We start from the raw sequence: 68,328 nt of genomic DNA on the forward strand, positions 1-68,328 counted from the left end.
ATTACATCACCAGTAACTTTGTACTGTGATAATAGTGGGGCGATAGCTCAAGCCAAGGAACCCAGGGCACATCAAAAGAACAAGCATATTGACAGACGCTTTAATATCATTAGAAGATATGCTGCCGAGGGGAAAATCAATATCCTCAAAGTTGCTTCAGCCGATAACGTAGCAGATCCACTGACAAAGCCAATGTCTCAGATCCAGCTTGACCGTCATATGGAAAAGATGGGTATTAGATACATGGGAAGGTGGCTTTGAGTGCAAGTGGGAGATTGTTGGAAGTATGCCCACAAAGCCACTCATTTGATGTAATAGCTTTTTGGAATACTTATTGTGTTAAACTATTATATGTTTAATGGAGGGCAATCTTATTGTTAATCACTATTTATTTGTATCATGTGTTTAAGCAATAAGGGAATCCAAGGAATGTATTTGTTCTAAGAGATAAGTGATCTAATGAGTTAGATTATCGAGACCTTTCTCTTATGTTCATTCCTAAAACGTTCCTAGCCATAGGATTGCTAATTGGGCATTGACAATCCGCTAAGGCTAGTATGTGTTATGTTGACTCAATCGTGAGTATAACTAGTCTCAAGTCATTTGGTGTTGGACACTAAGACAAACACATAGGTGCTCGAAAGAGTACTCGAGTACACTGAACTACGATCAAAAGAGAGTTCGAACATACATGTCATGTATGAACTCTAAGGTTGCAAAATGCAAAGTAGTCCTTTGACCTGAGGCATCATCGATGTCTAATGGTTAGGTCCTTGATCTTTGATCCTGTCAACGGCATTCCTTTGGAGTGTCCACGGCATTGTTGGGGTCAAGCTATCTAGTCATGTAGGCATATGAATGTACAACAAGGGATCTCTAACTTTCCATGGTGGAGGGAGAATACTCTAAGATATGATTCTAAAGTCTTTGGCCAAAGCAAATGAATATGACTTAGGAAGTTTGTTCCAAATCATATTCAAGGGAATCATATAGGAAAGTATCACATTGGATAGTAGACATGAAACCAACTATCACTTAAACAATGTGATTAAGAGTATTGTATTAGAGAAGGACCGTATTGCATTGTAATTGTAACTGGATAGGTTCTCCAACCAATTCTACTTAGCTTGGGTAACCATGATATGCTGCTAGGCGTCACTCATGGTTTGTGGAAGCCCTAATGGTTAGCAAACACTAATCAACAAAAAGGGAGAATTGAAATGTGGTTTCAATTCACAATCGATCGTTAAGAGTAACATCGCCCACTGCCTCGCTAATTGGAACCTAATGGATCGTACACCGAGTAAGGATGTATGTGAAGAAATTATATGAAATGGATTAGCAATTAAATGGTTTAATTGAAGAATGGTCAAGATTAATTAATTAGTTAATTAATTATACGAAAGGTTCGTATTGGGCTTATATGTTGGTTTTGGGTTACGGGGCCCAAAAGCGTTTTGGTCCAAAAGGCCCATTATGTTTAAGTTGTATGACAACTAAAACAAAATGGGCAAATAGCCCAATAACAATAAGGAGGGCCGGCCATTAGGGTGAATTGCAAGTTTGCTTAATTGCAAGCTTGCCACTCACCAAAGAAATGAAGTATAAAAGGAATTTTATAGCTTTATTTTCATTAAGGTGTTTTCTAATTGAAATTGGGTGAAACGTTCTCTCCATTTTCTTCCAAGAGGGCAGCCACTAAAGGAAGGGACATCTAGCAATCTCTTCTTCCTTAAGTCATCCATATCATCTTCATAAAATACATCCTTGGTGTAGAGAATTAGAGACATCAAGCTTTTGGTGTTTTGGAGAACAAATCCTTATTTCTCAAATCTTCAAAGGAGCACCAAAGGGAGGATAACACAAGGAGGATTCAAGGAGCTTGGAGGTGACTTGAAGGCCCTCCACTTGGGTGAATCCCTTGTGTAAACAAGGATGATGTTCAAGGGTAAAGAAACTCTAAATCTTTACTTCTCTTTAATGTTGTTAAAGAGTTTATTTTGGTTCACCATATACTAGGCTTTGAAAGTCATGGGTTTTATGAATTGTTTTTGGATGCATGCCTACTTTAAAGTGTTAATTGCTAGCATATGTATTCAAATGTTCATACTTGTTCTTAGTTAGGACAAAATTTTTCCTTCAGACTCAACTTTCCTTTCTTTCCAAATCGTACAACACCTTTCCAGGGTGATAGCTTCAGAAATACCCAATCACCTACATCATACTTCTGATCAGTGGCATGCTTGTCTACTAAGCTTTTTTGTCGATCTTGGGCCGTTTTCAGGTTAGACTTAATTACCTGAACATTTTGAGTAGTCATATCCACAATCTCAGGGCCCACTAAAACACTTTCACCAACCTCTGACCAACATAGAGGTGTACGACAAGATTTCCCATAAAGTGCCTCAAATGGTGCCATACCAATGCTCGAATGATAGCTGTTGTTGTAGGTGAACTCCATCAGATCCAAACAATCATGCCAACTATCTCCAAACTGCAGCATTGAAGATCTCAACATATCCTCTAATGTCTGAATGGTCCTCTTAGATTGTCCATCTGTCTGAGGATGATATGTCGTACTATAAAGCAATCTTGTACTAAGAGCTTCCTGGAATGTTATCCAGAACTTGGAAGTAAATCTGGGATCTCGATCCGAGATAATATTAACTGGTACACCATGGTACTTCACAATCTGTGTAATAAATAACTTAGCTAATCGGCTTAACGAATACTTCTCCCTCATTGGAATAAAATGTGCTGACTTTGTAAGCCGATCAACTACTACCCAAATGCCGTCATAACCATTCTGTGTGCGAGGAAGCTTGTATACAAAATCCATAGTAATATTTTCCCATTTCCACTATGGAATGGGAAGTGGCTGCATCAACCCAAACAGTTTCTTTCTTTCAGCTTTAACCTGTTAGCAAATGGCACACCTTCTCACATATTCGGCAATTTCTCTTTTCATACCTGGCCAATAGTAAAATGGCCTAATGGTATGATACATCTTAGTGCCTTCTGGATGCATTGCATATGCCGAAATATGTGCTTCATCCAAAATTTCTTTCTTTAATTCTGCATTATTCGGCACATACATTCTGCTTTCTTGCATAAGCATGCCATCAGTTTCTCGAATCTCAAAATCTTTCTTTTTGCCTTGATTCCTTGCTTGAATTATTTCCTAGGTCTCCTCATCAATCATTTGGGCCTCAAGCACACGATCAATTAAAACTAGCCTAACCTGGAAATTAGCAAGCAAGGCTTCTCCTTGATCTTCCACTCCTAGCTCCACTCCAGTGGACCTCAAATCTGCTAAAAGAGGAACATGACAATCATAGATGGCATTAAGTCTGGCTGGAGTCTTCCTGCTAAGTGCATCAGCCACTGCATTTGAATGACCAGGATGGTACTTAATCATGCAATCATAGTCACTAAGGAACTCAATCCATCTCCGCAAGATCTCTCTAAGTAAATAGATACTGAAGACTCTTATGATCTTTGAAGATCTTACATTTCTCACCGTAAAGATAATGTCTCCAAATCTTCAAGGCAAAGATGATAGCTGCTAACTCCAAATCATGCGTAGGGTAATTCTTCTCATGAGGTTTCAACTGTCTCGAAGCATTAGCAATTACCCTACCATGTTGCATCAATACACAACCCAAACCATTCAGAGAAGCATCACTATAGACCTCATAATTACCGCTATCATCTAGAAGTGCTAGAACAGGTGCATGGGTGAGATAGTACTTTAGCTGCTGGAAACATCGCTAACATCTTTTCGAGTCAACCTCGTCAGTGGCAAGGCAATCATTGAAAAATCCTTAACGAACCGTCTATAACAGCCTGCTAAGCCAAGAAAACTCCGTACCTCAATAACGGTTCGAGGTTGCTCCCAATTCTCCACAACTGCCACTTTCTGAGAATCCACTTGAATGCCTTGAGCAGAAACGACATGTCCCAAGAATGCCACTTGATCCAACCAAAATTCACATTTGCTAAACTTAGCATATAGTTGGTGTTCCCTCAAACTGCTCAACACCAACTTCAGATGTCTAGCATGCTCAGCCTTAGACTTAGAGTATACCAGGATATCGTTAATGAAGACAATAACAAACATGTCCAAATATGGCTGGAATACTTGATTCATTAAATCCATAAAAGCTGCAGGTGCATTAGTTAACCCGAATGGCATCACAAGAAACTCATAATGACCATATCGAGTCATGAATGCGGTTTTAAGGACATCTTCATTTTTAATTTTCAACTGGTAGTATCCCGACCTCAAGTCAATCTTAGAAAATACGCAGGCACTTCTGAGTTGATCAAATAAATCATATATACAAGGCAATGGATAATGGTTTTTAATGGTTACCCTATTCAATTGCCTGTAATCGATGCACAACCTCAAAGTTCCATCGTTCTTCCTCACAAATAAAACTGGAGCTCCCCAAGGTGAAGTACTAAGCTGAATAAAACCTTTATCCACTAACTCTTGCAACTGCACTTTCAATTCTCTTAATTCAGCAGGAGCCATTCTGTAAGGAGTCAAGGATATAGGATTCGTACCTGGAAGCAGATTAATAACAAACTCCATCTCTCTATCTGGCGACAATCCAGGCAAATCCTGAGGGAATATATCCAAAAAATATCTGACCACACGAACATCCTCCACACTGCTAGGAGCATCATCGTTCAACACCACATGAGCCAAATATCCCTGACAACCTTTCGACAACAATCTCTTTGCTTTCATGGCTGAAATAATACCATGCCTCACCCCACTAGGCTCTCTTACAAATGTAACTTCAGGTAATCCAGGACAATGAAATGTGACTGTCTTCCCATAACAATCTATCTTGGCACGATTATAATGCAACCAATCAGTGCCCAAAATCATATCAAAATCCATAATATCCAACAACATAAGATTAGCTGGCATAATAATACCCTTTACTATCATTGGACATCCTGGATATACCCAATCCACAAAACAGCTATCCCCTCTAGGCATAGAAAATTCTAAATTATATCATATGGGTGTAGGATGAGGTTGTGTCACTTGAGCAAATGTATGAGAAATAACAGAATGCGTAGCATCACAATCAATCAACACTCTAGCAAAATGACCAAGAATATTTAATATACCCATGATTAAATCTAGATTATTCTGGGCATCTTGCAGTGACATGTTGTGGATACGCCCTTGACTCTGCTGTCGTCCACTACGACCTCTATTGGCATGAATACCACGTCCCTGCCTCTGCTGACCTGACTGCCTCGAAGATCCTGCATTACTAGCAGCAATCTCTCCCTGCTGGGGCTGTCTCCCTTGATACCTCTAAGATCCTTTGGCTGAATGAGGCTAATAAGACATAGATCTTCCCTGGTACTGAGGGTATCCACTCTGATACTGAAGATCTCGAGAATACTGCTGCTGTCTTGAGGTGTAGGGAGCGGCATCGCCCTGGTAGTGGTAAGCACCTCCTCGTCCTGTCTGAGTATAACCAACAAATCCTGAATCGTGCTGGGTAGGTGCAGGTGGTGGGAAGGAAGGTTGTTGGGGTCTCTGCTGACTTTGAGGGCATTGAGCAGCCCTATGACCCATCTGTCCATAAGTAAAACATCCGTTGCTGCCTCTCCTACATTCCCCAAAATGCCGATTATTACACCTGCGGCATAAAGGAGCACCAGATCCACTTGAACCACCAAAATCTCTCTGTTTCTGGAACTTCAAACCTCCAGTGAATCTACCACCTCTCCTCTGCATATTAGTACTCAATCCCCCGCTAAAAGAGCTGGAACAGCCACCACTCCTCTTAAAGTTCTGAGTCTTGCGGGGTCCTTGAAAGGCTTGCCCTTTTCCTTTGTCATCTCGTCTCTGGCCCCCATTCTTTCCTTCCTCATCCTCACTTTCACTAGGCATGTTCTTTGAGGCCTCAATCCTCAGTAGAATCTCATAAAACAATAGGTAAGAGGCACAGTGAGTTGATGTTGCTATGGAACGCCATTTCTTCTTAGTACCCAAACTAAAACGACGAAGCATCTCTACCGGATTAGCAGTAACCTCCAGATCATATCTCGACAGATCAGTAAACATCCTGTAATACTCATTAGCAGACATCTTCCCTTGCCTTAGATGAGTAAACTCCTGTTTCTTAAGATCAATATATGCAGGAGGAATGAACCTTTTCCGAAACCGTTCCTTAAACACTCCCTAGTCCACAATCTCTTCTGGGGTCATCTCGTAAGACTCCTGTCTCCACCAGGATGCAGGCTATTCTCCCAAAAACCAGGTAGTCGTCTCGACCCACCTATCAGAAGGAAGATTCCCCTGACTTTGCATCACCTAGAAGGTCTTTTTCCACATGATTCAACCATTTTTCTGCCCCCTCATGACCTTCATTACCCATAAAGTGAGTCAACTTCAAATTATGGACTGTCTCAAGAGGTGTCCTCTGGGGAGTACGGAATGCTGTCTGAATGGCAGAAACTATAGCTTCCCTTAATTGAGCAATATCAGGGAAACTAGATTCAGCTGGTTGACGGGGCTCTCTACGAGACGACATAGTTCTGACATAAGACATCACAAGGATTAGAACATTTAAGAATTATACATGACTGCTAAACTTAAGCTCTGATACCAAGTTGACACACCCTGACCGAGGTCAAGGCATGTTGGCCGTCACGTGAGAGTGACGTAGCCATGTGCACAGTGTGGAAGCGGTAAAGATAGCAATTATACGAATAATTAAAAACCAGATTACTAGTGTGCACTACTAAACAGAAAGTGATAGGAGTTACACAGTAAACACTCCTAATCAGAACATAAAGTTTAGGTGTAGTCCATAAGGATAAGTACTAGTTACACAGTACCAGGAATGTCATACTATTAATCAAATAGGTCAGAACTGCTGAAGATCCCGAGCCACCAACTACAATCTTACTTAGAACATGGAGAGGCGCAAAACAGAAAACTTGAGTGGGCAAAAACAAATGTTTTACAAAATCATTTCATTTATCAACATAACTAGCCCCTCACTGTAAAACATGTATAATTTTTCCAGAATCAAGATACAAATATATACATAAACGAATATGAACATATATCAAATCAAATCATGCTTTACGTAATCATATTCACATGTATGTAAGCCATGCCAAGACATAACAGAGTAAGCAATTCAGGTAAGAATAAATTCATAGAAATATGATATGATAGCTGAAACCCTTGAGGTAGTATGTACGGCTGAATTCATAGCTTAAACTCAATCTAGCCGGAGTCACTTCTATGACCTATACGGCAATATACTGCACATAAGTCGGAGCCACTGAAATGGTCTGTATGACAAGGTTGGGTGTGATATAGTTATGCTCAATACTACGCCCTCATGCTAGCTGTGCGATAAATAGTTAGTCACCTATGAGTCGGAACCACCTATAGTGGTCTGTACGACAAGACTATGCACCTAAATTGGATCCAATGTGAGCATATGGTGCGAGAGATGACATAATATACAAGCATGTGCCAACTCTCTCTGGCTAAATCGCAATCACCCGGGGTGCAGGTTTATGAGCTCATCATTTCTCAATCATATCTCATATAGACAATCAACATGTTCATCTCATTTATTGAATGGTTGCACCTAACCTCTCGTTAGACTGCCTACGTACCATAAACAGGGATCAAGCCGTTCGTAGTTCACCTAGACCAAACATAACTTACCTGCACTTACATGTACCTCCACAGCACCACAATTACATATATATGCAACCATGAAATGCATATTCAGAATATAAAGGCATTTGGATATTTTCAAAGCATACTTTCATTTAAAACACATTTCTGGGAAATATATCAAGTATATACATATATATAGAAAACAAAAGCCCACTCACTGATATGTCAACAGGTTGTAACCCCCGAGTCGCTCGTGGATACGCTTGTCCTCGGGATAAGCCTCACCTATATGCGAATTAACTATAAAAACGTTATTTTAAAGCACATATACAAAACTAGCTAATAACTTCTCATACATTGCTCAATTTTGGTATTTAAATATACCAACGTGACCAACACAACCTCACGAACATCGTGATATTTTTAGAAAAAATTTCCTATAGCTCACACGCCCTCACGTGGCGGGGAGGGCATGGCATCACGTGCCCTCACGCACATCACCTTCAACCTTCAGACGCCGAAATAGTGTCATCGGCGCCGGATTCTGGGCAGACCTGCAACTGCCCATTTCTCTCTCGTTTTTCCACCATTTTCTACGAAATCTTTACCCAAATGTCACAAATTTCAAGAGGAAGAAGGTTATACCTCTTTGAAGCCTCAAATCCTTCAAAAACACGTTGGAAAAATCTCACCAAAACCGGCCACCTTCGAACCTCGTGATCTCAACGTCCAAAACCTTCAAACGAAGCACTCCGAGCTTCCTTGGGACCTCACTAAGATCGCTATGAGCTTGGATTGTCCTAAAATACAACCATTTGAAAGTTCATGAATAGTGCTTAACTCGGAGCTTGAGTTTTCAGTGAAATCGAACGAGTTCTTACCTGAAATGGGTACCTTTGTACTCGTATGGTCCTTACGAACACAATGATACCAATTTCTTCTTCGATCAGTGATGATTTGGCTTGGTTTGACCTTGTTCGTATGGAGGAGAGGGAAGAGAGAGATAGAGAGATAATGAGTCTAAGAGAGAGAGAGTACGGGAAAGAGGAGAAAGAAAAGGGTATGGGTGTTAGTGTGTGGTTCCAAAGTGTACACCAATCACAACCAAAAAATTTCTTACTTCCAATTGGGCCCAAATCAGTAGGGACTTAATACATTGGTCCTCAACCACAACCACACCTAGTCCCACAATGCCACAAACGCTCGAGGGCATTTTAGTATTTTCACATCAACAATAACAAAATAATGTACATTTCCGGGACGGGTTGTGACATTAACTACTAAAGGGAATATTCAAATATATCCCTAGATATACTAGGATTTACAAAATCACATTTCTATTCTAAATATGACTGCAACAATATATTATATATATATATATATATATATATATATATATATTACATTTTTACACTTCTACATTAATTATTATGAATTATTATTAATTTTGCACTCAAGCAATAAACAATATTCATGAAAGTTTAGAGGGCTTTAAAAATCTAAACGACGATTTAACCACTGTCTAAGCGTAAAGGATGCAATCACAAGTGTTTGTATATTTTTTTCACATTTTCATACTTTTACATTAATTATTTTGAAATTTTATTTATTTTGAACTCTCCTAAAAACAATGTTCACGAAGGTTTGTAGGGTTTTTAAAAGTCCAGACAACGACGTACCCATTGCCAAAGCGTAAAGGATGCAATTATGAGCGTTTTGCATATTTTTTCACACTTGTAAGTTAATTATTATGAAAATTTTAATGTGCTTTAGTATTTTTAAATGGCTTTGGTATTTTTACTATGCTTTGGCTAACCATGCTCTGTCGCGAGTTGGCACGTCCGTATTGACCAAAAGAACGTAGTTAGCTCTTAGTTACTCGGTTTGCGCACTACGTAGACTTGGTATTTTTAGGGTTTACAACATCAATTAAGAAACGGCTGATAGTTGTCTCTGGGCATGGAACAAAACTTAAATGTTATCAGCAGATGTCCTTAATATTTCTCACTCACTCTTCGCACACCTCATTACATGAGGAATGAGATAGAAATGTTGAGAGCATATACCCATAATAGTTACGTTTTTGTCGCTCGTACATCACTACTACAATATTAGCTTTAGGTGGCGGATGATGCTGGTGGATATTAGAAAAATCCTGTCAGATAAAATATATCCGACACATCATTTAATTAGTTGCGGATATTAGAAAAATCATGTCGGTTAAATCTGACATAAAGTACTGGCGGATATTTAATGGCGGATATCAAAAAAATCTTGTCGGTTATAACCGACATTATTTTTTAATCCATTTTTTTTTTAATATTTTTGAAGATTCTGGCGGTTTTTAGGTTAATGGTGGCGGTTATAACCGACATAAATTGACTATTTTATTATTTTACTTTCTGGCAGTTATTATTTTAGTATTCTGGCAGTTATAACCGACATAAATGAAAATTTTATTATTTTAATATGTTATATTGATTAAAAATAAATAAATAAACACATATTAAAAAAAAAATTTCACTCATGACCCTAAAGTCTAATGAACCCAATTGCCACGAGCCATAAATTTTCTAAGAAAATAATAACAACAGACTACAATCTAAAGCTCTATGATTTTTGTAATAAGGATTATGCTCCTTCACAGGCAAGCAACAAGATACAAAGAAATTCAAACAATTTTTTTCAATGCGTCACAAAGCACATTGTCTGGCACATAAACACACATGAACATCTAGTGTACTCTATCATGTCTGATTTTATTGTTTTAAATGTTATATTGATTAAAAATAAATAAATAAACACATGTTTTAAACATTTTTTTTTTCACTCATGGCCCTGTCGGATATAACCGACATGAACAAAGCAAAATTTTGGATGGCCGCTAGAATAATCTCTGTATTTTTTTTTTTATGCATTTTTTTACACATGCTATCTCGGAGTATATACAAACATATCTGACGGTTGGATCGTTGAAACTAGTTTCGTAAAATGCATATCCTATCAAATTGATAGATTTAACAAACACTTAAGAGTTAATGTTATACTTCCAATAAGTATCCACTAGTGTAAATATTTTAAATTGAAGATCAAATTCATTCATTGCATTCTTATAGGGTCAAGGAGTATAGTTGTAAAAAATCATCAAAATCGGAGCTAAAATAACCATTAATTTGTGATTTTTCATTTATAACCGTCGAAAACTTTTGTTCTGTTACCTAATCTCTGAATGTTTATTTTTTTGTGATTTTTTAGTATGCGATCTCAGAGTGTGTACAAACAAGTTTGACGGTTAGATTATTGAAAAAAGTTTCGTAGAATGTGTATCGCGTTAAAATGGTGGATTAAATAAGCATTTAAGAGTTATGGCACGTTTACGTAAGGGGAGTGGGACAAGAGGAATGGGAATTGCACTCCTCCTCGGTTATTCAAGTGTTTACCAACACTTGAGGGAATGAAATGTATGTGGGACCCATCTAATATGGGGAATCAGACTCCCAATTTACCCGGAACCGGTCTCCTAAACAATAGGTGGTATTTGAATTCCGGGTGAAAGTCTCTATCTGGAATCCCATTTTTCTACCCAAAATACCCTTATCTCGTCTCCCTTCCATCTCCTTCTCTGCTTCTCTGTGTCTCTGCAGGCAATGACCAATATCAAAGGAGAAGAAAAATCAGGAGGTGAAAAATCAGAAGGGAAGAAGAAGAAGATGGAAAAAAAAAAAGATGGAGAAGCTGAAAAGAATTGGGGAATAGGGTGGGGTGCGGTGCGGCCTTCACGAGAAAGAAAAAACAATTGGCGGATGTAGAAGAAGAATCACAAGAAGAAGAATCAGAAGAGAATAAGAAAAAGAATCAAAAGGGAGCAAGAAGAAGAAAGGATGATCAGAAGAATGGGAGGCTAAAAAGATTTGGGGGATCACTGAAAAGAATTGGGCGATGGGGTGCAGTTTGGGCTCCAGGAGAAAGAAAAATAATTGTGGGATGGGGAAGCAGAGCAAGGAGGATCTCAGTTGGTTTTTTTAATATTAACTAAATAAATATCTTTTTTACATTTCAAAAAAAAAATGATAAACCGTACAAATTCTTTTTAAAGCTTTTTCACAAAGTTTTTTTTTAAAAAAAAAAATTATCAAAAATATAAAAACCATATACTTGGAATATGGGCAATTTAGTATTTACATTACTTGGGACAAAGGCATTTTAGTAATCATACTGGTTTATATTCCGATTCTGCTGAATTAGTAAACAGCTTTATGAAATTCTATTCCGATTCCAGACAGTTTTAGTAAACAACTTCAACAGGAATCCAATTCTGATTTTGCCTCATTTCATTTCCTCCTCAATCCAATTCCTCCTCAATTCATTTCCTCTCAATTTGATTCCGAATTAGTAAACGCGCCATTAATGTTATACTTCCATTAAGTCACTAGTGTCAATATTTTAAAATTGAAGATCAAATTTATTCATTACATTCTTATAGGGTCAAGGAGTGTAGTTATAACAACTCATTAAAATCGGAGCTAAAATAACCGTTAAATTGTGATTTTTCATTTATAACCGTCGAAAACTTTTGTTCCGTTACGTAATCTCTGAATGTTTGTTTTTTACAATTTTTTACGTATGCAATCTCGGAGTGTGTACAAATAAGTTTGATGGTTGGATCGTTGAAAAAAGTTTCATAGAATGCATATCGCGTCAAAATGGTAGATTAAACAAACACTTAGAGTTAATATTATACTTCCATCAAGTATAAAGTAAGACTTGTGGTATCCACCAGTGTAAATATTTTAAATTGAAGATCAAATTTATTCATTGCATTCTTATAGGGTCGAGGTGTGTATGTCACATCCCGACCAGAGGTGCACCACATCTCGAGCCCGCTCCACCACCGTAGTACGATATTGTCTGCTTTGGGCTTAACATTCCCTCACGGTTTTGTTTTTGGGAACTCACGAGCAACTTCCCAGTGGGTCACCCATCCTAGGAATGTTTTGGCCTTCTTCTCGCTTAACTTTGAAGTTCCTACGGAACCCGAAGCTAGTGAGCTCCCAAAAGGCCTCGTGCTAGGTAGGGATGTGAATATACATTTAAAGATCACTCCCCTGGGCGATGTGGGATGTTACAATCCACTCCCTTTAGAGGCCCGACGTCCTCGTCGGCACACTTCCGGGCAGGGATTGGCTCTGATACCATTTGTCACATCCCGACCCGGGGTGCACCACATCCCAAGCCCGCTTCACCACCGTAGCACAATATTGTCCGTTTTGGGCTTACCATTCCCTCACGGTTTTGTTTTTGGGAACTCAAGAGCAACTTCCCAGTGGGTCACCCATCCTGGGAATGCTCTGGCCTTATTCTCACTTAATTTCGGAGTTCCTACCGAACCCGAAGCCAATGAGCTCCCAAAAGGCCTCGTGCTAGGTAGGGATGTGAATATACATTTAAGGATCACTCCCCTGGGCGATGTGGGATTTTACAGTGTAGCTGTAAAAAAATCATTAAAATTGGAGCTAAAATAACAATTAAATTGTGATTTTTCGTTTATAACCGTCGAAAACTTTTGTTCCGTTATGTAATCTTTGAATGTTTGTTTTTTTACGATTTTTTACGTATGCGATCTTATAGTATCTACAAACAAGTTTGATGGTTTGTTCATTGAAACTAGTTTTATAGAATGCATATCTCCGTTAAATTTGCCTAAATTTTTAAGTGGGAAAAGTAATTTGTGCTAAATTTTTATTTATGTTTTTAAACTATTGATTAGACAATATTTAGTCTGTGTGATGACATTTTCATTGTACAATTATCTTTTTGTTTCTTTATTGCATATTTTACATGGGTTATTATTTATTAAACCAAATAATTATTTATTTAATTTTTAAAAATGTATTCTATTTAAATACATATTATTTATTAAACCAAACAATTATTATTTTTTTTTAAATCGTAACAAAATTTGGGGGGAACTAAAATTTTGGGAAGGAATGTTGTCGGTTATAACCGATAGTAATGAAAATGTTTTTGTCTATTTTATATTTTTAAAATATTTATGTCGGTTTTAACAGACAGTAATGAAATTTTCCATAATAAAATGACGCTCTCATTTTACTCACTACAAAACTCTCTCTCCTCCCTCACATTCACCCCCAAAACCCTCTCTCTCTCTCTCTCTCTCTGAGTCTCCGACCCAAAACCTCGGGAATTCAAACAGCGCCAGCCATGGCGGACAAGGAGAACTGCTTGCGCGTCATGAGGTCGATGAAGAGGAGGCCCGAGGCTGCAGTGACCCCGGAGCAGCCGTCCACCAAAAAACGTGTGGTGTTAGGAGAGCTCCTGAATGCCATTGTTCTGACGAATAAAATGTCCGGGGCGGAGAAGCAAATCCAGAAACCCGGCGCCAAAGGCAAGGCGAAGAAAGCAGTGCCCCTGACCAAAACGATACAGCAGCCGGAGGCGGCCAACGACGTTGATGCAGTGTCGGATGACCCCCAAATGTGCGCACCGTATGCTCGTGACATTTATGAGTATCTTCAGAAGCTCGAGGTAAAGGGTTATCGAATTGCAGCTTTCTTTTTTAAATTAGAATTTATTGGAAAAATGGGAGCTGGGTTTTGTTGATTTTTGGGTTCTTAATTTATCTATGGGTTCTGGTTGCATTGAAATTTGAATTAGGGATAAAGGCTAAAGCTTTCTGGTGATTAGTTTATGTCATTTTTTATTAGCCAAAGATTAAGCTATATGTAGGAACTTCTGGAGTATCTGTAGTCTGGTCTTGGTTTGAAGTGGAATTTAATGGAAAATTGGAGGTGGGTTTTGTTAATGTTTTGGCTTTCAATTTACTAGCGGTTCTTCTGGTTACTCTGAAATTTGAATTAAGGATAAAGGCTGAGGCTTTCTGGTGATAGTTTATGCAACTTTTGATTAGCAAAAAGTTTGACGCTAATTTAGCAAGTCTCGTAGTCTCTGTATTTTGTTTTGGTTTGAATTGGAATTTGGGGGTTATTTTGGGTTTTGGGGCATCTGGGCTAATGGTGATGATGGGTTACCATTCAGGCGGATGAAGATCAAAGACCTTCTGGTGGAAATTTGAGTAGTTTGAGGAAAATTTTCTTTGTGCCGTCATTTCCAAAAGATTTTATCACTTTATAAGGCTTTGTCCTTTATAGAAAGTGATTGGTATAATAGGCCTGGAGAATAAAATTGTGCTCACCCTTAGAGCAACTCCAGCCTTGCTGGTTGCTCGGGGGACAGTGGAGAGGAAAGGGCCCGAGGCGCTGTGGACTGAGCTCCAGCCGTGTGGAGCCCGAGCGACGGTGGGAGCCCGAGCGAAGGGGGGGTGGGGAGTCGACGGGCCTGTGGCCCGAGGGCTTTGCAATTTTTTTTTTTTTTTTTTTGTCAGAGAGAGAGAGAGAGAGAGGGGGACCAGAGATTTTTTTTGTGTCAGAGAGAGAGAGAGAGGGGGGGGATCAGAGCTGGGCTTCCATGGGTGCGGAAGGGAAGTGGGTCGTCGCGGGGGAGGGGGGGAGGGTGGGTCGTCGCGGGGGGGGGGAGGGTGGGTCGTCGCGGGGGCGGGGGGTGGGGGGTGGGTCGTCGCGGCGGGTGGGGGGGGGGGGGAGGTAGCTGGGTTCTGGTTTTTGCAGGGGGTTCTCGGGGGTGGGAGGAGAGGTGGAAGAAATGGATCTGGGTTCGGGTTTCTGTTTTTTTTTTTTTTTTTTTAATTTTTAATTTTTTTAATTGGATTAATATTATAATATTTTTAATGTATAAAAAATTATTTATTTTTACCAAAGATTCTGAAAAGATAACGACACATGACACGATAACATTGGATAAAAATCTTATCGAAATCCTTCGCTAAATAATTGTTTTTTTTTAATAAAATGACACGTGGCGCAACGAGAACGATTTAAGAATTCTTATCCGAAATTACAAATAATTTTATTTTGTATTATTTAAACAAACAAAAAAAATATTATTTTAATTGCCTATTGCCTGGGGGGAGGGCTCAAAGGGTGGATATGCAAATGGTAATTACTGTTCATTAATGTCAGTTACTATTCATTTAAGGCAGTTACTGTTCAAAAGGGTGGATTCAATAGTGCATTGCCAGGGGGGAAGGCTCCATGGGTGGAGTTGCTCTTAGGGTTGGGCTTTGGGGTGCACTAATTAATTGATAATTAATTATAATTAATATATAATTAATTATCAAAAGATGGGCCTTAGAATGCACTAATTCTAAATTAATGTCAGTAATATCTTGTTATTAAGAGGAATATGACAGACTATTCTAAATTAATATCACCTATATAGGAGTAAATGGGGCCACATTTATGAGAATTGACATGGCTAAATTCTCTAAAGCTCCTACGAAATCCGGGATCTGTTTAGGGCCAAAATGAACACAACCGTATGAATTTACGTGTGGCAGACATGATATGTGTGTACATATTGTCTCGGTTTACTACTGCAGTGGACAGTTGAAGATCTTCCATTTCCACTGCGTCACCAAGTAAACCTGATATGTTTTCACTAGGGTAAGTTCAAGTCCAAAAGACACTTCACTCAATGCATATCATATCTATTCTCTCTCAGTTTTAGCTAGCCTAGTCATCCATTTGCATTCAAATTTGCATTCAAATGTGGGGTAATTGATGGAGTTTGAATGAAATTTCAACTCAAATGTGGGGTATTGTTGGAAATTTGAGTAGTTTGAGTAGAAAGTGATTGGAGTAATAGGCCTAGAGAATACAATTGGGCTCACCCTTGGGGTTGGGCTTACCCTTGAGGTTGGGCTTTAGGGTACACTAATTAATTGGTAATTAATTATAATTAATATATATATATATATATATATATATAATTAATTATCAAAAGATGGACCTTGAAAATTAAATTCTTTAATTAATTATTTTTAATTAATTTCGAATTAAATTAAATTAATTTTTATTTGAACAGACTCATCTTTTCAGAAGAAGTCTGAAGTCAATAAAAACGCAGAAAGCATTGCACCCTATCTGAAGAGATGTCTCTCAATAGTCACATCTCATTCTTATACCTGTTGCGAACAGGTATAATCCCTCTATATATACATCCGTCTGCATGGCATTTAGGATACAGAAAAACAAAAATCTCCTTCTATAATCCATAGCATTCTTACTGAGAGTACCACAAGGAAATTCGCCAGAAGTTAAGTTTTCCAGTGCTGGAATTCTAATTTAGATCGTTGAATCCTGGTGAAGCAGATGTTCGTAGAGCTACAAGCACTAAGTAGGGACGAAATTTTGTTTCAAGGACATTGCGGTACGCAAGCCTCAATCTTCAAGTTGTTTGTTTTATATTTTTGTTTATTGATACTCTGTTAATTTTTTATATTTGCATTTATTATTTATTAGCATATATATTTAAATCACAGATTGTTGACTTATATCTATGACCTTCACCCGATTACATGACAAAGATTCAATACTGCCAATATGAGAGGAGTCTTAATGGACTGGTTGGTTAATGTTGCAGAGGAATATAAACTCCTTTCTGACACTCTTTTCCTCTCCGTTATGTATATTGATAGATTCCTATCTGTGAATGTAGTGAATATAGAAGGATATGAAAAATGCAGAAAGTGGTTTACACTTTTTTATTATTAATAAATTTTCTGTCGGTTTTATCCGACAATAATGCTTTTATTTATTCTTATTAATAAATTTTCTGTCGGTTATATCCGACAGAAATGCTCATATTAATTTATTATTAATATATTCTTTGTCGGTTTTAGAGTATTTTCTGTCGGAAAATTCATTTCCTGACGCTGGCAATTCTGTCGCTTATTATATCGGCCACTGCATCCATTGTTTGTCGGATTTTGCTTAAAATCTGACAGTAATATACGTTTTTTGTCGGTTTTTGGACCGCCAGTTATAGATAATTTTGTAGTAGTGCATGCTAGATATTGAACTATGGTAGCGTCAATTTACAAATGAACGAACGTTTTTATATAACTATTGATGCTTGTAAGCCAGACAATGAGAATTGATCAATTTGTGATTATGCTACAACAATTTGTTATCTATCCATTTAGTATTTATTTTCTTAAATAAAATTGTGGGAAGACATTTTACGGAAAATAATACAAGGATATATTTAGAAATGAATAAATTAGTATTTAACTTTAAAATTGAAATATGCTTACATGTCATTTAATATTCAATAATGCACCTAGCCTTGATCAAAAAAGAAAAAAAAAAAAAAAGAGGGATGAGAACCTAATTTATCCTATAGCTTACTATATGACTTATGTAGGTGCAGTGTTCTATAGAAAGTGGTTACTTATTGGAGCAACCAAGAGTTTATTTATTTATTTATTTTTTTTTTTTGGAGTTAAAGTATGATATTCTTTGATAATGAAGGAATATGTACAACTAGTAAGGATAGGGAGCTAACAAGAGATTTCAACTCAGTTGAAGAGAAAAATGGCATGTAAAAAATTACATCAAGGAGGTTCTTCAAACCACGTTACATTGTTATCTAGAGTCAACCAAGAGTTAATCATTCAAAATAGAAGCAATAACTGGAAAGGAAAGGAAAAAAAATTGGAACGAACTACCAAAATATATAGATCAATTGATTCCCCACGCTCACCAAGATTGTAGTAGTTATCCATCACCATCCTCCTTCCTGTATTGTTACGAGAACCGTAACAGTAAAAGTCACATTTCTTCTTCAACTCTGCACAGAACAAAGCTTTTAGCCCTTCAGCTTCCTCACCAGGCAATCATTCAAGGTCTCAGTCCAGGGTTTGCAAGAGGTTAGTTGACATTTCATTCAACTAAGTAATCTTATTTTATTGAGAAGATTTGGACTATTCAGAATATTCAAATGAGGATTTGTGCACTAATCGTATTATTTGAAGGAGGATATAAGTATCACTTATAGGATCGTTCCTTTACGTAAATGTATAATGAGAAAGGTCCTAAAAGACGTTAGGCTTTAGTCAGGCGGCGAGCTGGGCCCTAATGCCTAGTGCCTAAGCAGAACTAAGTGGCATTGTCGACTCCGTAAGCGACTTGTTGCAGAAGTTCAAAATGGAGTCAAATGGATTTTGTATTGGTTTCGGGTTGTTGAAGGCGATGACTGATTTTGCAGTCCCGCCTAACTTCTATATGCAAGAGAAGGGAGAGGGAAGTCTGGAGTGGTGGTTGAGTGGTGGCACTGCATGTGGGTACTAATTTTAATTTTCTTATTTTATTTTGTATAAGGGGTAAAATAGGAATTGCAAAGAAAGTTTTTTTTGTAGCTGGATGTAGAAAGAGTTTGGTTGGGTCTAAATAAAATTACCCTTATGCAAATTTGTAGGTCATTTCCCCTCTTGATTTTTATAATTTTTACATTTTGTTTAAATGGTCGACATAATGGGCACAATAACAATAAATGTGCTAACATGGATGGGAAAGTAATTTGACAACTTTGTCAGAACGGAGTCACAAAACACCCTTTATTTGTGCTAACATCATGAGCACAAAATTCCGTATTGTGCCCACTGAACAAAGGGCACTCTCATAGTGGGCACACGTAAGATTTTGGTTGCTGCATTGTTGCTATTGCTCTAAAGGCACATATGTTTGTGCCCTTAGGCCTTATAGGGCAAAATAAGTTTTTGAGCACAGTGCCCATATTTTTTGTAGTGTAACCTTTTTGACCTTCGAGCTTGCTTAAAGTGTGACTTATCACGCTGAATATTGAATAATAATCAAATTTCATGAACTGAACAGCAAGTTAACCACAAAGTGGTAAAATGGGAGGGGAGTTACCAACTAGTATATATGTACCTCTTGATCAATCAAAAAGATTCAACGAGAGTTTTGCTCACAACTAACCAACCCAGAAAGGAGATTCCATTGACCTATAGTAGTATTAAAGTTTCCTTTTTCATTTACAATTTAAGGCAACGTAAAGACAATTTCTCTAACTTGTTTTTCTCGAAGATAAAGACTTGCAGTAACAATTTCTTAAATAGAAATGACGCCTCCATAACAATGTGGTAGTTCATAAACGTCTATCTTGCAAGAAACAACTATCCAACTCAAGTTCTTGTACTCGAACTTGAATCCTTTGCGAATTGAATTGTGTTCCTCAAAAGTATTTTGCCATCCTTCTTAAAATTAGACTGGTGCTACACCCACTCTCATTTCCAATCTCTCCACCTACCATATTATTCCCGCCCTTATAAAAAGTTAAATGCTAGCTATCTATATGGGAATATTTTGATAAATGTCCTTTTCTATATCCTCAAAAAGACTTTCCTTACTTACCTTTCTCACTCGGATGCCATGTGAGCTTTATTTATATCTAAATTTATGTATTAATTGATTATAAAATTTCTTGCTTCTCTTTCACTTATGACCCTTATTAAATTTCAGATGCCAATTAAAAATTTAGTATTAGGAAAATGCAAGGGACACAACTTTTTTTTTTACCAAGTTTGTGTATCATCTAATGTTGCAAGTGATATGTATATATCACGTCAATTAATGAATTTATCTCATTGAATGTTGATTGTGTGCATCATTTGTCGCATATGATGATATACTAATGTGATGTGGTCTCCCTAACCCTCTTAATATCATTCATCGAATTTGATTAGGGTAATCTCCTTATTTCTATAATTAATATTATTTTTTATACATGGCTACTTTGTTATGGACTCTTTTTATTTTATTTTATTTTCCTTCTTGTTTGACACTCTCTCGTTCCCTTCTTCCATTTAAATTCTTTTTCTTCGTTTAAAAATGTTTTTGACGTCTATCTTTGCCGTTGTTCTTGTTCAAAGGTTGGTTTAGGGTTAGGTCTTTCATTTTTTTCCTCTTGCAGCGTATGGCACCCATCTAGCATCTACTGTGAGTCTATGAGCAATATATTAGAATTATATAATTTTCTGTACACATCTCGGCTTAAAAGATTAGACTTGTATAAGAGTACAAAATTAATGATATAAACACTAAGAAAAAAGGGTCCTTAAAAATACTAATAAAAATCGCACTGCATGCTGATTCGCCCATATTCCCTGATTTTAGTGTGTGTTTTCTACCTTGGCACATTGGACCACCATTGTACGTGAACAAACAAAAATGTGATTATAATAAGGGTTCTTTAGATATAAGTTCATGCAACACTTATTTCCTTGACAAAAATCCATCTCGTTTTAAACATCCAAATAAAACCCAAATTTGAAATAAATTGCCATGTAAACAAATAAATACCTATTATTTTTAAAATATTTACAATTGTGCGACAACACCCTAATTATGTTGATGAATTTAATTACCACCATAATTATAGCAAATAGGTGCTTTATTATTACAAAAGTATCTACTTTATACTTGTCTTACCATCATCTGTTCCATTTCTTTTTTTTGTTTGACAATCATTGTAGGTAAATTTGCATGTATACGTTATTCACATTTTGTTGTTATTATATCTGTGTGGAATAAATTACCTATATTTTTAAGTAGAATAAAGGTAATTAATTACCTTTGAATCAATTGGCTAAAAACATCCTTTGGTTTTGTAGGTAAATAATTTTGCATGTATTATTACATATACTAGGCACATTTGTTATTATTATGTGTTGTTTGCAATCAATCAACATTCATTTATTCAGTAGGTAAATTACAAAAGTATCCACTTTATACTTGTCTCACCATCATCTGTTCCATTTCTTATATTTGTTTGACAATCATTGTAGGTAAATTATTTTGCATGTATACATTAGGCACATTTTGTTATTATTATATCTGTGTGAAATAAATTACCTATATTTTTAAGTAGAATATAGGTAATTAATTAACTTTGAATCAATTGGCTAAAAACATCCTTTAATTTTGTAGGTAAATTATTTTGCATGTATTATTACATATACTAGGCACATTTGTTATTATTATGTGTTGTTTGCAATCAATCAACATTCATTTATTTTGTAGGTAAATTATTTTGCATGTATTATTACCAAGGAAGAAAATATCGGTAATATCGGAAATATCGGTAGTCCGAAAACACGGAAATATCGATGGAAATATCGGGATAATATCGATATCGATAAAAATTACATGGAAACCACGGAAATTGTAAGAAAAACTTGGAAATTTTTATTGAAACTTTGCAGGATGTTTATTTAGTCAATTATCTATTAGTTTATCACAAAAAATTGGAAGGAAATGCATTGCATGATGGATTTAACATTATCAAGTTGATTATATAGCGAGCTGACAAACATTGTGAGTGTAGAAAATATGTAGTAATTAATGAAAGAAGTCTAAACACACCATAATCATTTATATATAATGAATTAGTACAATATTTTACACTTTATACATTGCATTTTTGGTTCTTCTCTGACAGAATTTGGTCTTCACGTGGAGAAGAAGATAAAGTAAGCATATTTTTTGGTTTTTCTCTGACAGAATATTTGGTTCTTCTGAGCAAAGTCACTTCCAAATCTTTCATACAAAACCGTGTGCCACACACACACACCCTCAAAGTTTTTTTCTTTTTCTCTCAGATAACACACACACACACACACATAACCACACACACACATAACCACACACACACACACACACACACACACACACAAAACCATGGTTTCATACAAAACCGTGTGCCACATACACACACACACCCTCAATGTTTTTTTTTTCTCTCGGATAACACACACACACACACACACACGCACACGCACACACAATCTCTCGATCCTTCTCCCTCATTCCACACACACACGCACACACACCCTCCCTCTCCTTGTTTCTTCTCCAGTTATCCCCCCATCTCTTTTCTGCATCTCTCATTCCCAGAGGAGACAGACACACACACACCCCACTTCCTCGTGTTTCCCCCTTCCCCAATCCCTCGAACCTTCTCCCTCATTCCTCTCCTTGTTTCTTCTCCCCCCATTTTTGCAACTCTCCTTCCCAGAGCACAGCCACACCACACCCACACGAGGCGGATGATCCATCAAACTCGAGTGGGTTTTGGGATCCGGAGAGAAGGGATTGCGGATTTTGATGGGTCTGAGCGCGGATTGCAGAGAGAGGCGCAGATCTTGGCAGCTGCGACGACGGAGCCTCGGCTGTAGTTTTTCGATGACGGAGCCTCGGCGATTTTGTCAATAATATCAAAAATATCGCGATATTATCACGAAAACCATTTGGATAGTTATACAAATATCGGTCCCTTTAAAAACCGATAATATTGGCGATATATCGCCGATATTATCGACATTTTGTTCCTTGATTATTACATATGTTAGGCACATTTTGATATTATTATATATATGTGTATGCAAATAGCTTAAATAACTTTTGAATCAAACAATATTTATTTATTTATTACATAGGTAAATTATTTTGCATGTATTATTTTACCTGGAACTTATATTGTTATTTTATATATGTAAAATATTGGTAATTTTGAATAAAATAACATTTGTATATTTGTGAATAAATGCTAATTTACTTGTTACAATTATTTGAAAGGAAAAAAATGCTCATTTTTACATAAATGTGAAAACAACCATATAAGGAAACAAAGCTCTAATGTCATGTAATTTTTGTTATTAATATGCATTGAAATCATGACACTCAAAATTTTCTTTTCCAAATCTGCATAAACATTTCAAAACATTTAATTGAATGAAATAATATCAAATAAATGTAGATAACAAGTAATAAACCCAAAATCAATAATATTAGGGGTAATTTAGACATCCAAAAATACCAATTTTGCCAAGTCATACTTAATTATGGATATTGCTTAGTTGGAGTCTAGTCATTGGGTTTTTATTAGAAAATTTTACAAATGGGGGTTTTAGTTAATGAAAATTGAATTCCAAGGAGTATACTCATATTTTCAGTTATAATAATGTCACATGGTATTGAAAGTCTTGAATTTATAGCTGTATGATTTTTTAGTATTGAATGTTTTCTAAAATTTTTATTTAATACAGAAGGCTTAAGCTTTAATGAAATAGACAAAAGTTTAACACAAAAGGCCTAAAAAAACTAACCCCACATTTCAAAATTAAGGTAAGCTTTCATTAAAACAAAGAAAATGTGCTAAAACTGATTCCCAATTAAATAATAATAAAATAAAAAAACAAAGAATCTGTTATAGCAATGGTTAAATAAAATTAAATAAATAAATAAAGGATCTAAAACTTGAGACGCTCAACTCACTCACTTTCTCACTCTCCTCTCTCTCTCATCTTTGTTTTGCTTTGTTCGCTCTGTTTTCTCTGTTCTAGCAAGCGTGGCCTCTGGTTTTTATCCTGAACAAGGAACTGAGGCTAGTTTCCATGAGGCCAAGAACCAGGTCTTAATTGCATTACCCTTCGTTGTGACCAATCTATGCTTTCACCTAACTTGTCTCATATCAATAATGTTTGCCGGGCACCTTGGTGAGCTCGAGCTTGCCGGAGCCACACTGGCTAACGCGTGAGCAACCACTACTGGTTTTGTTGTTATGGTAAGTTAACTGTCTTATGGACATTTAACCTTGCCTTTATGTTCTTAAAAATATTCTAATAACTATAAAATTTGGAAGTATATGTATTTGAGAATTTATATGCTTTCCCTTGAAACTTTTTCTTGTCTAATTTTTTCTTGGTTTAGGTTGGCTTAAGTGGAGCTCTAGAAACCTTGTGCGGCCAGGGGTTTGAAGCAAGGGACTATACGAGGTTAGGAATACATTTGCAGGCCCCTTGCATAGTTTCTCTCCCTTCCACCATCTTCATTGCTATACTTTGGTTCTATGCAGAGCCAATACTTGTTTCTATCCGCCAGGTCAGCGGATTGCAAAATATGCTGCTCTTTATATATCTTTTATTCCAGGATTATTTTCTTATGCTAGTTTGTATTTCTTTTCCGTTATTCAAATGGTTGTTCATGTTGTAATAACATATAGTCTAGTACATTGGACCGCTCACTGTGTTCGTATTAATTTGAAACTCGCTCTCCCCTCTGCATTAATGGTATGGTAAGTGTTCTTTAAATTTTCATTACTTTAATTTTGAAATGCTGAAAGTCCAACGACTAAATTAAAGTAATGAAAATTTAAAGAACACTAACATTAGCATCGATATCCATATTGATATTGAAGCTGCTAGAGGAGCTCCCTTGGAATGAAGAGCAGTCCAATGTACTAGACTATATGATATTACAGCATGAACAACCATTTGAATAACGGAAAAGAAATATAGGGGTAAGACAACTGATTGTGTCTGCATAAATCTTAATATATTTTGTAAACTAGCATAAGGAAATAATCCTGGAATAAAATATTTGATATATAGAGCAGCATATTTTGCAATCTGCTGATCCTGGCGGATAGAAATAAGTATTGGCTCTCTATAGAACCAAAGTATAGCTATGAAGATGGTGAAAGGGAGAGAAACTATGCAAGAGGCCTGCAAATGTATTCCTAACATCGTATAGTCCCTTGCTCCAAACCCCTGGCCGCACAAGGTTTCTAGAGCTCCACTTAAGCCAACCTAAACCAAGAAAAAATTAGAAAAGAAAAATGTTTCAAGGGAAAGCACATAAATTCTCAAGTACATATACTTCCAAATTTTATAGCCACTAGAATATTTTTAAGAACATTAGGGCAAGGTTAAATGTCAATAAGACAGTTAACTTACCATAACAACAAAACCAGTAGTGGTTGCCCACTCGTTAGCCAGTGTGGCTCGAGCTCACCAAGGTGCCCAGCAAACATTATTGATATGAGACAAGTTAGGTGAAAGCATAGATTGGTCACAACGAAGGGTAATGCGATTAAGACCTGGTTCTTGGCCTCATGGAAACTAGCCTCAGCAATGTGAGCACATATTGGATGTAGCCCAATTTTGAGGGGTGAATCACTTAAATCTTTGAGTCCATTTCATTTCAGTTCATATCCCAAGCCCATCAAGGGTTTAGTATTTTAAATTGTTAACCTACATATTTTGAGCGTTAATAATTTGGCGCTTTCTGTGGGAAATGCATACGACTTGGTTGTGTTTTCTACCCAGCTATCTTAGGAAATTTCTGTGATCGTGGTTAATCAAGCGGGATGACCAACAAAATAATGAGAGATAGGGCCCTTTTGTGCAGACCTGAGACAACCCCCGAAGAAGAAGACAAGAAGAGAGGGCCAGGCTCACCAGCTTGGAGGAAAAGATGAATGACATACTTGTCGACGTTGGAGAGATGAATGAGGTAGGGGACCTTTTCCATGCCCAAAACACCCTACTCCAGGAGGAGCATGACGATCTTCTTGAACAAAACCAAACCAATGAGAAGATCGGCATCACGTCCCGAGTAGAGGCTAATCCTCATCTTCCTCTTCTCTCGGGCGACGTCGGGAGCAGAGGTGAGAATGCACGCGAGGTCATCAGCAAGAAGCTCCGACCAGAGGAAAGTGCTCGAGGAATCAGAAGGGAGCCATCAAACAGATAATGAAGGGCTCGACTAAAACTCCTCCCGACTACCCTGACTAAAGAAGCACCCTGATAAAAGTCATGGGTGAGGAAATGAAAAATGTGTGAGACGGACTGGGAGACATAGAGCGAGCGTCTGCCAAGAACCCCGACTACTCTGAGGAAGAAGTTCCCTTGCGATTCTCCAAGGAATTGCTCGACGAACCAACAAGTGAAAATACCCGACCACTCAAAATGCAAAGCTACAAAGAACTCACCCAGGGCTGGTCCAGAGATTTTTGAGGCCCGGGGCAACGTAAACAAAAGTGCCCTAACTTCATGTAAGAAAATTATTTATTTTCACACATAAGACATCGAAAAAATTATACTTAGAAAAACACTTTAAACTCAATAATTTAGAAACACAGAAAAACTAATTTATTTTGTATTGAGAGAGGGAAACAAAAAAACTTCGGGCTTACAAGTAGATAGATGATGAGTTTTGTTTTCCATTTGAACTTTGAATGTGTTTTTGAATAAATCGTGAGGTGTTTTTTTCTTATTTACTAACCTTGTCAATATGGGACTAAAAAATAATGATGTTTTCGAGTCTTACTAAATTAAACATTTTGATGACACGTCATATAATTTACAAATTTGGTCTACGTATTATTCTTTGTTGAAGATTAGACTTGAATTAAAACGAATATTTAAAAATAACAACCCACATAGCTACTAGATAGTAACTAAAAATAAATTACCAACCAAACAAAAATTTGTAAAAATTGAAAAGGATAAACATGCACGTAGCATTTCGAACTTAGGACCTCTTGTTAATTTTAAACAACAAAAATCATTGTTTCTAATTAAACTTCTTGATCCTTTAACCAAATTTTCTAAATTTATACTCTTATAAAAAGAAATTTGTAAAAAAAAGGAAAGTAAATAAGCACACATGGTGTTTTGAACCCAAGACCTCCTTATTATTTTCAAATGACAAACCACCACTTCTAGTTAAATTTATGTGTCTTCGAATCAAATTTTATAAATTTATACTCTTATAAAAACATATATAAATATACTGTCCTAATTATTTTGGTGCCCCTAATTTTTTTGGGCCCTGGACGGTCGCCCCTCCTGCACTGGGCCTGGGCCGGCCCTGAACTCACCTAACCATATGACCACTTGGATGGGTTCATTTACGCTATTGAAGGCCGAGGAAATAACGACTCACCAAGTGCAGCCTTTTCCAGCCATCCTTAGGGGGGCAGATTGGGATTGATTCAAGCAAATTGCCCCGGGGTCCATCACGTTCTTCTCGGGGCTGAGGCAAGACTTCTTAGTTATATATATGATCACTCTAAAAGGTAGTACACACCGATTGACCTTACCTCGGTAAAGTAGGGCCCAAACGAGTCCTAAGAGATTACATATCCCGGTTCAACAATTAGTATGCAAGATGCAAAATATGCTATGACGCAACAGGCTACAATGCCTTCATGGGGGGATTTGCCAAATGAGACTTCTATTTTCATCTGACTCGAAATCCCCCCAAGACCTTCAAAGACCTGTTTCATGAGGCAACCAACTACTCCTTAACCGATCATCTCAACAAGACAAGGATGCATATAGCCGCCCCAACGACAAGGACGCATCGCCTAAGCACACCGGTTAAGGCGAAACAGGAAGTTACTGTTTCGACCCGATTTTACATTATCGGCCCGAGTAATCAAGTGTCGTTGAATGACAGGGTGGTTGAAATGATTTTCAATTATTATTGAGAAATAATGTTGTGATTTTAATCATGATATTATCTCTTAGTAATATATTAAATTATTTAAACCTAATATTTGTTTAAATCCCCATTGATTTGACCATTTGGGATATTGGGATACGTACAGCTATGAAGCATGTGAGGATGGATGAATGCATGTGTGGGTTAATGCGACAATAGAGTGATAGGCCTGACTTTTGGTAATGTGATAAGCCTAGGTTTTTTTTTTTTAATCTGAAAAGTCATGGATAATCATAAAGGACAATGAGGTTCGTCAGATGGTTTTTAATAATAAATGGTCTCTTAAAGAGATCAGGTTGTGTTGCAAATGAAATGCAATTTATCATGCATGTATGGTTGTACCTGGACCAACATGGTGGAGAAAGAGAAGTTTAAGTTGGAATAGGATGCATTCATTTGATGAGGTCACGTATGTGGAAAGATATATTTATATTTTCAAGGAAAATTAGGAGATAGCCTTTATCATATCTTAGAGATATTGGACGACCAAGGTGATTATACACCAGTTCTAAAGTGATATTTGACAGAGTTAGAGTTGTAATTGGACTCTGCAAAATTGTTATCTGGCAAGTAGAAGACATAATGCTATAAATACAAGATGCTCAGTGACGGAGAAGGGCCCTTCTAATTCAACACACAAATTGCCCTGCGCAAACTCTCTCAACAATCTTGAGATTTTTTTTATTTTCTTTTTCCACTAACACATCTTCAGTTTGGATAAACATCACTGTGAAAGCAACCGGTGATACCTTCAGTTTGGATAAACAGCACTACCGCTGTAGAACCAGCCGATCGCGAAACACCTTTAGTTTGGATAAACAGCACTGCGTCGAGACCGATTGGTTATCTATCTAAGTCTCGGTCGAGAAAGACTTTCCGGTCTTTATTGGTAGAGGTCATCTCATTAGCCTTTTCGATGAGGTGAAGTGTTACAGTCTACTAGGGCTCGGCACATTGAACGCCAAGTTGTTTTATGATTGGATACTCACAAGTAAGCTTTAGAGTTCGGCATTCTAACGGCCGAACCACATTTACCATCAAGATATATATTTGTTTTGAGTATCTGTGCCCCTATACTCTAGTGTCGATTCGGCGTGCTTATACCCTTACAAATATAATCATTGTGACCAAATCCAGGGCCGACGATTTGTGAACTTCGTAAAATTAGCAGCCTTGTCTTCAGGCTCTAGAACCCAAAGGCCAGGACATGTTCCTTCCTCAGCCGCAGTTGCAAGATCGAGAAGTTAGCCGCTTGCTGAACGCAACATCAACACATTTTTACTCCTCGGCCTAGCTCGGTTGACGAGTTGGCACGCCCTGCATCAACTGAATGACGTAGTTAGCTTATTAGTTACTTGGCCTGCGTGCCACGTAGGCTTAGTAGTTTTTAGGGTCAACAGATACGTATGACCAACCGGCAAAGAACAAAAGGTATGAGAATCACTAGTGCATCACTAATAGTTGCCCTGAGCGATATGACAGGTACAGATCCTACATGCCCATGAATATGTCTCGGGGATAAATGTTTCCTCTTGTGGAATGCTAACTGCCCTCTACTCGGAGAGTGCAGCCTTGTTTCTAAGGGCGGATGGATGATACCAAGTATTACTGATATCACCGAGAACGTGGTCATCTTATCGACAACCACATGGACCTCAAGGAAGATATAAAAGAACTCGTTCGTTGAAGGGCAAATTGATAGGTAAATGGCTTAGCCGACTGCTTTTCAAGAGTCGAGCGCCCCTGTAAATTGTGATCCGGCCAGCAGGAAGGTGATTTACACTTTGTCCAAAGGATCTACTCTATCAAGGATTCCACTAGAGCGAGGAAGGCCTACGCCCAAGTGTCGAGCCAGACAGTGTTGCATTCTTACTCGGTCAGAACTGTAGGCCGACCTATGAAGATGGGAAAGCACTCGACCGAGCCTGTCATATTGAAGCGTTTGAACTTAATGTTCAAAGTTTTAGATTTTTTTTTTTTAAATTTGCCCGACAAAGTACTTGTATCGGGTCAAATTTTCAACTTCTGCCGGCTAATAGCATTATTTCGTGGGGCAAAATAAAAAGGCCTCCCCCCGTCCAATTTTTTTAAAATTAAAATTTTTCCCTTAAAGTAGTGGTTAAACGACAAAAATTTCCAATAATTCGTCCAGCAAAATTAATTTCCCACCATTTTTTTCACCAAAATAAATATTTCAGGTGACCTTACCCAACGAGCATCTGGGGTTTGCCTGACAAAATTTTAGGATTTTCTACATATGTTAGAAAATTAAAGCCTTTTGCCTGACGAATCTTCTGTCGGCCAAAGGTTTTTAAATTTTTATAACATTGAGAGTTTCTTCTTCCTCTTTCTCGCGACGTTTCAACCCTCTCTCTGCAATCTATTCTCTCTGAGTCCTCTCTCTCAGTGACCCAACATCATGCCACCACCACGCAATCCTTATCTTCTTTCTTAGTTCTCTCTCTGCAATCGCCACCACTGTGTCGTGAGCCACACAATCCCTCGCTCCTCCGCGTGCCGTGAGCCACCACCATGTCACCACTGTGAGCCAACCACCACGCCACCATTGTACTACCTATCTATATTTCTCTCACTTTAAGTTTTTATTTCGATTTCGTTTTTTGTTTGTTTTGTGATTTCGATTCAATTTGGTTGTGAATTTAATTTTGTTGTGAATCTGAATGTGAAATTGTTGTGAAATTTAGATGTGGATTCGGTTTACTGGGTGGTTTTAGGTGGTTATAGGGTAGTGTGGGTACGGGGTAGTTTTAGGTGGAACGGGGCAGGTACGTAAAATGGGGGTATGGTGGTGGTTTTAGGTTATGGGGATGGGGTAATGGGGTGGGGGAGGTGGTCGAACACATTAGAAATTATTTGCAATTTTATAAATTATGTGAAATTTTGGAAATATGTGTACTTTTAGAAATTATTTGAAACCTTAGGTAGTTTTAGAAATTGTTCGAAATTTGAGGAAACATTAGAAATTATTTGAATTTTAGCAAATTTTAGAAAATATGTGATTTTTTTTCACAAATGTCTTCGCACTTGATCACTAGTGGTTGTCGTTCTACCTCTGCGTCTGCTCAAAGTGAGCTGTCAGCCCCAGCACCACTCCAATGGCCAGCGGGACCTAGGCTGCCGGTGTCGAGTAGGCCACTGGCGAGAGCACTTGTGAACCATTCACCTAGGCCACTCGATGTGCCAGGAGACTTCATAGCTGCAGTCTTCACGAGCCTGTGGCAGCCCTGCCTTGCCCCATCCCACCCTTATTAAAGCAGCTTTAGTGCATAGGCCGATTCAGCGATCGTGGAGGAGGTGGGGAATGGAGATATCCTTACCCGCCCAAAAACCAAAAAAAAAAATAAGGATTTGTAGTGGGTTGCTAGCAATTAGATCACTCGAGTGAATAAAAGCATATTCGAGTTATACGCTTCCCCAGTCACTGTTGAGCAGGTGCCAAAGTCAATAGTTTGTTGACTCACAACATAGGTGCCATCATCTGCACCAAATGCCCCATGATCGCCGATTCCTAGAAGACGCACGGCCCCTTGATCCGTGTTGAGAAGAACCGACAGCTTTCGGTAAGTATACAATAACTTTCTCAATTTGTTTTTTTTTCCTTTACTTATTTTTATGTGGTTTTAAACTAAACTATTTGGTTTTTTTTTTTCTGGGAATTTCAGGCAAACTTCTAGTGGGACAATTGGGACAATGCTTGTTTCAATTACATAGACCATGTGTTTAGGGAGCCGTATAAGGAGTGGAAATGCGAGATGCACAAGTACTACACATGTTGTGCGTCGCCTAATGCAACTCTTACAGATTCACCCCAGGAGTTTGTGGAGAGGGTGGACGAGTGGCATTGGCTATGCATTCATTTTCAAAATGAAAATTTTCATGTCATTAAATTTTATTTATATTTTAATTTTAGTTCAATTTTTATATATTTTTTTAGTTAAGGTTAATTAATATTTTTAGTGGATAGAAAAAATTGGCGGCAAATAATAGTAACCAAGAGAAGAAGGCGTACCTTCACCACTTCGGTTCTTGACCCTTATCTTATAAGGTCAAGGAACGGCGAACGACTAGTTATCATTTATTGCAGGTAGAGTTTTTCGGGGAGACGCATGCCAATTATGGCACCGAGGTCACTAACAAAATTTATTTAATTATTCATTTTTATGTTTTAATTGTAAATTTCATTAGAGTAAATAAGGTTTACATTATGATCAATAATCTTTATTAGCTTCCTTTTTTTTTTGTAGGCTTTTATGATGCAAAAGAAGGACAAGTACCTCGCTAACCTCTCTTAGCAACAACAAATGTGTCTATGGAAGGGTTGGGCGACTGAAAGGCAACGAACTTCCCAGTGTAGGATAGAGTTAAGGTTCATGAACTCAGGGGATCTTCTTCTTCTTCAACAAGCTCTAATCATTGGACTGAGACTGATTCCAGACTTCAGCAGGTGGAGATGGAGCTAGCTTGCTAGATTGACTAGTCAAATACACCAGTCAACTAAGTACAAATTCATTAGTTACCCAAACACAAATCCAGCAACAAAATTTAGTTTACTTAAGTTATCCTAGTCAACAACAACCTAATGCATTACTCATAATCATGGAATGTAAACTTAAGCACATACACGTATCAAATAACAAGCCATAGAATGCATGTATCATAGCTAATAAATTAAATATGTGGACAAGATTAAGCAATAAAGAACACATGAAGTTTTGACCGAAAAAACGCACCTCTGGGTTAAAAAACTGAGGACTCAATGGAGTCCATCCACTATTGCAAATAAGGTTCATACAAAGTACAACATCAAACTCATTTCCAAGAATCTTCGAAGTAGTTTTACCTTTGTGCAACCATACTTTGCACGAGTTGGAGAATGTCTTTGGTCTTCACAAGAGGGCAGCTCCATCCCTTAAGCTAATCTCCTTGTGGCACCAAGGCTAACACGATCTATGTATGGTAATATGATGATGATAATGACATGAAGTATGGATTCAAAAGGTCTCTTCAGTCAAGCAGTTGAAGGAAGAAACTCACCAAGAATCCAAAACAAAGGTCTATGAGATGATTTGAAACTTAAATGCTAGACCATGAAAATAATGCAAACCTATTTCTCAAAGATTGGGACTTTATTGCATGAATGTGGTTTTGCAACTAGGGTTTCATTTATGAGGAAAAAGGGAAGCTTCAAAGCTTTAATGCATTCTCACACTCTCAAAGTAAAATCTGAACAACCAAGGAGCAAATGAAAACCTAGCTTCAGTTTTAACAAAAAAAAAAAAAAACACTTGTTTGTTTTCAGCCAACAAGGACAAGAGACACTTGTCAACGCTAAAACCGATCTGAACAGATCAAGGGTCAAAAGCTGGCTCTTAATAAAAAGGTGTCAATTAGCCCATGTGGGCAGTCTTAAAATGCATGCCCAACTCACGTGAAGGCAGCAAGCAAAACTGATGAGACAACTAAACTGATTAGATGGCAACAGGAATTTAAACATGAAATGCACATGGATGAACAAACCTTTGAGGGTTCTGCCAGCAGCCTTGAACACTTATTTTTAACAACAGCAACCCTTAAGAATATATTCTAAAACTAATTAAAGTAAGTGTGGTACAATTACAACATTGACAAGGAAAGCCAAAATACTTAAGTCTAGACTTCACAGCTTGGCACAAGCTGCTGCGAAAGACCAGGAATTAGTGTGCTTGTACTTCCCTGTCGTAGCCTAGCCCTTGCTAGCTTCTGGCATTAGGATTCCAGAGCCCTAGCCGAGCTTTTGTAGCCATTCCCCCAACGGCAGCCACCTCAACAGCCACCTCAGCACCCACCTGAGTAGTTTACGTTTTTATGTTTAGTTTTTTTATTATAATTGTACGTGCAAACTATTTTATTTTGATTGTAAATATTAATTATAAATATTTTTAAAATTTTGAAATTAAATAAATTAATAATATAAATTTTGAACATAAAAAGATTTAGCTCGACGGACGTTTCACCCCGCAAAATTTTATACTTTTTGTTTCTTAGAGTTGGCTTGACAACTCTTTCATCGAGTCAAGTTCATTACATTATTTAATTCGTTGCTAGCCGATAAGATATCCTCGTTGGGCAAGATGACCTTTTCAGGTCAATTCAGTCAACGCACGTTCACTAGACGAATATTTTCCTTGCTAACTGCCTTTTGCCCGATGGAATTGTGATATCGTTGTTCAAGGTTTCTGACGATGGATTTTGCCTAACTAATCTTCCTGACGAACCTTCGTTGGCTCAAGGCATCCACAACGAAACCAACGTGTAGCCGACATAAATTATCCGTTTGGAGAGGTGTTTTTTATGTAGTGATAATGAGTCACGGAGACCCATTCGAGTCATTCCTATTTTTAGTTGAAGAAAGAAGAGAAATGATGAAGTTATGAAGAAGAAATCATACATAGACTGGTGTACAAAGTAAGATTAAAAAGTAATTTTAAGATGCATTTTGGCTTTCTGTTTGTTAACTACATTGTAAAAGATGAAGAATTGGTACAGAGGAAAAGGAAGATGATAGAGAGAAACAAAAAAGACTGTATTGATTGATTAAAGAAAATGTAAACAATAGAACTTAATGAAATAATAGCTATACAATCCCATATATAGCCATATATCCTAATTACAATAATACCCTTCTAACTATACTAACAAACTCTACTACTGAAATAGTGCCATGTGGCATTTCTGTTATTACTCCCCCTTCAAACGGAACTTGGTGTAGCCAAGTGAAGTTTGAACTAGCTAGGGCTCTGAAACTAATCTGGAATTGCAAGACATTTTGAATGCATGACAAAGGTTGTGGTGAAGCCTGGGATTTGGTAGGAGGACCATGTGACTGAGAGATCTGAGTTTTCCAATAGGGACATGCTTAATGGTACATAAGTTGGAGAAAGATTTGATGAAGTTAGAGCTTAGAGAAGCCAATGCGCGAATGATCCAGTTCTAAGCCAACAAAAGCCCTAAAATCACTTTTCAGAGATGAGAGAGCATATTCTCCAACCGTGGGCTTTGGCAGACGTTGTAAGAAGCGAGGAAACCACTTCTTGAAAGCCATACATGCATGCTTTTATCCTTGAGAGCTCAACTGATCAACCCATGAGGCTCGCTGAAATGTATGTTGCTACAGAAAAATGCTTTGCACAATATAGTTTCTAATCCTAATCTGTTGAAGTCTTTGTCATCTACAGAGGAGTTTTGAGCAATAAAAAAAAAATTGAACTAACTAAACTTTACAGAGACTGGCACCAAATCAACTAAGGAGACTGACACTACAAGAAACCAAATCAACCAAGGAGAATGACAATGCAAGAAACCAAATCAACCAAGGAGATTGACACTCCTGATAGCTTCCTAAATCTTCCCAGATACTAACACCAAAATTAACCAATGAGAATGACACTCCAAGATACACGCAGAAAGAATGACACTTCCTTCCTTTGCATTTACAAATCGTAATCTTCAACTAAGAAACTCAAATCCTAGAGAATGACACTCCAAGATATACACAGAAAGAATGACACTTTTTGATATCAACACATCAAAATTCTCAACCAAAACTCCCAAACACTACAAAATCATTAGCAGAGACCAACTCGAGCACCAAACAAGTCAGCGGAAAACATCGTCACGATTGGAAATGGCGACGAACCAATTGACAACTCTCTGAAAAAGCAACTTCATAAATTTCTTCAAACTACCAACATTTCTTGCAATCAACCTTAATCATATAGAATTCTCATCAACACTGCATAAAATTTTATTGACCCAAAAACACAAACACCTTATGTGAAAAATTGAAGAAACAAAGTAATGTAACGACATGATTCCAACAACACCACCAGGAAAGATTATAGCAAGATCACCAATCCAATAACAGCAACTAGACTCCAAGAACTTCAAGAACCATACCCAAATCCAGTGCAAGTTCAGTGAAATATTATGGAAGGAAGAAGCAAACAACTATACCAAAATCTGCAGAGTGCCCCAGAGGAAAGAGAGTCAAATTCCACACCAAGCTACACAAATTTTGAAACCCAGAGGAAAAACCCAGAAACAATTCAACTCTTCAAAAACCCAGAAACAATTCAATTCTTGAAAAAGGCCAAGACGAGATATCTCATCTGAGCGAGAAAGCGAGCGGACACAACGAAGAAGAAGAAGAAGAAGAAGAAGAAACATATAGAGGGCAAGATGATGTCCCAAAATTATACCACCATTGACAACCAAAACGACTCGGGATCTGTTCCTTCTGCGGTTCCAGATCCAGGCCACCTCACTGTGAAATTTCAAGATTCAACCCTTCAGACATTTCCTCCGTCTGAGAAACAAGGGAAGATCGCTTGTGGTGCCCTCCCTCCTAGTGACCTGGTTCAGATGAACCCCAACGAGGTGGTTGCGGATATTCTCTGTAGCTTCTTACAAGCAAAATGCGAAAAACGATAGAAAGTAATGAAGAAAAAAAAAATGAGAGGAGGAATCGACCACCAAGATCCATGGCGTGAGCCTTGGTGGCTCTGATACCATGTTAACTACATTGTAAAAGATGAAGAATTGCTACAGAGGAAGAGGAAGATGATAGAGAGAAATAAAAAAGATTGTATTGATTGATTAGAGAAAATGTATACAATAGAACTTAATGAAATAATAGCTATATAATCCCTTATATAGCCATATATCCTAATTACAATAATACCCTTCTAACTATACTAACAAACTCTACTACTGAAATAGTGCCAAGTGGCATTTTTGTTATTACTAAACATTTCTGTTATTACTGTTTAGTTGAAAAAAAACTAATCGTAGATTTTGAGTCCTGAGGACATCTCCAATCAACAAAGAGAGGGAGGAGTTACAACCATATAAAATATATATATATATATATATATATAGGTTGTGTATTGCTAGCAATGATATAATTGAATGAGGTACCGAGTAAACTATAAACAATTGCAACTAACAAAATAACAACAATCTTGTACTATATAACATATGCCTAAGCAGCACAAGAATCTTCAAATTAAAAACAAAGAAATTAAATCACCATGACATTACCTACTTTGCAAGCTCTTTTGGGTTCCTTTTCTGTCTTTCTTTTTGTGCTAGTTGACCATGTCCATGTGGTTGCAGCCAACCGCGGCTGCTTTGGAGTTCACCACCCCATAAAGCACCATAAGCCAAGGTTCACTGCTGGCCCTTGGAAGCAAGCTCATGCCACATTCTACGAGGGCGGCTCAGGAACATTTGGTGGAGCTTGTGGTTACCATTGTAAGAATAAACTTGAACGGTTCATCAAACCAAAAACACGGATACAACCAATTAAATCACAGCTCCACTTAACCAAGAGATGAACAAAAACATGAGAAAGACTCGAGAACTTACCTGCATAATTAGAACCAGATGAAGAAGCCATTGCGACTTCACAGCTTACAACCTTCTCCTCTTTAGCAAATCACAATGGTTCTCCCAAACAACAGGGCTTGGAATGCTATATAACCGTATATTGCAAGAGTAATGGCATAAGATTTTATAGTACTCCTTTTGTCATTCCCTATCAGAATCGACTTAGGATTCAAACTTCACAATTGATATAACATATCAATCCTAAACGTGTTCTATTACCGAGTTCTAATCCCACAAGGATTACTCAGCATCTCACAATACTTATTCCACAAGGAAACCAAATAAGTTAAGGCTTTTGACTAAGACTTTTCCATATCAATCTTAAACACAAGAACTGATTCATTCCATAAATCATACTCATAAACTTACAACCATGACGTGGTTCAAGAAGGCTATGGCCTCGAGACAGTGGCATTGAGCAATGCTTTGTTCAACAATGGACTGTCATGTGGTGCATGCTATGAAATCAAGTGTGTGGATGAGCCCCAGTGGTGTAAGCCAGGGAAGCCTATTCTCACTGTTACTGCAACCAACAATTGCCCACCAAATTGGAATCAGGCTAGTGACAATGGAGGATGGTGCAATCCGCCACGCGAGCATTTTGATATAGCCAAGCCCGTGTTCCTCAACATTGCTGAGTACAAGGCGGGCATTATTCCAGTCACGTACCGCAGGTGATTAAATGCACATGCATACATTGAATAGATTGAATGTTTGATCGATACATATAAATGGTTTTATCACGAATACTAATGTTTTAAAACACACATTACTAATATACATACATACATACATATATATATGAATTTCGATGGACCATATTGAAAAGCATGATAACATAACATGTACGTACATTAATTTTATGACAAGAGAATATTTCCCGTTGTAAAAATGATTTTAATGATTGCTAGAAATTGTTTTGTAGGGTTCCATGCCAGAAGAAAGGAGGCATGCGATTCACAATAACCGGAAACCCTTATTTCAATGAAGTGTTGGTATGGAACGTGGGAGGAGCTGGGGACATCATCAGCGTGCAGGTGAAGGGCTCCGACAAGCTCAAATGGACAACAATGAGTCGGATGTGGGGTCAGCGGTGGGTTACAGGTGCTAAGATGGTCGGTGAGTCACTGACCTTCCGAGTTGAAGCAAGTGATAGAAGACACTTAACTTCATGGCATGTTGCCCCCAAGACTTGGCAGTTTGGCCAGACTTTTGAAGGGAAGAACTTCCGATAGATTAAATGCACATCATAAGCTTCAATGCTTCGTGCATGTTAAACTCCTCCGCACCATATTATGTGAACTAGTTTGGCTTGTCATTACAAATGTATATATACTGACCATGGAATTCTTGCGTGACAGTATAATAATAAAAGCAAGGCACTCATATATACCATACCAATTTCTCGTAAATTTTCCTTCTTCAACATTTTTCTTGAGTGGTACTATACTCACCCACCTCTCATATTTCTTGACCCACCTTATTTCATTTGTCACGAACATTTTCACTAGTAGGTGTTGGTGGTAAAATAAGGCAAGTGTTTGGAATTACATTAGTCTTTTATCTTGTTATTTTTCTGGTTGGACATGTCGTTGTTAGACCAATTGAAGATGATTATTTCTCAAATGTTTTTCTGTCATGCCATTCTTCATTCATTGTTCAATATCCGGGTGTACTAGGCATAGAGAAACTATATCACATTGAGGGCCTGTATAAGGGGTGGGAACCTCCTGTTTTGGGGTAGGGCAATTGAAAGGAATACAATTCGAGCAACATAGTGTATGTAGCCCAATTTTGAGGGGTAAACCACTTAAATCTTTGAGTCCATTTCATTTTAGTCCATATCTCAAGCCTACCAAGGATTCATAAATTTTAATTTGTTAACCTACAAATTTTTAGCGTTAACATGCGCAATCTATGGGAAACACATACGATTTAGTTGTGTTTTCTACCCAGCTGTCTTATGAACTTTTTGTGATCGTGGTCAACCGAGCGGGATAACAAGCAGAAGAATGAAAGATGGGGCCATTTAGGGCAGACCCGAAATGACCCTCCAAAGAAGAAGACAAGAAAAGAGGGCCATGCTTGCCAGCTTGGAGAAGAAGATGAATGACATACTTGTCGGCGTTAAATAGATGAATGGGGTAAAGAACCTTATCCGCGCCCAATGCACCTTGCTCCAGGTGAAGCATGACGTCCTCGTTGAACATATTAACTAGACCAACGAGAAGATCAACAACACGTCCCAAGTGGAGGCCAATCCTCATCCTCATCTTGCCCTTGGAAATGTCAAGATAGGAGGTGAAAATGCCCGTGAGGTCGCCTGAGTGAGAGTCTTGGTGGTGGTGAAGGTTGTTGTATGCGTGCGTGCGTGGGTGTGGTGCTCGAGTAGAAGGAGAGAGTGCAGAGATAGTTGAGAGAGAGAGAGAGAGAGAGAGAGAGAGAGAAAGAGAGAGAGAGAGAAAGAGAGAAAGAGATAGAGAGAGAGAGAGATAAAGAAGAGTGGGCCAGAGGACACAAATCAAGGGGTGGGCCCCTTGGGCTCACCAATTAAGATCCCAAAAACAATTTTTAAATAAAAACCCAAAACTTAGTGAAATTACAAAAATGCCATTTCGTTCCGTAAATTCTGGGACAGGCTGTCGCATGCCACCAGTACCACCCATAACCACAATTGTCATTACCATCATTGATGCCACCGTCGCTACTACAACCATAAACACAACTGCCAACAATGCCACCACAATCACAACAATAATTGCCACCATCGCAATTGTGCCGCCCCTACCACCATTGTTACCTTTGCAGTCCAACTGCAACACGCTTTTATTGGCACTACCATTACAACCATTACCCTCGCCACAGTTAACGTCGTTACCGCCCACATTATAATTTCCATTTTTGTCGTTGTATACAATTATATCACAACCATTACCCCAATAGTTGTTGAACGGCCCGACCGCTTAACCGACCAAGAAGGTCACCTTGTAAGTATTACCCAAGAAGTGGGGGTGCGGTAGATTGTAAGAAAAGACCCAGTTTGAAGAACTTGCTTCGAGAATCAGGTAACACTTATCAACTAAACTCTACAAGTAGGATTTTTCCTTGGTCTGTCTACAGACGATAACATCCGAGCAGGAGGGACGAGTCTTTAGAAGAAGATAGAAAGAAAAAGAGTTTGCAAGGACCACGATGTGGATTTGAGCACTCGAAAATGGAGCGGGTAAGCAGAAAATGGGAAGTGTAATGGTACACGAAATGAAGCTTGTTGGCAAACTCCTGCCCGACCCTAGTTTAAAGTTGGTGGTTCATGTCTTGGCTACCAACCTGGGAGGATTCATCAAAGGATCTTTACAGGCGCTCATTCTCTTCCTTTAATGCTTGAGTGGCATCCTTAACCTTGCCCAACTCCAAGACAACCTTGACTTTGCTTATGGAAACTTCACTATGTTGCTTACCCAAATGTTTGGTCTTCAGCTGCAGCAGAACGGCCTCCTCCTTAGTGGCCTCTACCATTCTCTAGGTGGGCCAAGTTCCGCATCCTTGGCCTGGGTGACTTCCTGCAACCTCCTCAAGTTCTTCTTGTGGTCGGCAAACTTTTCCTTCTTCCTGAATAAGTGTCGGAGCCCTTAGAATTGGGAGAAAAAAACCTGCAAAGGGAAAAACGATGAAAGTTAGCCAAAGGAAAAATATTTTACATGCATAAGGAAGAATATGAGATAGGAAGAAAATTTACCCCAGCTTAGAGATCGAAGGCAAAGGCTGTTAAGAGTACACATAACAATAAGTCACCTGATTAGATTCTTACTTAGCTGTTAAGCTTGTGATGTGTAGTCTTAGTTATTTGTATTATACTGAGCTGGCACTAATATATGTATGGGATAGGATATCTATGTATATATACTTGATGTATGGTTCTGATGAAGCAATCTAAGAATCACAATTGTATTTACCTCTCTCTCTCTACATTTCTCCTTCTCTCTCTATAACTGTTTCTCTCTCTGAGTTCTGAGTTTCAACATGGTATCATCACCATTGTCCAACCGACTCTGATCCTCCACTTCTTTTCTTCTGGAAACCTTCTAGGGTTTTCTTGAATTTTCTTACCTCCCAAACAGGTTGTTGCTTCTTTGATTTCTTCTTTTCTTTCTGCCATTCTGCAAATCTTGATATGTCAGCTACTCCGAATTCCTCCGATTCTCCTTCTCCATCTCCTGCAAACCCTAATTTTACCCCAAATCTCCCTCACAATGATGTCTCCAACCCTTCGATCATGTCGATTGGATCGATTTCCATTGCAAATGTTGCTGGCATGGTTTTGACGACTCTTAATCGTCAGAACTATATCACTTGGCATAGTCTCTTCATCCCTGTTCTGAAGCGCTTCAAGCTTTTTGGACTCGTCAATGGCAAGGATCTATGTCCTCCTCAGTTTGTTCGCAATTCCTCTGGTGATTATGTGCTCAATGATTCTTTTAAGATCTGGTGTGAGCGTGATCAGATTCTAACTATTTGGATCAACTCTACACTATTCGAAGACCTTTTTCCCTTGACCATTGGCATGGTAGACTCTCGCTCTCTTTGGCTCTCTCTTGAGCGACGTTTCTCTGGTGCTTCTCACACTCATGTTCACAGTCTTCGATCGAAAATCCAAACGATTCAGAAAGGTGATTCTTCCATGACCGATTTTCTGCATTCCATTAAAGATATTTCTAATAAACTTGCTGCTGCTGGTGAACCTTTGTCTGAATCTGATCTTGTGGCCTACATCTTATCTGGACTTCCTGATGAATATGAGTCTTTTATTGATTCTATTAAGACTCGCAATGAATCTGTGACTGCTGATGAACTTCATGGTCTTCTATTGAGTAAAGAGATTTCTCTCCAGAAACGCAAAACCAGAGCCTCTTCCTCCTCCACTACACCATTTCATGTTTATGCTGCTCAATCCACAAAATCTGGAGTCAATTCGAACAGAGGTAACTGGAACAACAATTTTCGAAATCGAAATCATAATCGATCTAATCAAAATCGTAACTCTGGGGGTAACAAATCTAACAACTGGCATAACAACACTTCTAATGGTCTTCTTGGTGCTAGTCCTACTAGCCAAAATTTTGGTCAATCCTCTCTTTTTGGTCGTTTTGTGCAATGCCAGTTATGCCTTCAATATGGTCACTGGGCTCCGACATGTAATCGTCTCTCTCAATTTGCATCTTCTTCAACAAATTCATTCACTCAAGTTCCCACAACAATGTTTTCCATGACTTCTTCTGCACCTCCTAGCTATTGGCTTACTGATAGCGGTGTATCTCATCATGTCACACCTGATCCCTTCACCCTCAACTCTGCCATTCCCTATGCTGGAAGTGATCAACTTTTTGTTGGAGATGGCAAAGGTCTGTGCATCTCTCATACTGGTTCTGCTATCATTCGCACAAAAAATGCCTCTTTTCGATTGAATGATGTTCTTTTAGTTCCTCAGGCTTCTCATAACTTGCTATTTGTTTACAAATTTGTCTATGACAATTGGTGTTCTCTGACATTTGATCCTTTTGGGTTCTATGTCAAGGACCTAAGAACTGGGAAGATGCTTTTCCAGGGCCCCAGCGAAGGAGGTTTGTACTCCTTCTACTGGAATGCTTCTAATGGTGTTTCTGGAATTGCAATCTCTCCAATAGCTTTTATGATTGCCAAAGCTGACATTCATATCTGGCATCGAAGACTTGGTCATCCTTCTAAGGGAGTTTTACATTCTGTTGTTCATAAGAATAATCTCCCTGTAATTGGGTTTGTTAATAACTTGTCAGTGTGCACTGCCTATCAATTTGGGAAAGCTTCTAGGCTCCCATTTTCATCTTTACCTTGTATTTCCACTAGACCACTTCAGCTTCTTCACATGGATGTATGGGGTCCCTCTCCCACATCTTCTTATACTGGTGTTTGGGCCCAAAATATCAGTTTGGGCCGAGTATAGAATCATTACCGGCCCGGAAGGCCTTACGACAAGGTTACCATGGATCGTTCGTGGGCTTCCGAAACTAGGTCGGTAAAGTCATGCTGCAAGACGGGTCGAATCCTGGCGTAATAAGGAGTCTCAGCGAGATTAATAACCCAGAAGTGAATCCGGCTTGATGAAAGGTTAGGTTCAAAATCCTGATGGGAGTAGGAGTACTTGAGATGGTGTTTGATTAGAAGAAGAAGTCCTAATCCGAGTAGGGTTTTAACTCGACCTAGAAGGTATTCAGTGCTATAAATAGAGGAGGCTGTGCATTGTTCAAGAGCCTCAAATTCAACACACAACTACCCTGCGCAAACTCTTTTAACAACTTGAGATTTTTTATTTTCTCTTTTCGCTGACACATCTTCTGTTGGCATCAACAGCACTGTGAAAGTAACCGGTGATATTTCCAGTTGGCATAGATAGCTCTATTGTCGTAGAATCAGCCGATCTCGCAGCATCTTCCGTTGGCATCAACAGCACTGCGGCGAGGACGGTTGGTTACCTATCCAAGTCTCGGTCGAGAAGGATTTTCGAATCCTTATTGGTCGAGGTCATCTCATTAGCCTTCTCGACGAGGTGAGGTGTTACAGTTTATTAGGCTCGGCACATTGCATGCCGAGTTGGTTTATGATTGGATACTCTCGAGTGGGATTTAGAGTTCGGCATTTCGACAGCCGAACCACGTTTATTGTTAAGACACATATCTGCTTTGAGTATTTGTGCCCTTACACTTTGGTGTCGATTCGGCGAGAGTTTACTCTGACGAATACCATCACTGTGGCCGAATCCGACGTCGACGATTCGTGAACTTCGTAAGAATAGTAGCCTTATCTTCAGGTTCGAGAACTTAAAAGGCCGAGACGTGTTCCTTCCTCGGTCTCAATTGCAAGACGCAGAAGTCAGCCGTGCACCCAACGCAACATCAACAAATTTACTCCTTGACCGAGCTCGGCCGACGAGTTGGCACGCCCCGCATTCACCGAATGACGTAGTTAGCTTATAGATTACTCGGCCTGCGCACCACGTAAGCTTGGTAGTTTTTAGGGTCAACATTTTGGCACGCCCAGTGGGACCCAGTGTTAAACTACGAAGTTCATGCCAATTGAAACGGGATCAGTAAAAAAGAAAACAGCTATGGGAAAATCAACAGCCAATTTGCCAATTCAGAACATAGGACAAAGTGTGCCACAGGCGCAGAATCCCCTTAACGCCGTGACACCTGAGTCCACAAGCGCGACTCATCGAGAAAGGGAAGTTAATCTCTGCGGTCAGCTTCGCAGTCTAGAAATCCCTAACAGAAATACCTGCGTTCTCAATGAAGGGATAATAGAGGATTGTGACGAGGATGGTGGTGAAGGATCTGATCCACCAACAAGATCGTTTCTTCGAAAATGACTTGACGAGCAGTCTCGGACGGTTGAACAGACGTTTAGTTGAGGAATCAATAAACTTCATGACGTGATACGCAATACCAGTGAGGCACAAACCAGATTGCTCAAAATACTGGTTAGTAAGGTCAGCGACGGCAGGTCTTTCGATCTTGCCTAGCACTTGCCACCACGAAATAATCTATTCCCAATTGTACAGGCCGAGTCAATCCCTGCTCGGCTCAAACCAATTAACTTGGAAAAAGGAGGAGGATTGAATAGTGAGTCAGACAGATCCGACCATAGAGTAGAAGCAACACCCGTTGATATGACCGAGGTCCAACGGATGATCAATTCGACCATGAAAAAGGGGTCGAAATTCCCTAAGTTCATCCATCCATACCCGGCTTATGTGGTAAAATTCGAATATCCTAAAGGTTTCAAAATTCCAGATTTTAGCTTGTTCGCCGGAGAATCATCCTTATCCTCATTAAAACATGTGGCTCGTTTCACCACGCAATGTGGAGATGTCAATAGTGACTTTCACAAGCTACGACTTTTCAACTTTTCGTTGACCGGTTCAGCATTTGCTTGGTATATCAACCTCCCACCAAATTCCATCCAGAGCTGGGAGGAGTTGGTCGAGAAATTTCATGAGCAGTTTTATCGACCAGGGATGGAGATGTCAGTGTCCTCATTAGCAAGGATAGCTCAAACATCTGATGAGTCACCAATGGATTATCTTACTAGATTTAAATCGGCCAGGAATTGGTGCCGAGTACCTCTCTCCGAAGTCGAATTTGTTAGACTTGCTCTGAATGGTCTTGACGTAGAATACAAAAAAAAAATTCTTGGGGGCAAACTTTCGGGATATGTATGAACGGCAGTATGTTGAGCAATATGATTATTTGCTCTGAGAAGAGAAGATCTCGAAAGCCCAATCCCGAGGGACGATCTACAAAAATCCCACTATCAGTTATGCATCGACCGGAGGTGAGGAGTCTCAATGCGTCAGCGTGGACGCAGCTGAGATAGTAATAGATAAGCCATACGTTTGCAAGGCGCTGACTCAAATTGACTTTAAGGATGTCAAAACCCGCTCGGCCACTGAAGAAATAATGAAAACTTCAAAAGTTTATACTTTCGATATTACAAAGGTCGACGTAATTTTTGATCAATTGTTATTAGCGAAGATCATCAAACTTCGGCCCAGGCATAACATTCCCATGGCCGAAGAGCTTAAAGGAAAGATATATTGCAAATACCATAATTCAAGCAAACATACGACAAATAATTGCGTCATGTTTCGAGACAACGTCCAAAGCTGGATTGATAACGGTAAACTCAGATTTTCGGAGAAGAAAATGAGTGTTGATACAGACCCATTTCCCACAGCAATAGTAAATATGGTAGATGCTCGCCTACCTAGGGACAAATGAAAAGGGAAGGCAGAGGTCGTTACAACACAACGCTTTCTGAATCTGAATTCTCGACCACGTTTCAATGCTGATTTTCGTTCAAACAAACCACCTACAGCTCTCACGGGACCCGCTATTGTCAAGCCCATGACAGATTACAGCACTGATGAAGAAGGTGGGTCTGCGATTTTATGCAAAAAGTGTAAAGTAAATGTCAACGCTGAGCCGAATGAAGAGTCATCTCCGGCTATAATGGAACAACCTACAGTCGTAACACAACAAAAGGTGCTCGATGCAGGTCAACATCAAGGGGTTTTTGATAGGCTCGACCCTAAAGTGCGGGTTGAAGAGAAACCTTCAGTTAGACGGCACCTCGATTTTGATGCTCCGTTTTATAACGAAGATTATTACATATGTAATTTTAGCAGCTCGGAATCATCGCAGAGCCAGAAAACTTTCAAACCTACCGAACCTCGAGACCAGTGTTGGTATACATATCACTCTTCAAAAGGCGTCTACACTGCACTGTCTAAATCCCAGAAACGTCGGCACCCAAGAATAGACTGCATGGCCCGCCGACGGGCAGCCCAAGAAACTTCGATCCCTAAATGGTGGCCGAAGGAAACAGTTGCCAATGATGATGAACGACCATCCTCAACTATTATGACAGAGCTGGTTCAAGGGAAATGGCTGGTCAGTCGAGATGTTGAAACCACATTTGAGGAGGCTGATAAACGGATCAAACTTCTTCTTCGGCTCGGGGAAATGAAGGCACGCCTCGAGCATTTTAGGCAGGAAGCTGAAAGCAAACTTTCACCGCTAACCCCACAAGAACCTTTGATCAAAATTTGACGAAATTTACATCCACCATTCCTCGGGAAGGCCTTGAAATACATGCAAGAGTTTCATAAAAAGCATTCGGCTAAAGATCTATATGGTTTGCCGAAAGCATGTCAAGATACAATTGATCTCGTCCTAACTTGCCCGGATGCCGAGCGAATTATTCAAAAGACCTCAGACCCAGGGTTGAAAGCTAGGTTCCAGCATATACGAGAAGCTCGAGTCCTTGGCTTTGTAGTTGACCCATAAATTGATATCAATGCGGCAGACCGTCATTTCTCATTGGAGGACCTTTAGTATTTACAATACCACTTCGAAGTCTTTTCGGCCGTTTCTCTCTTCGGCCTTACGACCGATGAAATAACATGAGTCGCACGGTTAGATGCCTATCTCAACACCAGGGATGCCCGTATAATGTACCAAGAGCAAGCTCGTATCCTGGCACCAATCCCAGGCACAATTTTGATTTCAGACGCACCTGAGGCACCTAAACAGAACAAACAGACTTCCGAAGAGACACCGCGGGAACAAACCATTGAAGAAGGAGCAGAGGAGTCTCTTAGTACAACTCCGACGGAAGCAGATGCCGCAGTCGATGACCAGGAAAGAGAAGAGCCTGAAGAGGATGATCGTAACTCGATGGGCCCGTCAGTCCTGGATAACATGGAAATCAGTATAGTCCATGTTTTGCCCGCTGATTTTCAGTCGAGCACATCTCAACCAAATTTCCTCAACGGCGACGTAATTACCGAGGAAGCCGGCCACATTGATTTTGTAACTGTTGCCGAAGTCGAGTCAACAACAAAAGATGACAACCTCAAGGCAGCTTTGGTCGAATTATTTCCTCGATCATCATCGGCCAAACTTCATCATTTGAAGCCATTGTATGTAACAGCCCATATCGAAAGGTATCTAGTCTCCAAAGTTTTTGTCGACTATGGAGCCACTATCAATATCATGCATGTAAACATCATGAAGGCGTTACGTCGCTCTAACAACGAACTTATCCCCTCTGGAATCACAATGAGCAGTTTCGTCGGAGACAAATCCCAAACTAAAGGGGTGCTTCTTTTAGCGGTAAACATCGTCGGTTGTAATCACATGATCGCCTTTTTCATCGTCAACTCCAAGACCGAGTATAATGCACTGCTCGGTCGAGACTAGATTCATCAAACTAGCTATATTCCTTCGTCATTATATCAATTGCTCATTTTTTGGGATGGTAAATCGGTCATTGTTCACCCGGTCAATAATCAGCCCTTCGAAGCTAACATGATCCAAGCACGGTATTATGATGACCACATCGGCTACATCACCCTACAAGGTTTCAATGATGAATGACAGCCGACTCAGATTTCTGTTCAGAAAGCTATCGAGGTTGGCGCCGAAACTGTCCACCAGGATTCAGCGAGACTCGGGTTAGCTGACTTCATCCTCGATCCTGATGTTTGACACCGACAAGGAAAAACGTCGGGCCGCGGTTTCATCTACTATGGAACGATTGTTGGCTCATTGGTATACTATCTCTAAGCAACCAAATTCAAGCGTTAATCTCGTAGAGTTCCTCGCCGAATGAGATAATGGTCCTGCCTTATCTCTTGACAAAATTAAAGTTGCCCCAACCGAGCTCGAAGACAATCGGCCCCAAGTCAAGGACCCATTGGAGGAAATTAATGTTGGGACGACCGATGACCCTCGACCTTTATTTATTAGTACTTTGCTCCCCCAACCTATGAAAGCCGAACTTTGTGCTCTGCTTGATGAGTTCAAAGATTGTTTTGCTTGGAGCTACCACGAGATGCCTGGCTTAGATCGCACTCTTGTCGAGCATGAGTTACGTATTAAACCTGGGTGTAAACCCTTCCGTCAACCACCTCGACGATTCTCAACTGAAGTGCAACTCGGTATTAAGGATGAACTCGTTCGTCTCTTGAAAGCAAGGTTCATTCGGACAGCTCGATACGTTAAATGGTTGGCAAATATCGTTCCTGTTTTAAAGAAAAGTGGTGCATTGCGCATTTGTATCGACTTTAGAAATCTGAATCTGGCAACTCCCAAAGGTGAGTATACAATGCCGATTTCGGATTTGTTAATTGATGCTGCAGCGAATCATGCGATCTTATCTTTTATGGATGGACATGCTGGGTACAACCAAATTTTCATCACCAAAGTCGATGTGCACAAGACTGCTTTGCGCTGCCCGGGGGCACTCGGCACATACGAATGGGTTGTCATGCCATTCGGCCTCAAGAACGTCGGTGCCACGTACCAACGAGCAATGAACACCTTATTTCATGATTTAATTGGAACCATCGTTGAAGTCTACATCGACGATGTTGTGATTAAATCTAAACATCGACAGACACATCTGGATGATCTCCAACAGGCTTTCCTCCGCATGTGTCAACACAACCTCAAAATGAATCCTGCCAAATGTGCCTTCGGTGTGTCAGCTGGTAATTTTCTTGGTTTCCTCGTGCATCACCATGGGATTGAAGTGGATGCAAATAAAGCACGCGCAATCATCAATGCCCCACCCCCGACGATGAAGAAACAACTACAATTCTTACTGGGAAAGATAAATTTCCTCTGCCGATTTATAGCTAACTCGACGGGTAAAATGAATGTGTTCTCTACGCTTTTGAAAATCAATGACTCAGATAAATTTAAGTGGAAAGACAAGCATTAGGCGGCGTTTACGCAAATCAAAGTCTCCCTCATGACACCACCTATCCTCGTACCACCTCGGCGCGGTAAGCCTCTTAAGCTATATATCTCAGCGGCTGAAGAGTCCATCGGTTGCCTCATCGCACAAGACAACGACGCCGGGCGAGAGCAGGCTATTTTTTATCTAAGTCGAAATCTCAATCAACCGGAGATCAATTATTCTGCTGTCGAGAAGCTTTGCCTAGCCGTATTTTTCGCCGCCTCCAAGCTTAGGCATTACATGCTCCCATCGGTCACCCAAGTCATTGCCCAGACCGACGTCATCCGCTACATGCTCACTCGGCCAATAGTAAAAGGCCAAATTAGGAAATGGACAATGGCGTTGTCCGAATTCAGCTTGCAATACGTGGCCTAGAAAGCTGTCAAAGGTCAAGCACTGGCTGATTTCCTTGCTCAACATCCGTCCCCATATGGTTTTGGGGGCAACGACGTCGAAATCAGCATGGTTGAAACGCACGATAACTACGGGACGATGTACTTTAACGGCTTAAGTACTTCATCCTCGGCTGGCGTTGGAATTGTCATTCAATCCCCAAATCACAATCGTTGGTATTTTTCGCTCAAGCTGGATTTTGATTGCACAAATAATCAGGCCGAATACGAAGCCCTTATCATCGGCCTTGGCATCCTTCACGACTTGCGGGCGACCCGTGCCCTCATCCTCGGCGACTTCAAACTTGTGATTAACCAACTTAATGGTTCTTTTAGATGCATGAGTTGTACCTTAGCACCCTACCACATGGTGGCCAGCTATTTGGCTGAATCCTTCGACGGTATTACATTTGAACATATTTCCCAGATTCATAATACCGACGCAGACGAATTGGCTCAAATCGCCTCTGGTGCACAACTCCTGGGGGGCAAGCTAGGCTGAGAAATACCCGTGTTACGACAGTTATACCCAGCCTTGGTTAACCAGCAAGTCATCCGACACGACGACGTGATACGTACAAGAGTCATGTCCTTACCTTCGTTGTTAGACCGACAAGACCTTATAGATGTTTGCGTTGTCGAGGCGATACCAGATGACTGGCGAATGCCCATTATGAGGTATCTTGACAACCTCAATGGCAAACACGATTGCAAGACAAGAGTTCATGCCACAAACAATGTCCTGTATCAAAACGAGTTATACCGAAAAGGTGAGGATGGTTTATTACTGCTATGCCTCGGCCCCCAAGAGGTTGCTCAGGTAATCATAGAGGTCCATGAAGGGATTTGCAGAGCTCATCAGTCCGGACGTAAAATGCGATGGCTGCTTCGACGGCACGGCTACTTTTGGCCAAGTATACTAAAGGATTGTATCGAGTTCGCACGAGGGTGCATACAGTGTCAGATTCATGGTTCTATACAAAGGGTCCTGGCCGAGTCATTACACTCGGTCACTAAACCATGGCCATTTAGAGGATGGGCTATGGATGTAATCGGCAAAATCATACCATCTTCAGGAGCTGCCAAGCATGCGTGGATGCGTGGATACTGGTAGAAACTGACTACTTCACTAAGTGGGTCGAAGAAAAATCGTATACTGAGTTAACGTAAAAAAATGTTTGCAACTTTGTGGAAGAGCACATCGTGACCTGATTCGGCATGCCAGAAACGATCATAACTGACAATGGCATAATTTTTACAGCCGAGAGGTTTAAAGAATATACGGCAAGTCTGAAAATTCAGCTTGAACAGTCTACATCGTATTACCCACAAGCAAATGGGCAGGCCGAGGCGAGTAACAAAGTGTTGATCGGTATTCTCAAGAAAATAATAAAGGAAAGGCCTGGCATGTAGAACTTAAAGTTGAATGAGGCTTTATGGGCATATCGAACATCACTCTGATCGGCGACCGGGACAACCTCGTATGCACTAACCTACGGACACGATGCAATGTTACCAGTCGAGTTAAGCATAAATTCGTTGCGAATGATTGAACAAAGTAGTATGTGCAGCGCCAAATATAATCAGTCCATGAGACATGAGTTAGAAGATTTAGAAGAAGTGCGACTTGACGCTTATAACATGCTGGTGGCACAGAAACAGATTACCGAGCGAGTCTATGATTAAAAGGTTAGACAAAAAACATTTGGCGAAGGAGAATTAGTTTGGCAAACGGTGTTGCCTGTAGGAATATAAGACCCCAGGTTCGGCAAATGGTCGCCAAATTGGGAAAGGGCGTTCGTCATACATAAGGTTCTCGGCAAATGCGCATATCATCTTAGAGACCGGACCAGTTTAGTTCACAGATTACCAATCAATGGGAAGTTTTTAAAGTACTATCCGGTCACATGGGAAATGTGGGAATAGAAATTCATTTCATTAAGATCGATAAAAGAATACACAAATTGAGTAGGTCGATCAGTTTACATTTAAATAAATTCAGAGCGAAGAAGGAAGAAGAGTGCCGAGAAGGGCCTTCAGCTCCAACCATCGCACCTTGCCCATTATGACCTCGGCCTGCCGGTTCTTCTTGTCCATCTTCAACTGCTCGATTCGTTTTGCGCTCACCACATACTCGGTTAAACAATCTTTACCGCCTGACTCGAAGTCCTTCGCAAGCTCAGAAGCAATAGCCTACCTTCGTTTTGCCAATTCGGCTATTTGACGGTCGAGGTCAGCCAAGGCTTCTCCCTTCGCCTTTAAAGCATCGATATTCGGTCGAATAGCGTCTTGGACGGCCACGGTAGCTTTTAGATCTTGTTCAGCCCTCAAAGCGTTCTCGAGGACACTAAAGGTTTCCCGAACGCGCTCCAAGGCGGACGATGCTTGAACGATAGCCTCGGTGCTTATTTGACCATCGGCTCCGAGGTCGTTTAGGCATGCACCCAACAAATCAAGACCTTTGCGCTCAAGGACTTGCGACACCAAGAGAGACAAGACTTCTTGCAACCGAGCCAGAGCAGTTGAATCAGCAGGTTAAGTTGTGGTGGTCAAAGGACCAGCCACTCCAGTAGTGCTTGACAAGAGAGCTTTGAACTCGACTTCCCATGAAGGCTGCACATAAAAATCAGTTTAAGCTCAAGGAAATCATGAAAAAGATAGCAAAACAGTTTTGTTTTAAACCTGTTGAAATGAGACTTCGGCCATGTCTTCAGGTTCATTGCTCGAACCTAAAGAACTTAATGGCCGAGCCCAGTGTCTTAGACTGCTTCTCAGTTCACGCGGCCGATGGAGGTTATCTACGTTCGATGGCCACTGAGGCGGTCAAGAAATATAGATAACATCATTCGGCGCGTAGAATTTTCGATCAAAAAAGTGGGCAGGCACCTGACATTTAATATTTTCTTGGTTTAGAACTCTAAGACAGAAAAATAACCAAGGAAAAGCGGTAGGGTTACTTACAAAGGCTAAAGTGGCTTCTTGGGGAGGAATGTTGAGGTTCTGGTCCTACGGGTGAACGGGAGTTTCCATCGTCGCTTCTGGCTCTACGGCAGGTCGTTTTTCACAATCGGCTACAGAAGGGCCGACTTGGATAGCTACCTCGGACGCAGGGGGAAGTTGATTGTGGGGTTAAAGGCGACCCGCCAGCGGAATCTCGTCACTCCCATCGCTCTCTTCTGGCTCGACGACAGGTCGTTTGCCATGGTCGACCGCAAAATGGCCGACTTGGACAGTTGCCTCGGACGTAAGGGGAGGTTGATTGTGTGGTTGATTATGTGGTTGAAGGCGACCCGCCAGCGAAATCTCATCGCTCCCATCATTCTCTTCTAGAACGACTGCCACGTGTTTTGGATTTTTAAAGGGAGTCCTCTCGGCCAGAGGGGACTGCCTCTTCCACGACAGGTGCAGCGGCCGACCCAGAAACTACAGACGGCTCGACCAGTGGAGCAGTCCTTGGCCCGGTCACGACTGGAGTGTCAGAACGAGCTTTGGGCGCCTGACTTGTCGAAGCCAGCTTCACGACCGTCAGGATGTGTACGGCTAGGGTGGAAGGAGAAACATCGGGAGTGGTTATTCCCGTCGTTTGGCTAGAGATGACATGAATTTCTCGTTGCCCTTTGTTTGCCAATTTTTTGACGTGTTTTGTAGGACAAAGGACTGCGGTAGCCGTCTCAGTCTCCTGTCGGGGTCGTTTGCTCGGTTTGGAAAATGGGATTGCCTTTTTCTTGGCTGTAATTACGGCCATCGCTTTTACCTTTTTCGACGCTCGGCTGTCTGAGAATTGAAAGCCAAGTTAATAACAGTAAGGATATATATATATATATATATATATATATATATATATATATATATATATATCTAAATATATAAAGGAAGCTATATACCATGGGTAGCCTCTTTAGGTTAGGGAGCATGAGCCTTGTGGGGACGATCGCCTAAGATCTTGTTAATGACATCTTCGACCGGTACGCTGAAGAAGCTAAAAGTGTATTCTTCCCACCCATCACCGAAGGTATCGGTGCTAAGAGATTCTGGAGTGACCGGTCGAAGGCGGAATTTTTGGCATCGCTCCTGGAACTCCTTTTTGGCGTCATTGCATTCCTTCTCTGAAGAACCGGGTTCAGGTCCGCTGCTTAGGATGGACCGTGAGGAGAGAAGGGGGACCGGGCAACCTTGGAGGTAGCCAAGCTGCCGAGCGAGGAAGTTGGGATGATACACTTCCCAACCCGCTCAGTGACCATCACAGCCAAAAGGCAGGTCGGGGGTAAGCATGAAAGACCCCCATGATTGACGAAGGTCAGCATCTTCATCCACGCCCCACGCTAATGTAGGAAGCCTGATCGACGAAGGGTATTCTCGACGACGACAGATCAAGAACTCGTCATTAGAAAGATCGTCAAGAACAAAAAAGTATATGAACACCTCTTCAGCTTGGTGATGAGGTGTTGGCTGAGAAACCAGCTGAGGAGGTGTTGGCTGAGAAGCCAGCTGAGGGCCAAGCGCTTCCGTAGGCGAGAAATCGGCAATATCTGGCCGAAGAGAGGCAAAGTAAACTTGTAGCCAGAGTTGAAAGATCCAGAGGGGACCGTTCTGGTACGGATCAATCTTGTGTTGGGTCGTCTCAGCCAAGTAGCGCAAGAGATGGGGAAGAACGGCTGAGCTAAGTGCCAGAGTGTAACCGCTAGCCAGGGCTTCGGCCACTGGTATGTTCTCGACCAGGCACTTGTTAGATTTGGTACAACAGATATATTTGTTGTACCAATAGAAGAGGAAAGCCTCGTGTTCCCCTTCTCGCAAAGCCTCTTCTCCTCGGCCGGCAAAATGGAGATAAAGGGTGTTGTAGTTGAAAAAGTTCTTTTGAAGCTTCTGAACTTCTTCTTTCGAGGGTGCTTGATCCTCACCGCTCAACGTCTCAAGAGCCCATTTTTCGAAGAGTGTTTTTCAAGTCGAGATTCGACGGGTACCCAAAGAGGGCAACATCAACTGGGATTCCAGATGGGGAAGTCCCCAAAATAGCGGTAATATCGAGAATGGTGGGACCAACGGGACCGAGAGGAATGACCATGGCGTTGGTGGCCAAACACCAGAAGCACAAGGCTGCTAGGAGGAGCTCCTTGTCCAGGACGACGTCCATATATGAAAGATGAATGGCGTTATAGATGCCTAGGGCCTTCCATTGCTCGCCGAAGAGCTTTTCCATTCGTACAACCCAGGCTGCCCAAGTTGTAGTGGTCGAGGGCCAAGAGCCTTGAGGCCTTGCCAAATCCCACTTCGACCATTCAAACCCTTGCAGCAATGGTGATAAGCATTGCTCCTTAAGAAGTCCAATGATGGTTGGTGGTACTGCCGCTTTAAAGAGATGACCCAGGATTTGATGAGGGGTGATCATGTCACTTTCAAAACGTATGGTTTTGATCGAACTTCGATCAATAATTTTCTGGCATTGGTCACATTCCTTGGAAAGCTTGGAGATGAAGAAGGCCATTGTAAGTGGGTTGAAAATGCGACACGAAAGGAGTTTTCTGGGTTGGGGGGTTTGAAGACAAAGATCTGGAAGAAGGGGATTCACTGGAGAGCGATGGCAAGAAATTTCAGATAATTTGAAAGCGTAAAGTACAAATGAGAGAATTTCGGTATTTATAGAATTGTGGAAGGAAGGGCAATCGTTCGAAATTCAAAATGAAGGGTAAAATCAACCGAAGAATTCGCTAATCATTTTGAACATTCAGAGAATCCAATTGAGAAAAATGAGGGTTTCATGTTTTGAGGGCTCACGATTGCGTGTGGTGGCGAGATTTATGGTGAAAGATGTTTTAGCGTCTGCATGATGTTGAATGGTTCGCTGATCAAGGTGACATGGTTGTGCTCAGCAACAAGGTCATGATGGTATGACGGTTTAGGGAGCCGCACGCTTTAAACATCATTATTAGGGATTAGTCGTGTTAAAGGATGCCACGTGGTGTTTTGGTAAGCAAGATCAAGATCGTGCAATCGTGCTCAATAAATGGGCCTTGGAAATAGAGTATTTGGATTTTGAGTATTAGTTTCGCTTCTTCAAGGTCGGAGTGCGACCAGAGAATTCAGGGCGAGGACCTCAGAAGTGAGGGGGCAATGTTTGGGCCCAAAATATCAGTTTGGGCCGAGTATAGAATCATTCTCGGCCCGGAAGGCCTTACGACAAGGTTACCATGGATCGTTTAGTTCATGGGCTTCCGAACCTAGGTCGGTAAAGTCATGCTGCAAGACGGGTCGAATCCTGGTGCAATAAAGAGTTTCGGTGAGATTAATAACCCAGAAGTGAATCCGGCTCGATGAAAGGTTAGGTTCAAAATCCTGATAGGAGTATGAGTACTCGAGATGGTGTTTGATTAGAAGAAGAAGTCCTAATCTGAGTAGGGTTTTAACTCGACCTAGAAGGTATCCGGTGTTATAAATAGATGAGGCTTTGCATTGTTCAAGAGCCCTTCAAATTCAACACACAACTGCCCTGCGCAAACTCTCTCAACAACTTGAGATTTTTTATTTTCTCTTTTCGCTGACACATCTTCCTTGGCATCAACAGCACTGTGAAAGCAACCGGTGATATCTCCAGTCGGCATAGATAGCTCTGTCGCCGTAGAATCATCCAATCTCGCAGCATCTTCCATTGGCATCAACAGCACTGTGGCAAGGACGGTTGGTTACCTATCCAAGTCTCGGTCGAGAAGGATTTCTGAATCCTTATTGGTCGAGGTCATCTCATTAGCCTTCTCGACGAGGTGAGGTGTTACAGTTTATTAGGCTCGGCACATTGCATGCCGAGTTGGTTTATGATTGGATACTCTCGAGTGGGATTTAGAGTTCGGCATTCCGACGGTCGAACCACATTTATTGTTAAGACACATATCTGCTTTGAGTATTTGTGCCCTTACACTTTGGTGTCGATTCGTCGAGAGTTTACTCTGACGAATACCATCACTGTGGTCGAATCCAACGACGACGATTCGTGAACTTCGTAAGAATAGTAGCCTTGTCTTCAGGTTCGAAAACCCAATAGGCCAAGACGTGTTCCTTCCTCAGCCGCAATTGCAAGACGCAGAAGTCAACCGCGCACCCAACGCAACATTAACAAATTTACTCCTCGGTCGAGCTCAGTCGACGAGTTGGCACGCCCCGCATTCACCGAATGACGTAGTTAGCTTATAGATTACTCGGCCTGCGTGCCACGTAAGCTTGGTAGTTTTTAGGGTCAACAACTGGTTACATATTCTATCTAATAATAGTGGATGATTTTACTAAATATAGTTGGCTTTATCCTCTATATTTCAAGTCAGATGTATTCTCTACTCTCAAGACATTTCTTTTAAAGATTCAAACGTTTCTTGACTTTAAAGTGCAAAGTATAAGGTCAGATTCAGGGGGTGAATTTTTTAATAAATCACTCCAAGGTTTTCTTAATGATCAAGGCATCACCCATCAGTTGAGTTGCCCTCACACTCTTGGACAAAATGGGTGTGTCGAGCGCAAACATAGACATGTTGTTGAAATGGGTAGAACATTGTTATCTCAGAGTAGTTTACCTACAGAATTTTAGGTTGAAGCTTTTCAAACTGCCATCTATCTCATTAATCAATTGCCTTCTCAGTCTTCAATGGTCAGTCCTTGGGAACTTGTGTTTCATACTTCCCCTAAGTATCACACACTGAAGACTTTTGGATGTGCTTGCTATCCATGGTTACAACCTTATTCGAGTGACAAATTGAACTCAAAGAGTAAATAGTGTGTTTTTCTGGGTTACAACCTTATCTCCCTTTCTCTTCCATTGCCAGTGTTACATTCCGAGAAACCATCCCAACCTGCAGCTTCCAATTCTGAGCAACTCACATCTCTAGCTATATCTTCTAGCACAGAAGCATCTCCTATTGCTTTATCACCATCAGACTCATCTCAGTCATCATCTTCTCATCCTCCCACTCTTGTCAATAATCATCCCATGATTACAGGAGCAAAGGCAGGCATTCATAAACCTAAGGTATTCACTGCTACTAAACATAAACTTCCATCTTCCATTGATCCTCTTACCAAGTTGCCCCATACTCCATCGACTTTTCTTCAAGCATCTAAGCACTCTCATTGGATGGAAGCTATGCAATATGAATTTAAAGCTTTGCAGTCTACTAGAACTTGGGAATTGGTACATAATAATTCCAATTATAACCTTATACGCTACAAATGGGTGTTTAAAGTTAAACACAAACCAAATGGTACAATAGAAAGGTACAAGGCAAGACTTATTGCCAAGGGCTTTCATCAATAGGAAGGCTTGGACTTCTCAAAAACCTTTAGTCCTGTTGCCAAGCCTACCACTATCAGGATCTTACTCTCCATTGATGTTCATTATGATTGGTTTATACATCAATTGGATGTCAGTAATGCCTTCCTTCATGGTTATTTAAAGGAAGATGTATATATGATTCAGCCCCCTGGTTTTGTAGACTCTTCCAAACCTCATCATGTCTGCAAGCTCAGGAAATCACTTTATGGTCTTAAACAGGCTCCTAGAGCTTGGTATGAAGCCTTCTACAATGCCATTCTTTCTCTGGGATTTCAGTCATCATATTCCGACACGAGTCTCTTTATTAAAAGAGATGTTTCCATTACCTTTATATTGGTTTATGTCGATGATATAATCATCATTGGAAGTTCAACTACTGAGTGTCAATCTATCATCTCCAAGCTACAAGCTTTGTTCCCTGTTAAGGATCTGGGAGATATTCATTATTTTTTAGGTATTGAAGTTCATAGATCAGCCAAGGGCTTGCTTATACATCAATCTAAGTATGCTTAAGACTTGCTCCGCGAGACAGATATGCTTAGGGCTAAACATTGTGCAACACATATGTCCACTTCCAAACTGGATCACTCAGGCACACTATTATCTGATCCCACTCATTATCGGTCCACATTTGGTGCTTTACAATATCTAACTTGGACATGGCCTGATTTAGCCTTTGCTGTCAATCAAGTTTGTCAATATATGCATTCTCCACGAACCATTCATCTGCAGGCAGTTAAGCGCATCCTGAGATATCTCAAGGGTACTGTTAATTCAGGAATTTGGTTCACTAAAGGATCTCAATGTCTCACTGCTTAGTCTGATGTAGATTGGGCAGGTTGTCCTGTGGATCGACGATCCACCAGTGGCTACTGTGTGTTCTTAGGTCCTAATCTCATCTCTTTGAGTGCTAAGAAACAAGCCACTGTTGCAAGATCATCAACAGAGGCTGAGTATAGATCTCTTATGAACACTGATGCTGAGCTAACCTGGGTGTGCAAGATTCTGCAAGATATATCCTTTCCTTTGCTCAAGAAACCAATCATCTACTGTGATAACAAAAGTGCTCTTGCTTTTAATCATGTTTTCCATGCTCAAACTAAGCATGTTGAAATAGACTATCACTACATCCGCAAGAAAGTTTTACTTGGTCATATTGGTGTACAACATGTTGCTTCCCTTCTTCAAATTGCCAACATTTTTACCAGGTCTTTGTCTGCTGATCGACTTGCTGCTCTTTCTTCCAAGCTATCAGTTTGTTCACCTTCCTTCAGCTTGAGGGGGTGTGTTAAGAGTACACATAGCAATAAGTCACCTGATTAGATTCTTACTTAGCTGTTAAGCTTGTGATGTGTAGTCTTAGTTATTTGTATTATACTGAGCCGGCACTTATATATGTATGGGATAGGATATCTATGTATATATACTTGATGTATGGTTCTGATGAAGCAATCTAAGAATCACAATTGTATTTACCTCTCTCTCTCTACATTTCTCCTTCTCTCTCTATAACTGTTTCTCTCTCTGAGTTCTGAGTTTCAACAAAGGCCAACTGCTCTTACGCGTTCACCTTAACGCATCCTGCAACGTTCACGATGTTATCCTTGCGTATGACTCCCTTGTAAATGTACAGGAAGAAATTAATCTCCTGGGGAGAGATGTCCTAAAGCATGCAACTGCCACAGTGGTCAAACCTGACTCCTCTAACCGTAGAGGGGCGGAAGCGCTGATTGCCAACCTCTTAAAGACAAAGGCATCCAAGTCACCGGTAATCGGGCGTTTATCCAAGGATTTACCCCTACCAGGGTTTGAAGTACCCAGCACCACCCTTGGAGGCGGGCAACGTCTACCAAGCGAAGTGCTCGACCCGCTATTCCTAGCACCATAGCGGGCAGGCTGCTTCCAAATGCCACTAGAAGCGCTCTCTTTCCCTTGGCTCGGTAGGCAATCATATCGACCTCAGCACCCATCTCGTCCATTTTTCCCTCTACAAAGTACAAAAGTATTGAAAGAGTGAGCAACTAAGAATGAGAATCCACTTAGATCAAAGACAAAGGTATTAAAATCTTGTAAAGTTATCCTCTTAAAAGACTAACCATTCCTAAATGGGAGTCGATAAGTATAGCAGCAGTAGAAATCTCTTTGGAAGGCAAGGAAGTAATGACTACCAACTAAAGTTCTTCTTCCTCTGAAAGATAGACTTGTTCAGACCAATCAACTGCAAAAGGAAATTTCAGGGAATTAGAAAACTCAAACAGACCGCAAGATACAAAGACTCGTAAAATTGGAAAACAACAAAAAGTTAGTTTTGTTTCAATCTTTATCCACAAAGCACCTAGTGACCAGAGCACCAGTCGTATCTACCTTAGATGAGGTCTCTAGTTGCCGCTTACAATGAACCAACTTTCCTTGTAGGGCCTTTGGTTTGAGGGGTTGTTGGCAAAGAGTAAGCAAGAGCCAAGCAAGTGGCAGAAGCCGCAGAACCCAACATGGTAAGGGTTGTTCCTCAGTTTATAGAAGTGTCAGCTGAAGGTAAGGACGGTCTCAATTTGGAAATATTCCCTCCAGAGCACAAACATGCTAAGGAAGAAACAAAGGCGTTGGGATTGATTTTGTGGAGCGCTAAATCGAGATGAACTATAAAGCGATGAAAGAAGGGGTGTAAAGGTAGCCGAAAGCCAGACTTGAAGATTTCGGCAGAGAAGGCCACTCAAACGTGTAACGGTCGGCTAGGTTTTTCTCTTACGATCGGCGATCAAATGATGACAATGTTGGGAATACTACATCGATTCCACAACTCTTTCAGCTTCGGCTGGGTCATGATACTGATGCGAAATATATAAGCACGCAAATTAAACCCTATTTTTATCAGTTGTAGCGAAGTATGTAAGTAGGGATCGTTCTAGGCCGGGGATTAGGAGGGACTGCTAAATCACTTGAAAACTGACTCAAAAACGTAAAAACAAAGTTTAAAACACCAAACTAGACTCAAAGAATGCAAAACTAAACTCTAAAACACTAAAATAAACCAAAAGACTCAAAACAGCCCAGAAACACTCAAAACTGCCTTAAAAACACTTTATGGGCAGTTTTGAACACAAAACACAATTTGGACGAAAATAAGTTATAACTTGACTCAAGACACTTAAAAACACAAACTAAATTGATTTCTAACTAATCTAACACTTCAAAATAAATGGGGATTGAGTTTTGACGAAAATTGAAAACAAAAACAAAACTTTGTAAATTGAACAGATTCTAAAACGAATTTGGTTAAAGTGAATGGACGGAAAGCTAGCTAAGGGGTTCTTCTCCACACATGCCACACTTGCATACAAAACGATTTCCAATTGCTTTTCAATAAACCATGAATTCCCAACACCCCAGATTAACCGTGAATTGCACTAATTAACCTTCAGATTTTCTTTAAGTTATTGAATTGGATGAATTGCATACGACAACCCAAAGCATTCCCCACAAGTTCCCTACATGAATTGCATAATAGAGATACAAGCAAGAATCATTAAGTTCTATGAAAATCATAAGCATTGGCGAAACACTCGTTACTATGAATTGCATGAAACTTATGCCAAGAATTTACTTAACACGATTGTGATCAATAACCTTTACTACTTGTGAATATAAGTTCATAACGATTAGGTGAAACTCCCTTATATCCTAGCATCAAACTTATGCATGAAAATTAAGCGTGCACTCTCAACCAACATACACAAATCAGTTTTAATTCATGTAGATAAGTAAATTGAATTCACAACTTATGAAACGCAATTAGAAGTAATCAAATCATATAGCAAGCATAAACATGGTTTTGAATCCCCCCTAGCCAAGGGGGGGTCTAAGTTCTCATACTCACAAAGCAAAGATAAATAAATTTAGACATTGAAATCAAAGATAGAAAACACCTAGAAACGCTCCAGCACTTCCAAGGCTTGGGCATAGGCACGGCACCAGGTTGTTCCTTCTTTCTCCTTCCTTGCAATCTGCGGCACTAGAGGGATGAGTGTGCTTGAGGGATGTATGAATGTAGAAAAATATGGTAGAGGATGGTGACTAAATGGTGCAGCAAAGGATGGTATTTATAGGCTGAAATTCGCAGCCCCTATGTAGCAAAGGAAAAGGATTTAAAGGCCTAATTTGTATAGGATAATAACACACAATCCTTGAAGGAAAAGACTAAGGCTTTTAGAAACCAAGGGGGAAAGGAATAATCAGGTTTCTAGAAGTTCTAGAAAGGTTTGGGGCGTCACTTTTGTAGGACAAGGGATAAGGCCTTCTAGAAAGGTTGTTTTGTGGCTGATTTCTAGAAAAACAAGGGATAAGGTGTGGCACCTTTGTAGGAAGGGATAAGGCTTCTAGAAATCAGGTTTTAAGTCTCCAAATAGGAAAAGAAATCCCTTTTGTAGCTGAAATCTTTATGTATTAGGATTAGGAAAGCTTGTCTTGGTCAATCCTTCTTCTTCTTGGATTCATTTTCCTTCTTTGACTTGGATTACTTCTTTGTTGCTGGAACTTAAGGCCATTTAGGTTTAACTTTCCTACTTCAAGTAGGAAACCTTGTTTGAGTAGGAATCTTCATTCTTCTAGGAATCCATCTTCAACTAGGAATCCTTCGTCGATTAGGAATCCTTCTTCATGTAAGCACTTTCCTACTTCAACTAGGAAACCTTGTTCAAGTAGGAATCATCATCTTCAAATCTTCAAATTCGTCCAAACCTTTGGCTCCAAATATGTGACATTCATGCCAAGCTCCATTTTGCTCCAAAAGGCTCCAAAATGCATCTTTTTATATGCTTTGCCCTTAAAACCTGAAAACACATAAAACTAGCTTAAAAGATTACTTTAATTAAGAAAACATAACGAAAATGCATAAGAACTAGCTAACTACGGCGCATAAATATGCTCCTATCAGATACAAACGGTATGGTCAGTCCTATGATCCTAAGCATAGTAGTAATACGGGTCGGCAGGGACGCCGACTCGATATGCGTAAGAAAGGCCTCCATGCCTCTACGACCGTACCTGGAGGACTGGTGATCTATGGTGTTCAGGTGCGTCTAGTGTTTTGTTTTTTAATCTTGTTTTTTAAATTAAAACATGTTAGCCTGACGAATGTTTCGTCATGCAAAATATTCAATATTTTTAAAATTTGGTTTCTTAGAGTTAACCCGACAACTATTTCATCGAGTCAAGTTCATTACATTATTTAATTCTTTGCTAGCGTACCAGATATCCTTGTCGGGCAAGTTGATTTCATCGAGTCAATCTGGTCAATGCATGTTCGCCTGACGAATATTTCAGTCAGGATAACTGTCTTGCCTGACGGAATTGTGTTATCGTCGTTCAAGGTTTCGAGCGGCGGGTTTTGCCAAACTAATCTTTTCCGACGAACCTCCATCGGCTAAAGGCATCCGTGACGAAACCAGCATTTAGCAGATGAAAAATTATATGTCTGTCGAGGTTTTTTTTTTTCTTTTTTTTTTTTTGTAGTGACAACGGGTCAAAGAGACCCATTCGAGTCATTCTTATTTTAGTTAAAGAAAGAAAATAAATGATGAAGTTATGAGGGGGAGATCATAAATAGATTGGTGTATAAAGTAAGATTTAAAAAATAATTGAGTTGTTTTTTGGCTTTCTATGTAGTTAAAAAAATTCTCAGATTTTGAGTTATGACCACTACTATGAAACCAGTTATTAGTGGCGTTTTGAAAACCGACAAAAAACATATATTATTGACGGATATAAAGCAAAATCTGACAGAAAATGGATGCAGTGGCGGATATACTAAGCGACAGATTTGCTAGCATCAGAAAATGAATTTTCTGACAGAAAATATATTAATAATGAATAAATAAGAGCATTCTCTGTCGGTTAAACCGACAGAAAATACTAAAACCGACAAAAAATAAAAAATTTAGTAATAATGAATAAATAAAATAATTACTGTCGGATAAAACCGACAGAAAAATATATTAATAGTTAAAAAAATATACCGATACATGCTTTTATTAATAAATATATTAAGATTGAAAGTGGAGTTGGCGAACCACTCTCAGAACGAAATGTATGCTTCTTCGTCCAGTAACCTGACTTTACTTCCAGCTGTGATTCCTAGACTTTAATTTGCTTTGATTTTATGAATGCATTAGTCTTAGAACAAGAATCATTGAAGCCAGAGTGGCTTTGTATCAGCGTAACCTCAGTTCTTCTTCCTTCCCCTTATCACACGGAGAGCCTTGGAGTACTTAAGGTTAGTCAACTGCAACTGGTTGCATGTTTTCGGCTTCCTGCCTCAGCTCTTGAAATAGAACAGATGACAAGTATCGCTCCCCAAAGGATATGTCGCCCTTACCACAATGAGTTTGCCTTTGTTTTCTGGCTTTTTAGCAAGCTCCATTGCTGCCAATATGTTGGCTCCAGATGATATTCCCACCTGCATGAATCAGAAGAAAGACAGATAAATATATTTGAAAAAGAAAAGAAAAGACAAACCTGAAGAAAGCTCCATTGCTGCCAATGGTGGATTTCGTAATTGCTCACTAGTATGGCCTTCGAGCCTTTCGATGACCTGAAGAAAGCAGCGATGAAGTTCAAGAGTCCATCTCAAACGAGAAACCTTGGATCTCACATACTGCCTAAGGGCGCCGTTCCTTGCACTGCAACTACTTGAAGTCATTATTCTTCCTCAAATTTGCTTCTTCCGTTGGTGATTAAAGTGAGAAGGACGAGAAAGAAATGAGAAGAGGAGAAAAGAGGGAAGGAAGGGGGTAGGTAGAAGGCATCGGCGCAAGGAAGAGATAGAAGGGTTTTATTTTGAAAAATTTTCATTACTATTGGTAAAACCGACAGAACCAATTTTTTAAAATAAAAACCGATAGAAAATTTTCATTACTGTCGGTTAAAACCGACAAAAAAAAATGACGCCCAAAATCCTCCCAAAATTTTAAATTCCCTCTCCTAATATTTTAAATTTCCCGCCCCCCAAAATTTTGTTATGATTTTAAAATTCCCTCTCCCAAAATTTTAAATTCCCCCCCCCCAAATTTGTTATGATTTTAAAAAATAAAATTTGGTTTAATAAATAAATAAATAATATGTATTTAAATAGAATACATTTTTAAAAATTAAATAAATAATTGTTTGGTTTAATAGATAATAATCCATGTAAAATATGTGATAAAGAAACAAAAAAGATAATTGTACAATGAAAATGTCATCACACAAACTAAATATTGTCTAATCAATACTTGAAAAACATAAATAAAAATTTAGCACAATTTACTTTTCCCACTTCAAAATTTAGGCAAATTTAACGGAGATATGCATACTACAAAACTAGTTTCCATGATCTAACCGTCAAACTTGTTTGTAGATACTACAAGATCGTACACATAAAAAATCGCAAAACAAAAAAAAACATTCAGAGATTAGGTAACAAAACAAAAGTTTTCGATGGTTATAAACGAAAAATCACAATTTACAGCTACACTCCTCTTCCCTATAAGAATGCAATGAACGAATTTGATCTTCAATTTAAAATATTTACACTAGTGTATATCACAAAATCTTATTTTATACTTAATGGAAGTATAATATTAACTCTAAGTGTTTGTTTAATCTACCATTTTGACGCGATATGCATTCTACAAAACTTTTTTCAATGATCCAACCGTCAAACTTGTTTGTACACACTCCGAGATCGCATACGTAAATAATCACATAAAACAAACATTCAAAGATTACGTAACGGAACAAAAGTTTTTTACGGTTATAAACAAAAAATCACAATTTAACGGTTATTTTAGCTCCGATTTTAATGATTTTTTACAGCTACACTCCTCAACCCTATAAGAATATAATGAATAAATTTGATCTTCATTTTAAAATATTTACACTAGTGGATACCACAAAATCTTATTTTATACTTAATGGAAGTATAACATTAATTCTTAAGTGTTTATTTAATCTACCGTTTTGACGAGATATACATTCTACGAAACTTTTTTCAATGATCTAACCGTCAAACTTGTTTGTACACACTCCGAGATCGCATACATAAAAAATCGCAAAAAACTAACGTTCAGAGATTAGGTAACGGAACAAAAAATTTCGATGGTTATAAACAAAAAGTCACAATTTAACGATTATTTTAGCTCTGATTTTGATGATTTTTTTACAGCTACACTCATCGACCCTATAAGAATGCAATGAATGAATTCGATCTTCAATTTAAAATATTTACACTAGTAGATAAATCTTATTTTATACTTAATGGAAGTATAACATTAACTCTTAAGTGTTTGTTAAATCTATTAATTTGATAGGATATGCATTCTACGAAACTAGTTTTAACGATCCAACCGTCAAATATGTTTGTATATAGCATGTGTAAAAAATCGCAAAAAGAAAAAACATTCAAAGATTATTCTAGCGGTAGTCCAAAATTTTTCTTTGTTCGTGTCGGTTATATCCGACAGGGTCATGAGTGAAAAAAAAAACATATATTTAAAACTTGTATTTATTTATTTTTAATCAATATAACATTTTAAAATAATAAAATCATATATGATAGAGTAGATGTTCATGTGTGTTTATGTGCCAGATAATGTGCTTTTTGATGCATTGAAAAAAAAATTGTTTGAATTTCTTTGTATCTTGTTGCTTGCATGTGAGAGAGCATAATCCTTATTACAAAAATGATGGAGCTTCACATCGTTGTCTGTTGTTATTATTCTCTCAGAAAATTTATGGATCGTGGGAAATGAGTTCATTAGACTTTAGGGTCATGAGTGAAAAAAAATTTAAAATATGTGTTTATTTATTTATGTATTTATTTTTAATCAATATAACATTTTAAAATAATAAAATTTTCATTTCTGTCAGTTATAACCGCCAGAATATTAAAATAATAACCGCCAGAAAGTAAAATAATAAAATAGTCAATTTCTGTCGGTTATAACCGCCACCAGTAACTTAAATACCGCCATAATATGTCAAAAATATTTTTTTTTTAAATTCAAAAATACTGTTGGTTATAACCGACAGGATTTTTTTAATATCCGCCAGGACTTTATGTCGGAAATAACCAACAGGATTTTTCTAATATCCGCCACCATCATCTGCCACCTAAAGCTAATATTGTAGTAGTGGACATCTCCAAGCTAACAATTGATATAACAGAAAGGGGTATTATTGTAATTAGGTTATATGGCTATATAAGGATCGTTTAGCTATCATTTCTTTAATTTCTTTTGTATACATTTTCTCCATTTTAATCAATACAATCTTTCTGGTTTTTCTCTCTATCATCTTCATCTTTCCTTGTACCAATTCTTCATCTTTTACAATGTAGTTAATATGGTATCAGGGCCACCAAGGCTCACGCTGGATCTTGGTGGTCGATTCCTCTTTTCTCATTACTTTCTATCTTTCTTCCTTTTTTTTTTTTTTTTTTTTTACGCTTATTTGATTAGTGTTTAGTTTTTGGGGTTTTTTCCTCTAGGTTTCAAGCGCCTTCCTTTCAAAGCCAAGAGGAGCCAGAGCAACCAGGCCATGGAGTTAGAGGCTCTCCGCATGGCCTACGACAAAATCAAGAAGGGGGAGAACACCCAGTTGCACAGAGAGGTCGTGCAGAAGATCTCTGAGACTAATCTTGAAGAACTTCAAGAAATTCCCAATTCTGCGAATGAAAAGCTCGTATCTTTGGATTTAATTTTTGGGATCTTGATCCAAGCATTTCCATGGAGAACAGGAATTAAGAACCTCAATTTTTCATCTGGGTTTCCCTGGAAGTGACACAGAGCTGCTTGATCTCCCTCCTCTCGCAAGCTCTCTCCTCCAGTCGCGCTTCCTTACACGGCGTCGATACCCGTGACAGCATCCACACCTCACGCAAGC

At 39.5% G+C, this 68,328-nt stretch overlaps 3 protein-coding genes, 2 long non-coding RNA genes and 1 other non-coding gene across 13 annotated transcripts in view; 5 read left to right on the forward strand and 1 right to left on the reverse strand.

Annotated features, from left to right (window-relative positions):
- Positions 1 to 13,798: 13,798 nt before the first annotated feature.
- Positions 13,799 to 17,371, forward strand: LOC126591974 (cyclin-A3-2-like). 7 transcript variants are annotated; one of them, XM_050257720.1, is made up of 4 exons: positions 13,799 to 14,227; positions 16,640 to 16,752; positions 16,927 to 16,984; positions 17,097 to 17,371. In XM_050257720.1, exons 1-2 carry the CDS (start codon positions 13,904 to 13,906, stop codon positions 16,700 to 16,702), a joined length of 387 nt encoding a protein of 128 aa, XP_050113677.1. In that variant the 5' UTR covers positions 13,799 to 13,903; the 3' UTR covers positions 16,703 to 16,752; positions 16,927 to 16,984; positions 17,097 to 17,371. The 7 variants fall into 7 exon arrangements, with proteins under 7 accessions (XP_050113677.1, XP_050113675.1, XP_050113674.1 ...); XM_050257718.1 differs by having other exon boundaries at positions 16,927 to 17,371; XM_050257717.1 differs by lacking the exon at positions 16,640 to 16,752.
- Positions 17,372 to 24,872: 7,501 nt separating this feature from the next.
- Positions 24,873 to 26,172, reverse strand: LOC126591860 (uncharacterized). The gene is made up of 2 exons (XR_007612528.1): positions 25,371 to 26,172; positions 24,873 to 25,223 (listed from the first exon to the last, which is right to left on the reverse strand). It is a non-coding gene; the product is annotated as an uncharacterized LOC126591860 (long non-coding RNA).
- A 3,886-nt stretch (positions 26,173 to 30,058) lies between these two features.
- Positions 30,059 to 32,599, forward strand: LOC126591859 (uncharacterized). Of its 2 annotated transcripts, none has more exons than XR_007612526.1 (3): positions 30,059 to 31,505; positions 31,608 to 32,071; positions 32,190 to 32,599. It is a non-coding gene; the product is annotated as an uncharacterized LOC126591859 (long non-coding RNA). The 2 variants fall into 2 exon arrangements; XR_007612527.1 differs by having other exon boundaries at positions 31,608 to 32,029.
- Positions 32,600 to 36,162: 3,563 nt separating this feature from the next.
- On the forward strand, positions 36,163 to 38,606 carry LOC126592186 (expansin-A9-like). The gene is made up of 4 exons (XM_050257918.1): positions 36,163 to 36,379; positions 37,009 to 37,230; positions 37,742 to 38,045; positions 38,297 to 38,606. The coding sequence occupies exons 1-4, from the start codon at positions 36,163 to 36,165 to the stop codon at positions 38,604 to 38,606; spliced, it is 1,053 nt and encodes a 350-aa protein (XP_050113875.1).
- Positions 38,607 to 42,107: 3,501 nt separating this feature from the next.
- LOC126594663 (small nucleolar RNA Z247) lies at positions 42,108 to 42,248 on the forward strand. The gene has a single exon (XR_007613387.1). It is a non-coding gene; the product is annotated as a small nucleolar RNA Z247 (small nucleolar RNA).
- A 26,059-nt stretch (positions 42,249 to 68,307) lies between these two features.
- LOC126592022 (expansin-A9-like) overlaps positions 68,308 to 68,328 on the forward strand; it is a 2,743-nt gene continuing 2,722 nt past the window's right edge. Inside the window, exon 1 of the mRNA XM_050257772.1 lies at positions 68,308 to 68,328. This exon is cut by the window's right edge and continues 736 nt beyond it. The gene's annotated coding sequence lies outside the window, so the exon portion shown is untranslated.

The sequence above is a fragment of the Malus sylvestris genome, chromosome 12 (genome assembly GCF_916048215.2).
Source record: "Malus sylvestris chromosome 12, drMalSylv7.2, whole genome shotgun sequence".
NCBI classification, from domain to species: Eukaryota; Viridiplantae; Streptophyta; class Magnoliopsida; order Rosales; family Rosaceae; genus Malus; species Malus sylvestris.

Excerpts from the sequence above, each read along its gene's own strand:
- LOC126591974 (XM_050257715.1), top strand. The coding sequence starts at position 13,904 with ATGGCGGACAAGGAGAACTGCTTGCGCGTCATGAGGTCGATGAAGAGG. Across the intron at positions 14,228-16,926 it reads AGTATCTTCAGAAGCTCGAG|ATGTTCGTAGAGCTACAAGC; the intron begins GTAAAGGGTTAT and ends CTGGTGAAGCAG.
- LOC126592186 (XM_050257918.1), top strand. The coding sequence starts at position 36,163 with ATGATGTCCCAAAATTATACCACCATTGACAACCAAAACGACTCGGGA. Across the intron at positions 36,380-37,008 it reads GGTGGTTGCGGATATTCTCT|TCACCATGACATTACCTACT; the intron begins GTAGCTTCTTAC and ends AAAGAAATTAAA. Across the intron at positions 38,046-38,296 it reads ATTCCAGTCACGTACCGCAG|GGTTCCATGCCAGAAGAAAG; the intron begins GTGATTAAATGC and ends ATTGTTTTGTAG.